The sequence below is a fragment of the Humulus lupulus genome, chromosome 9, assembly GCF_963169125.1.
Source record: "Humulus lupulus chromosome 9, drHumLupu1.1, whole genome shotgun sequence".
NCBI classification, from domain to species: Eukaryota; Viridiplantae; Streptophyta; class Magnoliopsida; order Rosales; family Cannabaceae; genus Humulus; species Humulus lupulus.
In genome coordinates this window covers 3,754,371-3,826,459 of record NC_084801.1, presented here as the reverse complement: position 1 = coordinate 3,826,459, position 72,089 = coordinate 3,754,371, and the positions used below count along the sequence as shown (strand labels likewise).

Sequence of the window (72,089 nt, the reverse complement as noted above, 5' to 3'; positions counted from 1 at the left end):
ACACGAAATTACACATTTTTAGCTAAGTTTGAATGGAGTAAACAGCCTTGACTAAGCCCTTAAATGTATTCAAAGCTGCTGACTGACCTTAGAGCATTCAAACTTTACCCTTATTAAATTTAATCCTCAAAATACTTAATCCTTAATCACCCATTCATAACATGTGCTTAAAATCCTATTGGTCCTTATCTAAACCTTATAGTATAATAAATATTATCCTTAATATCAGTCATATTAATCAAACCTTAGGTTAAAATTAATATTCTTAAACTATAGGTTAAACTTAGAAAATCTACAAGTACTACTATGAGTGTCCAAATAATTCCCGGTCTGAACCAAAAATCCACAGTCATAAAGATAATACTATAAATACTATAATACTACTATCTAACTAGCTAAGTAAAGTTCTTGGACTCTACAACATCCTAGGCGTCGTGACTTCGGGGATTCATCGCAGCAGCAGCATCCACAGCAGATGTATGGTCAATTTGTGAGTTCGTCGCAGCAGCAGAGGTATGGTCAGTTTGAGAGTTTTTTGCATCAGTCTCCCTCGGGGCGACCACATACTCGACAATTCAGATCATCTTCGCAGCAGCACTCTCCACAGGCACCACAGTTTGCTTCACCACCGTTGCCGCGCCCTAATACTAGTGATCAAGATATTGACCTTAATGAATATTTTACACCTAGTTGGCCCGATCAAGACAATAATAATTAGATTACGTTTTTTAATTATATTAAGACAATTGAAATTTTATTATGTTTATTTTATAATTAGTTCATATGTAATTAAAATGAGACAATTGGTATTTTATTATGTTAATTTTATGATTAATTATAATGCTATTTTTGTTTGATGAATATTAATTGTGTTATTAATTATAATTTATGTTAAATATTATTATTTTTAAATAAGTATTATATGTATATTTATTAAGAAATAAAATAAAATTAATTATTATATTTTAATATTATTATTTTATTACCAGCGGATTAATAGAGGCGGAACCCGCTGGTATTAGACGAGTTAAACGAGGTTGACAGCGTTACACATTACCGGCGGAGTCCCGCCTCCATTAATCCGCCAGTATTAATACAATACCGGCAGGTGTGTCAGTCGGTCGGTAATTGTGTTAATACCGACCGATTATTACCGGCGGACACACCATTTATTACCGGCGGAATCCTCCGCTGGTAATACTAATTTTTGTTGTAGTACTCGTAATGATGCTTTGTGGTCATCTAAACTTTGACATGTAAATCATATTGCATAGGTCATTAAAAGAGAACTCAAATTGAGATTGACTTCGTCAATGCCAAGGAAAACAAGAAATAGGGATAAAGAATGGTTTCAAAAATTGTAAAGTTAGATACATGAATTGTAAGTCAAGATAGGGGTATTAGAAGACCTGTAAGTGTACATGATTTGGTTTTGAACAATACAATGATTCTTATTTACCAAAAAACAATTCTCACACAAAAGTAGCAAACATGAAACATATGATCAGTCCTATATATATATATAAAAAAAAAAGGTTTCAATCTTGATCTCCCAATTTGTAATAATAAATTATAATAAGCCCTTAATCCAATAATTTTAGTTACGGTGCATGTGAACATGTAAAATCATTATGAGTATAATATCAATACATGTGCATGGAGTGTTGTAGAGAATAATATTGTATATTGTACAGGTCCATTGACTTTACTCAGATAGGATCTACAACCAAAACGAAGATAATAAGATATCTCTTCTTACACTAGCTATATATAGTTATATATATTTATTATTTTTTTTAAGGAAAAATATGTACATATACGCATGGATTAATATTTAATGTATTTGTTAATATTTAATTAATGTAACAATTAAAATTAGGTAGGGAAGGATCAGACACTTGAATACATAATTAATATCTTGTTTAGAAAAAATAATCATCAACACCTCATCAAATAATGTATTAATTCATAAATGGATATATATATATATCTTGATTTTGAGATGAAACCCCTTGATTCTTGTCATGGTATCATGAGCCATATCCTTAAGGGGCATTTCATCCACACCTATCCAAATAGTTAGCCGAATTAATAAAAAAATGAGATCCGCATAGACACTTGAGATCCAAATAGCATGCTAAGACTCATGATCCGCATAGTGCAAAAAGACACTTGAGATAAAAAAAAAATAATCGAGCTGAGATCCAGTGATTCGAGATTGGTGGGCAAAAAATGGCCACCATCTTGAGGATATTGGAGCATGGTGTCACACATTGAACAAGTATAAGAATATTGAGTCATTAATAAAAACATGAGTACGTAACTACATTAATCACTAATTGAATTTTAGATGGAACCCTATAATTCTTGTTAATCCTCAATAAAATCTAAAAACTTAATGAGAAAAAAATCAAATAAAAAAGTAATGATCAACGATAGAAAGCAGCCGTATATTACATCATATGGATTTTCTTTTCTTTAACAAAAATGGCATCGGATTGAGGATTTGAGTTCCATATTTGCGTTTTCAAAATTTTATAATGTGCATGTTTTGTGTAGAGTAATATTGTATATTGAGTTTTGCATATATACAATATGGGATCAACAACCAAAACAAAGATAATATATAAAATGTCTCTTCTCAGACTAGTTGTATATATATTTATTTATTATTTTATTAAGAAAAATATTTCTAAAAAATCAGGTACATATACGCATGGACTAATATTTAATGTATTTGTTAATATTTAATTAATGTAACAATTAAAATTAGGTAGGGAAGGATCAGACATGAATACATAACTAATATCTTGTTTAGAAAAAATAATTATCAACACCTCATCAAATAATGTATTAATTCATAAATGGATATATATATATATATAAAATATATTAATTCATCATAGATGAAGTGCTATAAATACAATGTTAGTGTGTTAGGAAGAGATACAAGCTTGTGAGATCGAATTATATATATGATGAAAATGGAGAAGAGTACTAAGAATAGTGTGGTGATGATGATGAGCTATATTATAGTTGTTGTTCTTGTGTTTCTTCCATCTACTAGTTTTGCAGGTGGCGGGAGAGCTCTGACTAATATTCAACTTTACTCCTCTGATCATCAAGGAAAGGCGCAGGTCACTCTCACTATCGATCCTTCTCTTTCAGATATATTCATAGAAACGTCACAAGAGAATGCTCAATGCGTTGGTAAATTTTGCGCGCCTTGGTCACCTTGCCAATCTGGATGTGTATGTGTTGGACCGGTGGGTTTCGGAGCTTGTGTTGGTTGACCGAGTGGTTTCTGATTATGAATAATATGTATTGGACCGGCTGGTTTCGGATTATGCAACCTTGCCCATCTGGAAAAATATATGTCTATGTTATAGTACTACTACTATAAATGAATAATTATGTTATACATGCGCATGCATATATACCTACGTACGATGTATATGCATGTTATTAGTGTAACTTTATGTATGTCTTTAATTCCTTAATCAAATGGAATACATGTTTTGTTGTGTTATGTTATATATGTTGTGTACAATTTTCTTATTACGTACTAGAATAAATACAGTTTTTGCCCCCGAACTATATTAATTACTACCTTCAAATCGCGCCTCCCGAACTTTTTCGTCAATTCAAAACTCTTCTTGATACTACAAAAGAAAAAAACATTTACGATAAGTCTCGAAAAGTATTATCAAATGAAATTTATAACACTTTAGCAAGTGTTAAGTCTGCCCATATTATTAAAAGACTTGCCATTTGATTACATTTTTTTTCACGTTATTAAATAGACTATTATAACGTTGTTTTCGTGTTATATATTGTCAATAGTATATTATCTAGATGTTATGATTCTTTATGTTAAGTATATTTTTTTTTCATTTAATTATATTTTTAAGATGTAATCTAATTATCCTTAATTACATTTTGAAGATGTAATCTTATTATCTTTAATTACATTTTCAAGATGTAATCTCATTATTATCTTTAATTACATTTTTAAGATGTAATGTAATTATCTTTAATTACATTTTCAAGATGTAATCTTATTATCTTTAATTACATTTTAAAGATGTAATCTAATTATCTTTGATTACATTTTAAAGATGTAATCTTATTATCTTTAATTACATTTTCAAAATGCAATCAAATTATTTTTAATTACATTAATTTGATAAAGCAATTTATTATTTAATAATGTAATTAGAATTTGATAAAGTCTAATGTATTTTTTTTTATCAATCAAAATACATGTTTCCCAAATGAAAAAATTTCAAGTGCAAAATACCATAATAAAAGTTTATGCTTAGAAATAATATGTCTAATGAGTCTAATAAAAGGAAAATTGTAACAGTTGTCCAATATTATCTCCTTATTAATTGCAAGCATCCAATTCTCGTTTCGCTATCTTCATCACCTAAATAATATAGAGAAAAAAATTCAATAAGAAAACAAAACATATGTTATTATCATAAGCAATACGCATATCAGTTGGTTGTTATTTTTCTAAAAACAAATCGGCAACATAAATAACATAGAGAAAAGAATCGCTATCTTCATCACCTAAATAACATAAGAAAATCGCTATCTTCATCATCTAAATAACATAGAGAGAAAAATGCAATAAGAAAATAAAACTCATGTTATTATCATAAGCAATACGCATATCAGTTGGTTGTTATTTTTCTAAAAACAAATCGGCAGCATAACATTTATTTTTCAATAAATCCTAAATTTTGAAACCTGCAATTAAATATCAAAATTTTCAAATAACAGTTCTAGAAACAATATGATACAACTCATTATTACAGGTAAGATCAATCTTTACCTCATTATAACTTTGTCGGCGAGCCAAGCAGTAACACCTTCGATGCTAGTTATCCCTAAAAAAATGCAATAAGAAAAATGATATTTAGCAACAATTTTGTTATCTCTATTCGATATAGCGAGAATTTACATAGCTTTAGCGACAAAATAATTCCTCTCTGAAACCCTTTTGTGTTATAGTGCCAACACAAAAATGATATTTACAAGTGTATGTTTTTAACAATCTAATTAATGTATTAGTTAATATTTAATAATGTAATATTTAATGTAATATTCACTGTCAATCCTTCTCTTTCAGATATATTCATAGAAAGGCCACAAGATAATGCTCAATGCCTTGGTAAATTTTGTGCGCCTTGGTGACCTTGCCAACCTGGATGTACATGTATTGGAACGTTTGGTACCGGAGTTTGTACTTGACCGGGTGGTTTTTGTGCATGAATAATATGTATTGGACCGGCTGGTTTATACAACCTGTTTATATATATAAATATATATATGTACTTTATATATAGTACTACTGCTACTATATATATATATGAATAATATTAATGTTATACATGCACATGCATATAAACGTACGTACGGTGTATGCATGTTATTAGAGTAACTTTATCTATGTCTTTAATTCCTTAATCAAATGGAATACATGTTCTATTGTGTTGTGTTATATATGTTGTGTACAATTTTCTTATTACTAGAATAAATACATTTTTCTAGTGTTTGAATTAACTGTTATCAATGTTTTATCATTATTGGTCCAAATATAACTTCCTAAAAATTAAATTTAAAATATATTTTGATAAAAACAAATAAAAAATCAAGTAAAAACAATAACACATAATTTTTTTTTATCTTCTCTGTCCCTTTCTCTCCCGATCTTCTCCTACTCTTTCTTTCCCTTCTCTTTGTTTCTATCAAACACTACTACAAAAACGGGATTTCTCGACAGTTTTTAACTGTCGCTATTGAGCAACGACGACAGTCGACTAACTGTCGTATTTGCCTATGCTGGCATAGGGTAGCAACGCCGACAGTTATTAGGTGTCGCAGTTGCTGGCTACGCCGACAGTAATTAGGTGTCGCTGTTGCTGGTTACGCCGACAGTTATTAGATGTCGCCGTTGCTGGCTACGTCGACAGTTATTAGGTACCGCCGTTGCCGGCAATGCTGACAGTTAATATGTGTCGCCGTTGCTGTCAACGCCGACAGTTATTATGTGTCGTGATTGATTGTCTATAGTGACAGTGTTTAACTGTTGCAAAGTTTCCACACCAGAGGACATTGCAAATATGTTGTCAATGCCCCCTGGTTCCAAAATCAACACAACAATTACAGTAAAAGAATACACATAAAAAATTAAATTAAAGAAACATTGGTAATATTAACTTTACATTTGATTATATTCTAACACTTTCTAAATAAAAGAAATACATAGTTCCAAAAAAGCTTGACATAAAACGAATATTTAGCACAGTATGTACCTCAAAAAGCTAAATTAACTACCTATAATTTGTTAGATTGATTCTGTAATTGATTAGTTCTAACAATTTCTAATAAAAGAAATACAAAGTTCAAAAAATGACTAAATCCCCTCACATAGGTACTAAGCATGCATGCCATCATTTTGCGAGTTGCGGTAGAATATATTTTGCCCACTCTTCTTGAACTTCATTAAGTTCAGCGTCAGTATATGGTAAATTTAAATTGAATTGCAAATAATTTAAATTATAAGTTACATGTCAAATATAAATGAAATTAAAATATAACTTTATTAAAGTTAAAAGGTAAACATATTTAATTATTACATTATTCGATAGATATGCTCTGGTTCTTTGTTGTGAAATGAAATCCCTAGCATACTTCTTGCAGTAGATACCGCACTCTGTGGTTTTTAGTTGTTGTCGGCATTGTTAACATAGACAAATGTACCCCCATATACATCCAACGTCTCCCACTGAGAGACGTGCCACGTGTCCCACGTCTCCCAGTGGGAGACGTTGGATGTACCCATGACCACTTCCCCAACCTATTTCCAACGTCTTCCACCATTTTTAATGTCTTCCAATTGTAGCCATTAATATAAACTTTCAATGTCTTACACCATTAGACATTTAAAATCCCTGATAAGTTTTAATGTCTTACACCAATAGTGTAAGATATTGTAGGGAGTCATTGTATATCAAATTTGTTGTAGTGAGTGCGCATCTCTCACGCTAAATCCTCAACATATCTTTTTGATTGCACCCATTCCTCTTAAGAGTCAGATTTTAACTACAAATAGTAAATTATTTTAATTTTTGTTACTTATTACTATGTCTTATCAAAGATATGTAGAATCCAAATATAATATTAATTATTTTATTATTTATATTGCTCTCTACTAATATCAATTACCAAAATTATACATTTATTAGTATGAACTTATATTTCACTTAGTAAGTTATGAATTAATTTTATTAAATTGTAAAATTCTTCCTAATTTTCAACATTAAACAGTAACAAAAAAATTATGTATTGCCATACAGTTTAATATTTAATTTATAAATGAATAATTAAATTAATTATTTTTCTATACTAAGTCACTACACCAAACACTCATTACCATAACACATCATTATAATACTATTTAAAAAGAGTTATGGTATATTATCAAAGTTTCAGGCGGCAAGTAAAATAAAAAGCGTCAATCTTTCCCGTGTACAGTAACTCCCCTTTCCCGTGTACCCATTTCCCCTATAACCATTTCCAATCTCATTTTCTTCAATCTTTCTCCTCCTAGCATACTCTCCCGTGTCTCATTTTTCCTGGTATACCCATTTCCCTTTGACCCATTTCCCGTAGACCTATCTCTCTCGGTCTCTCACTCCCCTTCACGGAAGACAAATCCTGAGAAGGGCTACACCACATTCGAAGGTGATATAGGAGGCACATCTCCTCTCTCTCGGATCTCTTTCTCCCACCAGACCTCTCTCCTTCCCTCTTTCTCTCTCACCTGTCTTTATGGAGCCCGACCTTCCCCTACACGCGCTGGCTAGGGATCTTCATAGGCCGTCAACGGGTGTAATGCCCCGAATTCTCCGTTGTGTTTAACGGCGTGAACAGTAGGCCGGGAGGGCCATACTTGTTTAGTTATGTTATTAATTGATAAAATGCATGTATATGTTGATTATATTATAATATGATGTGAAATGCATGCATGTGAGTTCATATTTCTAATTACAGGGGTGTGATGGTAATTTGGCCCGATGAGGGTAAATTGTTTATTTGTATGCATGTTGGTGATATATTTTGAGACCACATTATGATGTGGGTTTGTTCGAGCCATTTGGCATGAGACGATCATGGTGTGTTAAATATCGGTTTGGTCATAACAGGCTTAAGCTCGGGGCTCGGGGTGAGTCTCGGGGTGTTTTAATGATTAGAGTGTTACCGGGCATTAAAGGGTAACGGGATGTGAATTATTGGTGTTTGAGAATATTGAGATTAGCGGGAATTGGGAAGCGTTAATTACGATTAACGGGATAAGTGGAAAGTACCGATTTTACCCTTGAAATGGTTTTAGAGGCTTTTGATGACTTAAGGGTATTTTGGTCATTTGGGGTTTGGATATATATGGTTTTAGATAGCTGTAGAAACAGAACAAAAACAGGGCATTCTTCTTCCTTCCCGTACGTTCATTTCCTCCACTTTCTTCTTTGGTGTTCTTGTGCTCAAAGTGTGAATTAAGCTAGGAAATCCAAGGGCTGAGTTGGTGGACATAGTTCAATCATTGAAGGAGGTTCAAACTTGGGTTTAAGGTGAGTTTTAGTTAGTACTTTCTGGTTATACCCTGTTTTAGTGTTAGATTTCAGCTTGTGTTTTTATGGAGGTTTGCTGGAATTGATGGAAGTTTTAATTGGGGTTTGTCTTGGGTTTGCTAAGGGTGTGATATAGAACAAGTTTAGGGATTTTATTGGAGGTTTGGGTGGTGTTTAAACTGGGTTTGAAGGGTTGGTTCCAAGAGAAAACGCAAGGGAAGAAAAACAGGGGTTTTGGCTGAACTGGAGGTTGCGCCGCGACATGGTCAGGGGGAGCCGCGGCCCTTGGGGGATGCTGAGTTTGGGCGCCTCTGTTTGAGGGGCGGGCCGCAACATGGCCAAGGAGGCCCGCGGCCCTTAGTGGCTTTTTGGCCAGAAATGGCTTTTTGGCTCGGGGATGCAAGCCTAAGGCCTCGGGGTTGAACCTACTACCCGGTTGAGTAGTGTTTGATGTCTCGAAGGTTAGGTTTTGGTTTGGGAACATTTTATTATTCATTTTATTGATGGAATCCCATAATTGGTTATGACCAGGTAACCACTAAAGGACCAGAAGGTTGATCGTTCTCAGGGTTGTTCTTTTATTCATTCTAGCTTGAACCAGAGGTAAGAAAACTGCACCCCAAGTGTGACATGCATGGATACTCGTGAGGCATGTTGGTTGTGTATATATGGACATGGATTGAATATAGAATGCTTAGCATATGTTGCTCACTTGTGCATGGTACTGACTCATTAGTCAGATTTGGCAAAGGTGCTAGTATCAACTGTGAAGCTGTGACTTATTAGTCAGGTTCGGCAGTGGTACTGGGCACTGGTCACATTGAGCTAACTCATTAGTCAAGACGGCCTTAGCGTGTTAACGCAAGCCAACAAAGATTAGATCTAATCGACTATCAGCATTGAATGACTCAAAGAGCATTAATGCCAGACCGACCCCGAGGGTCGATGAATGAAATAAGCGCTTGGAGGCTAGTGGCTTACCTAGCAGCCACTCTCCCATTTGAAACAGTGACATGCTTGATAGTCACTCAGTATGGTTTACCAGAACTTGTTGAAGGCTAGTGGCTTACCTAGCAGCCACTCCCCCATTTGAATTAGTGACTTGCTTGTCAGTCACTCAGTATGGATTATCAGGATCTCATGTGATGTTCACTCATTTGTTTGAAAGCTTTATGCTCAGTGTGATTATAATGATAATCATTTGATAATGTTCATGTAAAGTGTTATGGTTTCTTGCTGGGCTTTGGCTCATGGGTGCTATGTGGTGCAGGTAAAGGGAAAGAAAAGCTCACCTAGCCTTGAGTGGAGAGCTGATGTGGTGATGTGTACATATGCGGCCGCTTGACCACCACGGCCAAGGAGTTCTCAGAGGAACTAGGGGGTTTACCCTATTTTTGCCGCTTAGGTCGGCGGGATTGTAAATTTGAAACAGTAGTGACCATTTTGTACTGAGAACAACTTGTAAACATTTTGTTTAGCTTTGCAGAGCAGTTCGTAATGAAAATCTCCATTTCCTTTTTATTGGTTTTATACCTTAACCTGTTAATTACACTTAGAGCACGTTTTTGACCAAAGGACTCGGGTAGCGAGTCAAATTTCCGGTGCACCGTTCACCGTAACTGTTCTGGGGTAACCAGGGCGTTACAACGGACCCAAGCCCTCACACGACACCAGAGGTGAACGATGACATCGGAGACCAGCTAGCTCCATCAGACTTCAGTTCGATCATTCTTCGTCGCCCAGGGTTTCTTGACTGCCTTTCTCTTTCTCTCACTCAGGGTTTCTCCAATTTGTGTCCCTCTCTCAATTACAGTAAGCTTTTCTTTTAATATCCATTTTTGTATTTATGGGGTATTTTTATGCTTCGATCACTCTGTTGTGCTCATAATTTATTGTGTTTTTTTTCCGGTCTCACTTCATTACAAATATGGTTGGAAAAAGTTGATTTAGGGCTTGAAAGCTGCGCAGGATGCAATTTCTAAGCAGAAAAAACTGACAAGTGCATTTGATAACGAATGTATGAAGCTGCGGCAAACTAGTGAACCTGAGGCTCCACAGGAGGTTGCAAGAGCTAGTAACATAGATCTACTCCATCCGTAAGTTTTGTTTTGATCTGTTTTTCTCAGATTTCTATTCTTGTTTAGAACAGATTAGTGGGGTAAAGTGTTTTTCTCAATTTGATATAATTTATGTTTCTAATTTTGCAGTTCCACCATGCCAGTGACATCAACTGTTCAAACACCACTGTTGTTTAGAGGCACCCTTGAAGAATATCAGCTGAAAGGTCTTCAGTGGCTGGTCAATTGTTATGAGCAGGTTGATAAATGCAACACATATTTAAATTATACATATAATTTCTCCTTTCTGTTTTTTATTTTTCTTCTTTTTCCGACTGTTTATTTGGGAAGTTTTGTCATTTGTAGGGCTTGAATGGCATTCTTCCTGATGAGATGGGCCTTGGAAAAACCATTCAGGCTATGGCATTTTTGGCTCATCTAGCGGAAGTAATTACTTAGCTTAGTGTCTGGCTTTTCTTTGGTGTAACTTGGGATTCTAACTTTAATTTTTTAAATTTCTATTTTTAATTCAGGATAAAAATATATGGGGACCTTTTCTTGTTGTTGCTCCTGCATCTGTATTGAACAACTGGGCAGATGAAATTACCCGCTTTTGCCCTGACTTGAAAACTCTTCCATATTGGGGTGGGCTTCAGGACCGTACAGTTCTGAGGAAAAAAATCAACCCGAAGACCCTATACCGCAGGTAAGCATCTTTAGTTCTGTTGTATTTTCTAAGATCATTGGTGATTTGGTAAAAGAAGCATTTTGGCTTTCATTTGTCTTCTTGTGTCCTATTTGCATTTTAATTTCTAGTCAAGGGCTGAGATATTTTTCAATGTAATTACTTTTTCCTTCTCTTCCAGGGATGTTGGGTTTCACATTCTTATCACTAGCTATCAACTACTTGTTTCTGATGAGAAGTACTTCCGGCAGGTGAAATGGCAATATATGGTGTTGGATGAAGCCCAAGCAATTAAAAGTTCAAACAGGTTTGATTCAAATCATTCGTGTCAGTGTACTTTGTAGTTTGTGCTAACATTTAATCGTCATAATTGCAGCCAAGCAAGATAGATGCGCAGCCTTTAGAAAAAAAGAAATTTTTTTATTTCAATGGTGTCGATTGTTTTCTCCTTATCTGATAGTCTTAAGCTTGATTTTATTGTAAATTGATGTGCTTAGTTACAGATTAACAATAAACATTTTATTGATTTGGAAGAAGGTTTAATTAAAGAAGTTATTCTTGTGAACTGTACGTTAGTGGTCATGTTGCTGAGGTGCTTGTTTCTTATCTTTATTTGGTTTAAAAGCTATATAGTATATCTATCTTCTTGAATCCCTTTACTTTCTAGATGGTTGTTTTCTATTTTTAATTCTCTGTACTCATACTTTTTTGTTGTCTTTCTTGTGATTGGACAGTATAAGATGGAAGACACTGCTTAGTTTTAATTGCCGAAATAGGCTTCTGCTTACTGGCACTCCAATCCAAAATAATATGGCAGAGTTGTGGGCCTTACTACATTTCATTATGCCAACCTTATTTGATAGTCACGAACAGTTTAATGAGTGGTTTTCTAAAGGGTATGCCTAATTTTTTAAGTTTTCTGACATAACTGACAAATAGTTAATATTCCTATGTGCTATGTATTCTTATTAACTATATTTTATCACGTGCAGAATTGAGAGCCATGCAGAACATGGTGGTACTACGAATGAGCACCAGCTTAACCGATTGGTAAGCATCTTTTATGCAACATTATTTTACCAAATATATGTATGATATATTATTATCATAGAGTGATAAAAAAAATTTCACTTGAAGCCTTAGTCCTGCAAGTCAACACAAATGTACTTGGTCAACTTCGTGGCCACAACCGAGGTGTTTGACGCAAGTTGAAGGACACTATTTCTATTGCCACCAGGGCCTCCTCCCAATCATCGACATCAAGATTTACGTCATCCATAGTCGGCCCTGTAGCTGTAACACTTGAGGCTTTTCAGTCAATGGTTCAACATTTTAATCAAGCCATCATGACAAAGAGGAACAACATCTTCCACATGCAAAATTTATAGCTACTTAGAACCTATAATTTCTCTTGTGCCTCAATTCTCCAATCTCGGGTGAAAATCCACCACAACACCCTAACAATGATAAGGACATTGACTTAGGTTTAGGGGACAATTAGTTAGGTTAGATAGCTAGCTTTTTCTTTTGAACAATATATTATTATATGTTATGTTTTTTACATTTTGGATATTAAGTTAAATAATTATGTGACAAAGTTTATTTTAAATTAATGTAATATGATTTTCTTGATAATTATTTACAATTTGTTAATTTATATCATTATGTTGACCCTCAATTTTTCCAACGACACGGAGTCACAATACGGCAAGAAATGAGATGATAGACAAAAATGTAATCAAATGGTGATGAAATGACACAGATGATTTATAGTGGTTCGTCCCCAACAATGTGGTAACAACCTACGTCCACTTAGTGATATTATTGATGTTGATTCCCAATGCCGTGATCAAAGAACTAGGGTTCTTGAGTTTCACTAGCCTTAGGAGAATTACAACAAGACGATGGATAATCACAATTACACTCTCGCTGTACGTATTTTGGGAAAATATTTTTAAAAAATCCATTCCTTGAGCCCTTTCATGCATATTTATAGGCTTAAGAGGGTTACATGGGCCAATGGGCCTTAATTATCCCTAATCTCAGCGTATAAAGGCAATAAAGAGGAAATAATCAATGTAATTATTACAAGATTGCATATCTTTAAAGGAAAGAAAACGAAGTATGCAACCAGACTGGTCGTATATATCTGCGAGATCTGATGAAGCAATTAGGGAGCTAGTTGATAGGCGAATAACATCTCTTCATTCTGAAGCTGCCACGTCATTAGGAGCCATTTTTTGGTAAACATTTGCCCCCCAATTTTATTTTACTGCGACCAGTATAAAGTAAACTTAGGAAACTGACCATTCGCATACCCCACCAATCTGCCAGAGCCGCCCATGCCTTCTCGAAAAAGGTAACCAATCATGTCCAATCAAGTCTTTTTGGTTTCCCAAAAATTTGTCTTACGGCTATTACACTTCCCCATGCTTTGAAAAAAGTAATTCCATGATTACCTCTTTTACAGTGCCACGATCAATATAAATAATCCCTCAAGATAACTTTTTTACTTTTCACTTATCTTCTCTTCTTCAAGAACTCTTCATTCAGAGCCCAGAAAACTCAAACGGTTCAAGTGTTTCACGAAGTTTCTACCTAACCACTCAACTTATTATTTCAGAGACTCGCTTCATCCTTTACTCAAGTAAGTTTATCAACTTCTTCAGTTGTTTAAGACGCCATGAAAACTGGTTTTTACTTGTTTCGTATTCTGGGTTCTTGATCATTCTCGACTATTCTTGAAAAATAATTGCTTCGGGGTAGACGATTATACTAATCTGTGTTTGAGGGGGCAGTGAAATAATGCTTTGTAGGGGTTAATAATCATTTTGGTAGTTGAGGTTATAGATTTAGGGCGTAAAATCGAAGTAAAAATTCTATTTTTAAGCTAGTTGAAAAACTTGGTTTTTCCCGCCCTTTCAGAGCCGAAAAGTTTTTCCTGAAAAACTTTTCACTTCTGCTTTTTAATCAATTTTCCAAACAGTTCGCTTGAAATGTAGTGTTTTCTGTTAGAATGTTGCTGGTCGTATAAAATCTTAACTTTTATACACGAGCAACGTTATTCCAACTTTCGAACACAAGATTTTAGGTCGTAGAATCTCATCTCCCGTTTTCTGTTTGCAGATTTTCATGCAAGATCTGTGTGGAGGTGAAAGGCCTATCGACGACGACCTGCTGGCCCAATTTCTTGAGGACGAAGAACATCCATCACAACTAGTCTCAGAGATCCCTTTTTCTCGCATCCCCTCAAGCAATCCATCAACTCCACCTTTGAACATGGGACGAGTAAAGTCTACAGCCCAAAAAAAGGAAACCATCCAACCCTCCTTCAAATCAGCCTGCTCCTCGGGGTGAAATCCCTTCGACCAGTGGTCGAGAAGAAAATACCCCCGTCCTAGAAATCCAAACTCAAGCCCAAATTCGAAGCGCCATTCAACCAGATGTTGAATGGTACCTTGCTCCTCATAGCACAATTACTACTAGAATGATAAATAACTTCCTTAGAAAGTATGGACTTTCTGGGGTTACCTTATTCCTCCCCACCAGAGACCAACGGGCAAACCTGCTTGGAGGTGCCTTTAGCGCCTAGTCGAGGTACCATATTGAGGCAGGAGCAATCCTGCCTCTCCATCCTTTCTTCCAAGGAGTGGCCAACTATTTTGGGGTTGCTCCATTCCAAATAACCCCGAATGGGTATAGAATGCTTTCTGCACTCTATATTCTTTACAGCCATAAAAAATGGCATCTCCCTTCACCTCATGATATCAACTACTTGTTCAATCTCAAATCTAACCCCAACTAGGACAGTACGGGGTTCTTTCATTTTTTCCATAAGGAATTGAGCCGCACTTTCCTAAGTGAGACTATCTACAAGTCTAATGTAGGGAAGTACTACCAGGAGTACTTTTTAACCACTGTCCTGGTTTCCAACAACTTAGCCTTCACCCAAGGAGGTAACCCCTTTCTTCTCAGGGTCGTTTTATTTTCCTTTATTTTATCTACATTTTCCTTAGGAATTTAGCTTTCTTCAGGTCCATGGCTGCGACCAGCTCCTACTCCAGAGATGGAGCTTCGAGTAGCCCTACTGGACATCATGTTTGATGTAGAGAAGAGCGTCAAACATCTGGTCTCCGAGGCCAACTTGAGACTGGTCGAGCTTCTGGCCCCTTACCAGGATGTGAGGGAGTCCACGGCGGGGAGTGCCACCGGTGAGGAAATTCCCGAGCAGCACCCAGATGTGTTTTAACCTCCGAGGCCAACTTGAGACTGGTCGGGCTTCTGGCCCCTTACCAGGACGTAAGGGAGTCCACGGCGGGGAGTGCCACCGGTGAGGAAATTCCCGAGCAGCACCCAGATGTGTTGTAACCTCAAAGGGGGAGACCAACTGGAGTGACAATTAGGGAACCCTCCAGCACGCCACGAGTGGCTGCGCCCCCTGCTCCTCACGGAAAGGGGAAAAAGAAAGCCTCTGAACCCCTCGAGCCTATCGACGAGTCTTCGGATGAGAATGGTACTAATCTATCACTTTTAGATAGTTTGCCAATTCCCTGTCACTTATTTGACGGGGATGACAACTTTAAGTATACTCCCAATTTAGATTCAGACTTCTTCATGTCAGAGAGTGAGTGTAACACTAGTAGAGTTTATAGTGTACTGACCAGTAATGATAGCTGGGGTATTTTACTTGAAATTTTCTTTGTTTTCTTCTTTGACATAACACACTCATTTATTTATACTATCTCATTGTTTGTGTACTTGACTTCTTGCAGACATGGCACCCGATGACATGTTTGATATGTACAGTGTGCCTGAAGCCCCTGCTGCTCCTGCGAGCAAGAAAAAAGTGAGCAAGCGGCATCAATGAGAATGCAACAGGGGACCCCCGACAAAAAAGACCCGAACTGTGGACCCTCCAGCAACTGGTCGTTTGACTAACACAACACCACCCCCTTCTCCCCTCGTGTAGTAGACTCCGCCTGCGCCAGTCGACTCGACCCCTTCTTCACCGGCTCCTGCTAACCAGACTCAGACAGCTGCCCCTGCTCCAACAGGGGACGACATATCGAGCCACGCTTTGAGATCGACTAAGGACAAGATGGCCAGGATCCTGAGGCACGAGCGCTGCCGAGCAGCTATGGCTGGGACAGAGTCGATGGGCGTCGACCAGATCCTAACCCGCACACTAAACGAGCTCGCAAGTGTAAGTTGTCTTTTTCTGTTGACACTCAATCCTTGAATATATTACAACAAATTTAACTTTTGTGTTGATCGCAGGCAATACTAACCATTACTGCTGGTCGGCTCTGCTCGGGAGTTATCATCGAGCAGTCCAAGGCGTCCGAGCAACGGCACGTCGAGCAGACTGCCGAAGCAAAACATGCCGAGCAGCTTGAGGTGGCTCAGAAGACAAACGCGACATTGCTGGAGGAGAAAAATAAGTTGGCTAAGGAGTTGAGGGAGAAGCAGATTGCTCTGGACAAAGCCGTCGAGTCAAGGGACTAGTTTAAGGAGTCTAACCGTATCAATTATTGCGAGGCTAAAAAGCTCGAGGAGGAACTGATCGCGAGCAACCAAGAGGCCACAATGCTGGAAGGTCGGATCAAGGAGCTTGAAAAAGCCAACGCCAGTGATCTGGAGAGGTACAAGGGCGCCACGGTTAAGTGTTTCTATGACTTCTGGAAACACAGCCAGGAGGCCAACTTTAGCTATCTTCCCGAGCGCATGAGGAACGCTAAGATAGCCTGATGCGTTGGTCGCTTGGCAGAAGAAGAGAGAGCAAAGATCCCAACCTCACCCGAAATTTCCTTGGCCACTGGCGTTGAAGGAGTGGATAACGAAGCCGCAACTGCAGTCGACCAGGACACTCCTCAAGATCCTCCTACCTCGTAGCGTTTTTTTTTCCTCTTTATATATATATTTATCTTTTAAATACACGACCTATGGGTCAAGATGTAAAGACAATTTCAGATGCGCAGGACATTTTCGCGGTTCTGGAATAGGGTTAGTTCCAATACCGAGAACATGTTCTCGGTATAGGGTTTATAAATATACCCACATCCGCGAACCCCCTTCTCCTTCCTCTATTTCCCTCTGATTTTTCCCTCTGGTTCAGTCCATGCCTATGCCTCTCTCCGCCGAAATCCCCCATTTTCTTCCCAAAAATTTCGGTTTTAAGTCCAAAATTCTCCAAAAGTGAAGGGGTTTCTCTCTATTTGTTAAAGGTAAGGTTTATTTCTTCATTTTATATATATATATATATTTATGAAATGGTAATGTGCTTTTGTAATTTTTGTTTGAAGGTTGGGTGCGGTTTTTGTTGAACTACAGAGAAAGATTGCAAGGAATTGAAAGTGTTGGTAAGTTTTTTTAAATTTTTCTGTATTTTTATTTTTATTTTTTCAATTTTTGAATAATTTATGTTTTTTATATAAATAAAACAATATTAGTTTTAATAAAAATCTGAAATTATTATATTAGGGAGAATGTATTTATTTTTAGGTTTTAAAAATATTTATTAGTAAAAATGAGATTAGGAATTAGAAAATTGTTATATGATTAATTAGTATTTTTTTTTATTAAAATAGATTTTATGTTGTTTTGGTGAAAATTATGTGTATTAAAGATATTAGTAAACATGTTAAATATTTGAGTGTTAATTTGAAAATTTTGGTGCTAATGTTAGTATGTTGTTGTCAATTTTAATATTTTTTTGGTTATGTTAGTAGTAAAAAATCAGATTTTATAAATATTGATGATTTGTTGTTGTTAATTTTTAGTAGAATTTTGATATTTTGCTTAGAAAATTGAATAATTAATAAAATTTAGACTAATAATTATATATTATATAGTCGTTTAAAATGTATTTGTATTACTCTCTGCATGATCTGGGTCTGGATATTTTTTATGTCTTATTTGCAGGATTTTAAATTTTGGGATAGATGAAAATATAATCGTTATGCTGCCGAATTTTTTATAGAATTGTAAAATTTAGAGATATTGTGAATATTAGTAGAAGTACTCAATAAAATTTCTAATTTAATAAATAGTGAATTGATAAGTAAAATAATATCTTTTTTAATTAAGATTAAATAAAATTAACATTAACATTATGCAACTAAATTTTAATAAAAAAAACATTAATTAAATAATTTAAGTAATAATTAAATCCTAAAGTAATTAAATAAATTTTAAACAAATCTTAGAAATTTTGTGTAAATTAATAAAACTATTCAATAAAGCATAAGTAAAATATGTAATTTAATAAATACTGAATTAATATGTAAAAAAATAATATTTGTTAGTTCTGATTAAATAAAATTAACAAATATATTATTAGAAAACTAATTTTAAACATAATCTTAATCATTATTAAAATTAAAATTAATATTTGAAGTTAGAAAAAAATATGTCAAATTTAAATAATTTTAATTATATTTACAGTCAAATATATTATAGTTAGATATCATAAAACAACATAATTAACTTCAAAGAGCATAAGACATTATAAAAATAATATTTAATTTTATTTGTTTTTTCTTTGGTAATAAGAAATTATTACCAAAGATATGATAGTGTGTTATTATCACCTAGTGATAATTTTTTATTTTTTTAGTGTTCATCACAAGAAGCCTTAGACCCATTCAGAGAGGGTGAGTCAATGGAGACTCTTAAATTTGCCTCTCTCTGAATTAGGGCACACACACAAATTGATTGTAAGTTTAATGATTAGTGTTCCGTGCAGTGCTACATTCATACAATGTCGATCGACAAGAGCTGGATTAATTTGACAGATTGATTATCCGATGAGTATGAGGCTGATGTGATGGATTTTCTCCAGAGAGCTCAGCAGTGCGTTGACTCAAGAAGATTGGTGAAATGTCCGTGTAGGAGGTGTGTCAACGTTGAATTTCAGACAATTGATGTATTAGAAAATCATCTCTTTGTAAATGGTTTTCGACGGAAATATACCTATTGGCATTGGCATGGAGAGGATGAAATAATACCAATGAGGAAAGTGATAGATCAAAATGATGAAGATGAAATGATGGATGTTCTCAATGATGTTATGCAAAATGAAAATGACGAATATGAAGAGAATGAGCGCGATCAAGAGATACCTACAACAGACTACAGGGGTGGGCAACATTATAACGATTTGTTTGCTGAGATCGAGGCTCCATTATTCCCCGGGTGTCAAAATTACACATCATTGAATTTCCTAGTGAAGTTAATGCATTTCAAAGTGTTGGGAAAAATTTCCAACAAAATATTTGATGGAATGCTGGAGTTGTTACATGATGCATTTCCAGCCCCAAATAAGCTTCCAAAATCGCATTATGCAGCGAAAAGGTTATTGCGGAAACTTGGATTGGGCTACGAGTCAATCCATGTCTGCAAGCATGATTGCGCACTGTTTTAGAAAGAACATGCTGGAAAAAGCAAATGTCCTGTTAGTGGGGAGGATTGATGGGTGGACAAGAACACCAAGGCCAAGAAAGTGCCTCATAAAGTGATGTGTTATTATCCTTTAACCCCTAGGTTAATGCTAAAATATGCATCGAGGCACATTGCTCAACATATGAGATGGCATCATGAGCAACGTATAAAAGAAGATGGTGTATTGCGTCATCCTGCTGATGGGAAAGCTTGGAAGGACTTTGATCGAAATAATCCAACATTTGCAATGGAACCCAGGAATGTGCGGTTTGGATTGGCTGCAGATGGATTCAATCCCTTTGGTAATATGAGTCTTTCTTATACTATGTGGCTGGTTGTGTTGACGACATATAACTTGCCACCATGGTTGTGCATGAGAGAAACTAATTTCATGTTGAGCTTATTAATTCCGGGACCTCATTCGCCAGGAAAAGATTTTGATGTTTTCTTAAGACCATTGATTGATGAGTTAAAAGAATTATGGGTGACCGGTGTACAGACTCGAGATGCAGTCGATGGTAGTTTCTTCACTCTTCGGGCAGCTTTGATGTGGACTATAAACGATTACCCAGCAAGGAGTAGCCTTTCTGGATGGACTGGCCAAGGTTATCATGCTTGCTCTACTTGCAATGCGGCAACACCATCTATTCGTTTACAAAAGAAGGTTGCTTTTTATGGCCATAGACATTTTTTACCAATCAAACATGCCATTAGAAGGGACAAGAAGACATATGGCGTCGTTGAAAAAAGACTACCACCAAAGCCATTAACCATAAAAGAAATGTTCACACAAATGAGTTTTATACCCGATTCTCTTCCTGGTAAGCATGTCAGTTATGGCGGCCAAAAAAGAAAGCGTACAAAAGAGCAAGTAGGTTGGCGGAAAAAGGTATGTTTTTTGAGCTCCCATATTGGGCCAACATAATGTTGCGACACAATCTAGATGTTATGCATGTTGAGAAAAATGTGTGCGACAGTTTAGTAGGCACAATAGTTGGGCTGGAGAATAAGACCAAAGACACAGTTAGTGCCAGAGTAGACTTAGAGATGATGAAGATGAGACCAGAGTTACAGCTGAGGAAGTTGAATGGTCAGATACAAAAGCATGCGGCCAAATTCACTTTCACTGTTGAAGATCGCCAAAAGTTTTGTCGATTTCTTAAATCAGTGAAGTTTCCAGATGGTTTTGGATCTAACCTAAGGAAAAATGTGATTGATAATGACAATAAGATCACTGGTTTGAAATCGCATGATTGTCACATCATTATGCAAACGCCTTTTGCCAGTTGGTGTGCAAGCATTCCTAGAGAAATCGATGAGTACAACTATTATTGAGTTATGCACTTTCTTCAAGCCCATTTGTGCGAGAATTTTAAAAGTCTCAGATTTAGAAAAAGTCAAAACTTCAATTTTTGAGATTGTTTGCAAGTTAGAAAATATTTTCCCACCTGCCTTTTTCGATATCATGGTCCATCTACTAATACATTTACCGGAAGAAGCAATACTTGGAGGACCGGTTCACATGAGGTGGATGTATCCTTTTGAAAGGTATATGAAAAAATTGAAGAATTATGTCCGTAATAAAGCACGTCCAGAGGGGTCAATAGCAAAAGGATATGTGGTTGATGAGGCATTAACATTTTGCTCCATGTACTTGAAAGGTGTTGAGACAAAGTTCAATCGTCCAGACCGAAATGTAGATGCTGGTCCATCACTTAAAAAGATGTCGGTCTTTCGATCTCAGGGTCGTCCAATTGGTAAGAAATCCTTGACAATTTTGGAAGATGAAGTGAAGAAAACAACGGATTGGTATATTCTAAACAACTGCAATGAGATCTTGCCATATCTTCAGTAAGTAATTAAAGTAGTTCATCATTTCATTGCATGTTTATTATAACACTTATTAGTACCTCTTAAATTGGTTGTTTTTGTTTGTTGCAGAGAGCATAGGGAAATTCTACAGACTAGAGGTGTTGAAAACCTAGACCAATTACATAGAGAGGAATTTCGTAATTGGTTTTATAATAAGATTTATCATCTTCGACAAACAGGTTTCTTGGAAGTACATGAAGAATTAATCTCTTTAGCAAACGGTTCTTCAACTCGCGTTTCATCGTACCCTGGGTGTGTTGTAAATGGAGTAAGATTTTTGTGTTATGCAGGGACAAGAATCGCAAAACTCAAAATAGTGGAGTCTCTGTAGCTAGAGTCGAAAATAATACTTATTACGGCCAGTTGGAAGAAGTTTTAGTGATGTCATATCTTTCTGGTTGTTCTGTTGTATTATTTAAGTGCAAATGGTTTGACACTAATCGGTCTTCAGGATTAAAGTTTGAGCAAAACATAACGAGTATCAAAACCAATTCGGAGGCCTTCAAAGATGATAAATTTATCTTAGCAACTCAGGCTAACCAAGTTTTCTACATTGATGACCTTAAAAATAAATCTCATTGGAAAGTCGTCCAAGAAGTGTATCACAGAAATGTGTGGGACATCCCACTAGTTGAAGAATAAGCGAAGGATGTAGAAGTAGATGTTATGCATGACACTAGTTCCTCTAATTTCCAATTATTCGTTGATCTTGGACCGTTGCCACAAATCATCTTTGAACGTACGGGGGCTCCATTACAATTTGTTGAGATAGATAATGTTGCAATTGAGGAGGAGAGGGAGGAGGAAATGGAAGATGAAGAGGAAGAGGAGGAGGAGGAGGAAGTTGAATATGAAGATGATGAAGAGGAAGATGAACATATAGAAACCGATGATGATAGTGATTATTAAGTGGTAATTTTATAATATGTTGAAGTAATTATTTTTAACAATAATTAATTTTATATAGTTATTTTTAACCGATAAATGTAATTTTAATATCGATTAATTTGACAAATATGGCTGATGTTATTGCTCGATCTCAAAGGGGTGATGGTGGAGGTTGCGATCCTCCACGTGGACCGTCAGATATCCCAGTTGATTGTGAACGAGGTAATACTTTACACATTGATATACTCCTTAAATTTTAACAATTAATCCATTATTTTAACAATTAATCCATTTTAATTTTAAAATATTGAATTTGCATACAATAGCGCCTCCAAACAAACATGGACGCCATAAAGGATTGAACACACGGGAAAAAAGGGAACAGTTGGGGCGTCCTCTCCCTCTCGAGTGGGATGTGCGGGGGAGAACATATAAAGAGATCGGAGATTACAGCTCAAATTTCTCAAGAGAGCTCGGATTACTTGTTCGACAATACACAGATCCGGACTGTCGTCAATGGTCAAAAGTACCAAATGCCTCGAAACAAAGAATACTTGCACATCTGGAGGTAACTAGTTTATGTATTTTTATGTTAATTCTAATTTTATGTTACATATCATATTTACTAATAAATGTTTGTAAATTAGGATGATTTGTTTGATATTGGACGTACTAGATATGGACAAGGGCACATGCTTGGGATCTTGAGAGGCATTGATACATCGTGTGCTAAAAAGTATTATGACTGGAAGTACAATATTAAAGAGCATTGAACGATTAATGGGCCACAAAATCGTTATGGTGGTTGCACAGATATGCAGTGGCAAAAAGCCATGGAATTTTTTCGACGCCCTGAAATTACGGTATTAATTTCTTGCTAAACTTAACTATCTTAATTAAATATATTACTAATGATAACTTTTTGCAGAAACGTTCTGTGGTCAACAAGGAAAATAGGAAGAAACTGAAAGAGCTTAGCTATGGAGGTTCTCAGTCAGTCCCAGCGCTGCGCTATAAAAAAGTTAGTTAATTAATTATTTTTTACTTTGTTTTTCTTATTTACGCTTAATTATTAATTTTATATAAATATATGTACGTGACAGCGTAATTTAGAGACTGGGCAACTTGAGCCCATCCCGGATAGCTGGATGGATACTCACCATAAATCAGGCATAGGGTGGGTGACAAGGACAGCAAAAAAAACTTGGGTACATTAAGTTTTTTTACACATTTTTCGAAATTTTAATTGTTTGTTTACAATACATAATTACATTATACATTGTATCATAGGAGGAATTGCGTGCATATCGCGATACACAACAGACACAGACAACTGATACTGAGAGTTCCACACCAGTTTCGAGTGCGCCTGAAGATGAAGACATATCTTTGGTACAAACTGTCTTCGAAAAGCGACGGGGCCACCATAAATGATATGGACGTATCCTTAACATAAGGGACCGAACTCCATTTACTATTGATCCTCCACAAACTAGAGATGAAGAGATGTCTGAGATGAGAGAGCGTATTCGGCAATTAGATTAGCACATTCAGACTCATTGTATCACCCCGGGATCTCACTGTGCCCCACCACCACCTGATGATCCTGATGTTGGAGCACTGAGTCAGTAGGACTTATGTGTGAATTTTATTACTATGGATTATTACATTTTCATGTTTAGGACAAGTCTTTATTTTGATTCAGTAAATGTACTCTTATGTTTTGATTTATATGTTAAATATAAGTGTTTTAATTTGATTCTATTGTTTTATATTTAATTCAAATTAAATAAATAAATAAAAAAGTAAATAAACATTACAAATATATAAAAAATATATATTGGTTAATTCTATACCAAGGACATTGTCCTCGGTATAGCCCATCAATATGAAAAATTTGGGCTGGGTGTGCCGAGGACATTGGTCACTCTCTGCCGACGACATGTCATCGGTACAACTTATACGGAGAACATATTGTATGTCGTCGATAGAAGTTTACCTCTACCGACGTGGATGTACCGAGGACTTATTGCCGAGAACATGTTCTCAGTAGAAGCTATACCAAGAACATTCAGGCTTATGCTGACGACGTTTGTTCTCGGTATAAGCCTTGTTTTTTGTTGTGCTAGCTAGAACAATCGTGGGCCATTAGTGGAGAAATATCGACGTCGCTGGAAAAATATGAAGATTGAGACTTCAACGCTTTGAGGGCCATCAGTGTAGGTGTGAGATCCAACTATGAAATCCATTCTTTGATGGGTTGCGAAGCTTTGATGGCGGCAATGAGGGGCAATTATGGAGGATCTTTGAGGGTGACATGGAGGGCAGTTTTGGCGAATAAGAATAATAGCTAGATTTCCTGCAATGGGATGACATTCTGGGTATGAAATTTTGGATTCTTTATTTCAATTTTTGAGTTTGTGTATAAATTTTTTACTTTTAGGTTTGATTTTTTGGCAATACGACATGACCCAACCAAAACTGTCAAATCAAATTTTGTTAGTTTTCTTTTGTTGTTATTGTGAATTTGCTGGTATTGTTAGACATTTTGGGTTCGATTTGTAGGTTGTGGTGTGGTTTTGATTTTTAACATTGAGAATACTTTGAGGGCATGATCTTATAGTAATCATAGTTTGGTGGGCGAAAATGCTATTTATTCATTTTTTTTTATTATGTTTTGTTTTATATAATAAAATTTTAAATTATTTTTTTATATTGAAATTAAATTACATATGATATGATGGAAATTTGGACATATTTATAAATTCATTAACCAAATTTGAGTTGAAAGTACCATTTTATTCTGATTATTAAATTATAGGGTACTCAATGAGTATTATTAGATTTAGAGAGTACGAAAGCTAAACTCGGTCAAAACATGAGTACCTATTACACATATTCTTTTATAATATATATATATATAAATATATATATATACTTCAATGTGAAACAACTACCCACGTACGCTTCAATAATTATCACACAAAAAAAAAAAAGCAAATGTGAGACATATGATCAGTCCTATACTAAAAAAAATGGTTTCAATCTCGATCTCCCAATTTGTAATAATAATTTATAATAATATATAATACCTTATGAGTATAATATTAATACATGTGTAAATTATTGTGAGTATAATATGTGCATGGAGTGTGGGCAAATAAACATTGTCCAATATCATTGACTAATCAATTATATTGTACATGTGTTGTGTAGAATAATATTGTATATTGTACAGGCCCATTGATTACTCAGATGGGATCAACAACCAAATCCTAGATAATAAGATGTCTTCTCAACTACTTATTTATTATTTTTTAAAGATAATTATTTAAAAATAAATCAGGTACATATATGGATACATTAATATTTATTAATTAATGTAATATTTAAAATTAGGTACCGAAGGATTAGACTTCAATATTTGATTAATATCCTGTTTAGAGAAAATCATGATGAGCACCTCAAATAATATATTAAATCATAAATGGATATATTAATTCAAGTGCTATATAAATACATTGCTAGTGTGTTAGGCACTGATACAAGTGAGATCGAATCTTATATGATAATAATACAGATAATGATTATATATTATATAAATTATTACATTATTTTTTCTTTCAAACATTAAACAAAGTTAAATTAATTATAAATATCTTGAAACAACAATTAAAAGAAAAATACAATTATAGGTCGGCATCATCTTTTGTAGCTTCATCGTCCTCATATTATTAGCTTTTAGTTGGATAGATCCAGCATCATCAAACTCTAGTGGTCAAACTCTAGTGGTAGTGGCATGTCCATAGTAAATCTTGACACGATAGTGCTCATCTCTCACACCAAACCCTCAATATATATTTTTAATTGCACAGAATCCTCTTAAAAGTCTGATTTTCACTACGAATAGTAAATTATTTTAATTTTTGTTACTTAATACTATGATAGAATCCAAATACAATATTAATTATTTTATTATTTATATTGATCTCTACTAATATCAATTACCAAAATTCTACATTTATTAGTATGAACTTATATTTCACTTAGTTAGTTATGACTTAATTTTATTTAATTGTAAAATTCTTCCTAATTTTCAACATTAATTAGTAAAAAAAATTATGTATTGCCATATAATTTAATACTTAATTTATAAATGAATAATGAAATTAATTATTTTTCTATACTAAGTGATAATATTATTATCATTAATTGTAATTTCTTACTAATTAAACATTACATATGCAACAACCTAAAGGGAGAACCTATAAGGTACAAGGCTAGATTGGTTGCTAAAGGCTTTACACAGAAAGTTACAGAGATTTTTTTCTCCAATGGTAAAATACAAGACTATCAAGATTATTCTATCACTAGCTAATCAGTTTAATATGGAAATAGGTCAGATGGATGTGACCACTGCTTTTCTACATGGGGAATTAGAGGAAGACATCTATATGCAACAACCTAAAGGTTTTGAGGTCAAAAGGAAGGAAGATCATGTTTGCAAACTTATTAAGTCCTTGTATGGACTTAAACAGTCACCTAGGCAATGGAACAAGAAGTTTGATGCATTTATGTTGAAGCTAGGATTCACTAGAAATTACTATGATACTTGCCTATGCTTCAAAGGAGCTAAGGTGAATGATGCTATCTATTTACTACTGTATGTAGATGACATGTTGATTATCAGCAAAGAAATGTCTCCGATAGAGGTGATGAAAGGCCTACTCAAGAAAAAATTCGAGATGAAGGACTTGGGCATAGCTACAAAGATACTAGGGATTACAATAAGAAGGGACAAGAGCAATGGAAGGTTGTGTATGACTCAAGAGGACTACATTAACAAGATAATAGAGAAGTTTTCTATGAAGGGAGCTAAACCTGCTTCACAACCTATCACAAACTAGTATACCTTATCTAAAGAACAATACCCTAAGAATAAAACAAAAGAGTTAGAGATGAGTAAGGTACCCTATTCTAATGTTGTGGGTTCCATAATGTACCTAATAGTTTGTACAAGACCAGACCTTGCCTATGTTATTAGTATTCTTAGTAAGTATATGTCTAATCCTGAGAAAATTCGTGGTTAGCTATGAAGTGGTTAATCAGATTCCTAATTGGATCTACCAAGGTGGGATTAGTCTATAAACAACATCAAGCAAGTACTACAATAGAAGGATACAGTGATGGTGACTATGCAGGGGATAGGGATAGTCGAAAGTCTACATTTGCCTATATGTTCTTAATGGGAGGAAACTGTGTTAGCTCAAAAGTTCAACTACAACCTGTTGTGGCACTATCAACTACAGAATTAGAGTACATAGCAAATATTGAAGCAATAAAGGAAGCTGTTTACTGAGTTTTTCGGAAACTAGAATTATGAAAGATAAGAGAGCTTAAAAAGAAAGGATTTAAAATATGCAAGTGAGGTTTTTACGTGGTTGGGGCATTAATGAGCCTTAGTCCACAAGTTAGTTGTATTAGAGCTTAGAGAGCTTTTGACAATGGAGTTTTCTGCAAGTTTGAGCAGAGTAATTGCTTATAAGAGAAAATCTCAGATCCCTGCTATAGTGCACAACTGGTCCTATTTATAGGTAGTTTAGGTGCGTTGGGCTTGGGCCAGACTAATTCAGGCCCAATAGGGATGCAACCATGGTTTGTTCGCTAATGGAGGCTTAATACAAAGGATATTGCTAAATAATACATATTAATCAGGGTCCAATGGGCCGGCTTGGGCATGGCCAAGTCATACAGCTGTCAATAGTACATAACCTTAGACTGGTTCGCATAGGCTTCTAAGGGGATCCTGGCGACATGATCTGTCAGAGTAATGATAGTACTGCTTCCTAGTAGCAGCGCACATTCTGTATGTAACCTCTTCTACAGGTTAGTTGAGGAGACCAGCTTCCGTATTTCTTGGGAATGTGTCAGTGTCGAGGAAGATCAATCCTGCCCAATTCGGACGTTTGTCCGGGTTCCTTTACTAATATCTCAGTTCATTTATTGGGGTCCTGGTTCGTTCACCAGGGCTCGGGTTCATTCTTGACAAGGTTGTATTCCCAGACTCATGAACCTGCCATACCTATTGATATCCCGGAGGGTATCGATAGGTTGGGAACGGGAAGGTGAGTTGGGCCTGCATCTTGGTCCCAGCTCCCTTGTCATGGTCGCACCCATCAAACACTATTGGGATTACCAACAACTGAGCCACTAAGGCTTTTATCTTCCCAGTTCATTGGGCTTAGGATGGGCCTTCGATCTCTTTGGGAGAGCTCACGAACCCATTATGTTATGCCACGTGTCCAGGGGGAAATAGGGATAACATTTACCCCGTAAGTCTTCATCTGTGTTTACAAGGTGGAGACTTTCCTCATTCTCCCGGACCAAATCCAAATATCCTTGTTTGTTTCCTAGAAGACGGGTTCATTTACTTGGGGGCCACTTGGGCGATCTTGCACGTTAGAGATTTGTCTCATTCTCCTGGATCAAATCAAATATCCCGGTTTGTTTCCTAGGAGACGGGTCATTTACTTGGGGGTCGCTTGGGTAATCCTCGTCCTTTTGAATTCCCCACGTTTTATACACGTGTCTTCCAATAATTGGGGCGTTTGTACCATTCGCGCCTGTCAGATCCGAAAAGGATCTTTTAATTGTCACAGTGACCGATGGGTGTCAGCGTGATTTCCGAGGCATCCCGTCTACACGAGAGAGGTTGATAGGGTACTTGAGTGGGCTGTTTAATGCCTGTGCACCATCTGGGACCGTTGGATGGGGATATACTTGAAAATCTTTTAATGCGGACCGTTGGATCAGATAGGCGTGGATCGTGGATTGGTGAATCCACAATCTGGTGCTTCATTGGGATTAAGACCTCTGCGTCATCCGGGACCGTTGGATCAAACAGTGGGTTTTTGCCCTATAAATACCCCCACAATTTCATCTCCAACTTTACACATTCTAAACAATCAGAGCCAAAACGAGAGGGACACTCCCCTAGTGAAAGTTTTCCAGCGACACATATATCAAATAATAAAAAACTATTTCAAACGTTTTTGTTTTAAAATCAAAATATATAAAATTAAAATCTACCAAAATCTAAAATTAAATAAAAAATTCATTATCACGCCAAAAAAAAATACATTAATTAATTTATTTAACAAATTTGTGAACAAAACAATATATATATATATATAAAACTCTAAAATTACAAACTGAGAAATAAAAAAAATACAGGACAAAGTTCAAAGCTCATTATATATGCAAAATTAAAAACTCTTATTTGATCCAAAGTTTCTTTGCATAGCATCCTCTTGTCTTATTTTTTTTCTCTTCAATATATTTTTGCAAAACCAAAAATATTAAGTGTACTATAATAACTTTAAAATGATACATAAATTGATTTATATCTTAAAATAAGAAAAGTGATGAGTTACATTTGCTTAGGTTTCAACACATTATCAATTTTGGGGGAACTGGTCCAAAAAGATTATTATTTGACCCCAAGGCCCTGCAAAGTATGGATAAAACGCTTATAAATTTGTTAAAGTAATCATTTTTATGGGAATCGTCTATTAGTACTTTTAGCAATATAATTGTCAACAATTCATTATTAACAAAAATAAAATTAATATGCCAACCACTATCCACTAATTTAATAAAAATTGCACTAACTCAAATTACCAAACATATCGCAAGTGTACGGCTAAAATACCTAATGTTTTCAAAATGTTACACTTAGATACCCAATTTTTTTTTGCGGTAAATATACTCAATATCTTCAAAATGTTACACTTGTATGCCCGAACTTTTTTTTGTGTGGTAAATATACCCAATGTTTTTAAAATGTTGCACTTTAATACCTATTTTTTAATTAATTTAAGAAATAATAAGAAAGTGAAAGAAAAATATAGGATTTAATTATTTTTAAAATTTTAAATTATTTTCTCTTTCTTATTCTTCCTCAAAATAAGTATTTTAAATTTAACATTAATAAATATTTTATTAAAATTAATAAAAAAATGTTTTAAAATAATTAAAAATGTATATATTTTCATCAATTTAAAATGTAAATTTGTTTTTAAAAAAAAGTATAGGAAAAATATAATTTTTAATTATTTTGATTAATTTTAAGAATCTTAATTTTTTTTTATTACTTTGAAAATGAAAATAATTTAAAATTTTAAAAAGAACTAAAATCTTATATTTTTCATCCACTTTCTTATTATTTATGAAAATAATTAAAAAATAGGAATAAAAATACAACATTTTAAAAATATTTGGCATAGTTTGGGAATAAAAGTGCAACATTGACATTGAGTATATTTACCCAAAAAAAAAGAAAGTATATAAGTGCAGTATTTTAAAAATATTTTATATTTTAGCCGTCATTTACTCTTAAATTATATATAGAACTATTTCTGTGTGAAAACTATGTGTCAAGGAGGTAGTGGTCATATAATTGAAAGTAGTACAATTAATATATATATATATATATTAAGCACTAATCAGATAAGACCACTACTATAGTACTCTTTATTGTCTTCTTATCATTATTTGCATTTATTACACTTAATCAATATAGTTTGCAATTATTGATATATCTGTGAAAGATTATTATATTTAATTATATACATCGGTAGTTGACATGCATGTTTCACTTTTTACAGATATTGCACGAAACCTTCTCTGAAAAATATACTGAAGGGTCTTATCAAATGATGCATGTGTGTATTTAATCTTTCTCATAAATATCCAAAATTAAGTATCAATTAGTCCCTAAATTCAACAAAATAAAGTAAATGCAACTTAATAATCACTTTACTTTTAGTTCTATGATCTAGTTGCGATTAAGATATATGGAAATACTACAAATTAAAGTTGATGTATATAATAATAATAATAATAATAAATGGAGTAATAACAAAAAAAACAATAATAATTATATTAGTAATGCAAAAATACTAAAAAAATGAAATTAAAAAAAAACCATAATTAATGGAAATCGGATTTCTGAGTTTTCATATTTATTAAATTATTAATCGCAAATCCAAACATTTAAATTAAAAAAATTATATCCAAACATTTAAATTACATAAAATCAAATCCGTAATTGATGATAAATTATAGAATCAGTTGTCCATTACATCATTTGATTTTTTTTCTTTCTAAAAATGGCCCTGAATTGTTCAACGCCATTGAATTCGGCAACCATGGTATATATGAAGGTACTTCTCTATTACTAGTTTATTTCTTTTTTTACACAACATCAAGTCAAAAAATAAAAATAAAAACTTGCAGAGGATAATGTATAAAATTAAACTTAGATGAAAGTACGAAGCAAGAAAATAGAAAAGGGGAGGGCATAATAGTTTGGAGAGAAAAGTATGGTTGGGAAGAAAAGATGGACAAGAAAAATAGATAGCAAAATAATAAGTGAGTTCCACCAAAAGATTTTTCTCTCGAATTGGAGAGAAGAGTAAAGGAAAATTACTTATTGACACCGACCTTGCTAAGTCAAAATAATTCATATAAAATAATTAAATCGTAATTTGGTTTTCATGTTGTTTTTTCTTTCATTTCTTCATATACAAAACAAGATAAGATAAATACACTTTTCTATCTTTTCATTTTTCTTTCCTCTATATCAACATAGATTTTGACGTCAATATATAGGTTGCTGACACAACTAAGCCGAAAGATGTCCATCAATTTCTTACTTGTAACCTTTACTTTTTGTTAGGGTTTTGTACCATTTACTTGTAGCCAAGGGCACGGAGAAAGTCTATTGTATTTGAATTCCACTGCAATGGCTACCAACATGACTTGTCCTAAAGACACCACAAGGAAATGGGGCTATTATTTCGGTTTCTAAGGTGGAAAGACTTTGTTTATCGCATAAAATCACAACCAAAATCGCTCGAGGTGAAGTAAGAAGTGGTGAAAATATAAACCGAAGTAGAAAGTCTTGAATGGAAGTGTTGGTAAGAATTGTGATCCTTTCTACTTCGGTTTTATGTATAAACCGAAGTTGAAACCCTATTTTCTATTTCTGTTTATACATAAAAATCAAAATAGAAGCTTTTTTTTTATTTGTTTATTTTTAATCAAATTTAATAAAATTAGAAATTAATTTTGATATTTTAAGATTAGCAACAACACAACCTAGCGGGGTTAAAATATTGAAATAGGAAGTTCACCTTCTCACAAATTTTAAAATTCACTAATTTATATATGATTGATATATATATATATATATAAATAGCAAAATAAATAAATAGAAAATTACACAAAATATTACAAAAAATAAATATGAATTCGAAATGATATATATATAATACATACAAAGTTTTTTGGAGTCAAACATTCCTTAATGCTCAAAATCAACTCTAAACCTATATACAAACAACACATTCAACACATTATTTATAAAAATAAAAAATCTGAAAAAAAATATAGAAAATTAAAAACAGAATCATACAACCAAAGATTGAACGATCCATACCTATTTTGAAGCTCAAGAACGTATTTAAACCCTAAAAATCTAATCAAAATCATGTAGGAAACCCCATTTTTGAACTCCAAATATACCCATTGTCAAAGGTTTTTTTTTTTATCCTAAAAATGAAAATAGATTAATTTTTAGCCTCTACTTAACTTTTTGAGCAAGGAAGTTGGTTAGAAAAGGTGGAAAAAATGGTTAGAAAACCAAACCCTTGTTAATTGTACGACCATAAATCACTACAAGAAAAAGAGGCTTTTACTTCAGTTTTTAAGGTAGATTAACTTCTGTTTTCACATAAATTCGGAACGTACCACAGTAGTTCGGGGTGACATAAAAGGTAGATATATAAAAACCGAAATAGAAAATAGATCTTTTACTTCGGTTTTTATATAAAAACTGAAGCAGAAAGTGAGATTTCTACTTCGATTTTTACAGAAAAGTGAAGTAGAAAGGTTTGAACAATTGGCCGCATGTGCCTATCTAAACCTTTCTACTTCAGATTTTATATAAAAACCGAAGTAAATAAATAAAATCTTGTAAATACCTTAAAATAAACAAATGTGTGAAAAACTGGATTTTAAATAATCCAATTTCTCTTCTCAAGAAAAAATTAAAAATCAAAACTCCCGAGTCTAGTTTATACAACATTTTACAAAATATTTTCTTGAATCCAATATATTTAATTCAAAACAACCAATGAATAAAATTAAAAAAGAAGCTCCCATTGAAAAGCTCCTCAATCTACACATGTCAGCAATCATAATCAGTTTCAACAGATTTATAACCTCACAGTAGAAAGGCCAAAATTAATATTTTATATTCATATATATGTATATTTAAATTTAATGAAATCATCTTTCAATACTCAAAACTTAAACTTGTGCTTTAGGTTTACTAATAAACAAGGAAAATGGTACAAATCTAAGTATAAATTGTTGATATTATGATTTATCATTTAAAACTTATTAGGATAACAAAGTCCAACAATCCACTTATTAACAATGAAATATTAACCATTCCAAACTTTACCACCTTAGCGCATTTAGAATTTTTTTTATATTAAAAAAAATCTAAAGTCACGAATACTGATTTATTTATTTATTGCTAGAGTCAATAATTTCTATTTCCCTACAAATCACTATATAGCCAAAACCAATATTAATACATGATTTATCTTATCTAGATTAACCATGACAAAGTTATGCAAGCTTGCAAAGAAGTCTTGATAATCCTCGTGATTTCAAGTGCTATAAATACAATTAATGTGTCAGGAATTGATATTCAAAAATATTATCATTACTGAAAATGGAGAGCAATAAGAAGTCAGCAGTTGTTGTGATGTTGAGCCTAGTTGTTGTTGTTCTTGTGTTTTTTCCATCAACTACTTTTGCACTGAATAAACTTGATCAGCTTTATTCAGATGGTGCTGAACCAGCTGCTGATGCCGATGGAGAGGTCAATGCCGATGGTGCTGAACAATATCTTTCAGAGATATTGTTGGCACAAATATCTTCAGCAATTCTTGGATGCAATGAAGGATGCCGGACTTCGTTTGATTGCCGGGGTGTGTGTCGACGTTGTCGTCTTCGTGGTGGTCGCAGAATTTGCGTTGTGGCATAGATTGTTCTAAATATAGTTTTATATCGATTGACACCTGCCCTAGAGTATATATATATATACTCTATATATATACATATATGAAATAATGTCAATCGTACGTAGTAGTGTAAAGAAAAATAATGTTTTACATATCCATGCAATAGCATGTTTGTGTGGACGTCTTATGCTTTGCTTGTAGTATGTACGCACTTGAATACAAGTGGTCCCACAAATATAATAAGCATATTATTTTCTGCTACTCACTAGTACGTGTAACTTTATAATTAAAATTAGGGAAATTTGATTTTTTATGCTTAATGAGGTGGCCTAAATAAAAAAAAATACTAAGGCCTCTAATCATTACAAAAAAATGTCAAATCTTTTGACATCCACTTTCTCAAAAAAATTTCATCCACTTTTTCTTCTCTCTTCCCTCTCTCTCCCTCAACCCATTCCTTGCAACTCTCTCTCTAGAAAAAAATTCAAGAGTAAGGTAAAATATAAGAAAACTCATTGTCATAGAAAGTATTTTTTACTTAGGACACTAAAATACTGCATTTCGAACAGATCTGTAAATGATTTTTGAGTTTTTTTTGTGATTTTTTTCAGAACTGAAATTTTGAAATCTGCAGAAAATCGACGTGGTTCGATGGTGCTCGATGTCAGCTCGATCGGGCCTTCAAAATAAAGATTTTCAAGAAAACATCGATGTTGCTCGATGATGGTTCGATGGTGTTCAATGCGATTCTTGCAAGATACGTAATTTTTCACTCGGGTGTCCGTTTGGGGTGATTTTTTTAATTTTGGGTATTTTTCAAGATCTACACGTTTGAGATGTGTATATACACATTTGGGAAATATAAATCTTGAAAATAAATGACAAATGCAAAACATACCTCATGTTCAAGATATGTTTTGGTATTTTTTCAAGTTATAAACTTTGAAAATGTGTATGTCATCTAAAACGTGTAGATCTCAGAAAAATACTCAAAATAAAAAAAAAATCATCCCAAACGGACACCCGAGTGAAAAATTATGTCTCTTACTAGAATTGTATCGAACCACCACCGAGAAACCATCGAACCACCATCAAGCAACCATCGAACACCATCGAGCGATGTCGATTTTTTCATGAAAATATTGATTTTGAAGGCCCTATCGAGGTAGCATCGAACACCATCGAGTTGGGCATGATTTTTGAGTTATTTTTCATATATGAAACTCTGAAATATGTAGAAAATTGACTTTGCTCGATTGTTGCTCGATGGTGCTCGATACCAGCTTGATGGGGCCTTCAAAATCAATATTTTCATGAAAAAGTTGACGTTGCTCGATGGTGGTTCGATGCAATTCTTGTGAGAGACATAATTTTTCACTCGGGTGTTCGTTTGTGATGATTTATTTATTTATTTTGGGTATGCTTTTGAGATCTACACGTTTTAGATGTTCACATACACATTTGCAAAGTTTAGAACTTGAAAACATACCAAAATATATCTTGAACATGAGGTATGATTTACATTTGTCGTTTTTTTTTTCAAGATTTACATTTTCCAAATGTGTATATACACATCTCAAACGTGTAGATCTTGAAAAAATACCCAAAATAAAAAAAACACCCAAAACGGATACCCGAGTGAAAAATTATGTATCTTGCAAGAATCGCATCGAACACCATCGAGCAAAATCGATTTTTTCATGAAAATCTTGATTTTGAAGGCCCCATCGAGCTGGCATCGAGCACCATCAAACCATCATCGAGCCAAGTCGATTTTCTGCAGATTTCAAAGTTTTAGATCTGAAAAAATTAAGGGTAAAGTTTTATGGTATTCACTAGTACGTGTAACTTTATAATTAAAATTAAGGGTAAATACCTATTAAATAATTAGGATTTTTTTTCCCAGCCTATTACCACTTACAATTCATACCCTCTAAAATTTTTACGTTGTTAAAAATTTCCACTGAACTATGCATCGTTACCGAATTACGGGACTTCTGTTAGTTTCTGGATGACGTGATTAAAAGAAGACTGATTTGACAGTTTGATTGATTATGGTTCAATATTTTTTTTCTCAGAGATGGTGAATTTTTTGTACATGCAAATAAAACTGAAGCAAAATAATTCAAATAAAATACCATTAAAGTTACTATATTGTATATGATTTTTTTTATTTTTTTAATATTTAAATAAAAAAAAAGGAAATAGAAGTATGCTTGAATTCATAAAACATATATTTTTTTTAATTCATGCTTCAATTTAAATTTCTTCAGTTTTTTTCTTCAAAGATGGTGAAATTTATTTAAATTTCTTCTTTCTTTGAGGAATATCACTTTTCTTCTAGCCATTTCATCATTTTCTACTCCAATTCATAAAACATAATTTTTTTTTTAAATATCATTTTTCCTCCCCCCGCATGCTTGGCTGACTCTATGAAAGCAACACGGAGCTCCTCCTGTGCTACCCTAAGGTCCCCCATGACCTTGCAAACAGTCTCCTCATCGGCTTGTGTGAAGCCCATGGCATCTTCCAATAACTTCAAGGAAGTATCCTCTAGAGTTTGCAGCCTTGATTGCTCCGTGGCCAAGCGGATCTCCAAGGCGAAGGAATGAGCCTTCTTGTCCTCCATTGCCTTCTGAAGCATCAAATGCTCCTCCAGCGAGATGAAGACCTCCCTTAGTTCATTAAGCTCAATAGACCTCATCGTGACAACGTCCTTGACCCGCCGACAGAGAACCACAGCCTACACAACAAAACAAAGTTATCTTCAAGATAACATTTAGCTATAAAAAGAAAAAGTTTGAAGAAAAATTCAGAATTGTACTTACCCGCAGTGTGGTGTAGCGGCAGGCTGCGAGGATGGATATCTCATAATTGATTATTTTATGTTTAATATGATATTATTCTAATAAGTGAGTTTGATTTTAATTAAATTTTATTTAAGTTATAAAACATATGATTTTATTATTTTTAAATAATTATCATTGTAAAATATCTGAAAAATATCATATTTTAATTTATTTAATTATTTATTATTTTTAAATAATTATCATTGTAAAATATCTTAAAAATATCCTATTTTATTTTATTTAAGTTTAAGTATTTAGAAATTACCGTTAAATATATAAGAATATTCTGTTAAATATAAGAATATTTCGTTAAAGTTAACATTATAAAAATAAAAAAACCGTTAAAACAAAAAATTTATGTTATCTATACGTTTATTATATAGAAGAAATACATTTATATTTATTATTTTTTAAGAAAAAGTATTTTTTAAAAATTAGGTACATATATGCATGGATTAATACTTAATGTATTAGTTAATATTTAATTAATGTAATAATTAAAAGTAGGTAGCGAAGGATCAGACTTGAATATATAATTAATATCTTGTTTAGAACAAATCATCATGAGCACCTCAAATAATATATTAATCCATATATGGATATATATATATTTTTTTTTTGATGAATCAGCAAGTATATCATTACTCCAAAAACAAATGTTACAACCTATTAGCATCCTCCAAAACAAGAAGATCTGATTAACTATACAGGAAAAATTCTTTACAATGTATTAAACCAATCTATTTCTCTTTTAGTTACATTTCTATGCCACATACACATGATTCTATATTTAACTGCATCCTTAGTTTTGAGCACAACTGCATCAGTACTTTCCAAAGTTGACAGCCACAATTTACAATTTCTGGTGCGCCAAATCTAGTATACAAGAGCTGCAGTGACTGCCGAATACAAGCTCTTCTTAAACTTGCTAAGTTTGGCCTTTCCAATCCACCTAATTATTCTTGGTAATGATGTTGTACTCATACCCCAATTCAGCCAATCTTTAACTTTTTCCAAACAGTCAATTGAGTATGGACACTCAAAAAATAAATGGTCTACTGATTCTATGCTTCTGCTACAGAGGAAACATTCATCATTATCTAATACCTGAAATCTTAGCAATCTATCCTTATTCTTAAGTCTTTTTAGCACAGCTAACCACATCATAAAACTATGTTTGGGAGTGTTAAGTCTGCTCCAAACCACTTTGCTCCAAAAAAACTCTTTCAGTTATAGGACACAACAACCGATATCCCTGTGAAATCGTGAACCTATCAAGAGTAAACAGAGATATATCAACTAAATTCTTCACCTTGTCCTTAATTGCCACAAGTTTCCTCCAATACCAGCTCCCTTGTACCGTAGCCTTGTAATTCCACCAATCTTCCTCTTTTACATACACATGGTGTACCCATTTAACCCACAAGTTATCCTCCTTATTAGCAATAGCCCAAACATACTTACACATAGCTGCAATATTCCAATCAGAGATACTTTTAAAACCAATTCCGCCTAAAGTTTTAGATTGACACAAGGCTGTCCAAGCAACTGCAGCAGCCCCATTCAGACAGTGATGACCTTTCCATAAGAAACCTCGAGAAATTGATTCTATTTCTCTAACAATTTTCTTGGACAGCACCATCACTTGACACCAATAGGAGTGAATGGACATCAGCACAGAATTAATTAGAACTACTCTACCTGCAAAAGATAAGTTTCTTGTACTCCATGTCTTGACTCGAGCAATCATTTTCTCCACTAGTACATTACATTCCTTTGCTGAAATGCGTTTAGCACATATAGGGATACCCAAGTACTTGAAAGGAACCTCATTCTTCTTGAAACCCGATGCATCTAAGACTCTCTGAACTTCACTGTCCTGCATATTACTGCAGTAGAATGAAGATTTTGAGGAGTTAGGCAGCAAACCCGAAGTGATAGAAAACAGTTGGAGGCCCTGCAACATATAATAGATGCTCTTGAAGTCTCCATGACAAAATAGAAGGACATCATCCGCAAAGCTAAGATGATTTAGCTTCAATTCGCCACACCTTTCATGGAATTTAAATCCCTGTTTCTGCCCAACTTTTTGCATAATCCTGGAAAGATATTCCATGCCTAAAACAAAGAGGAGAGGGGACATTGGATCACCTTGCCTCATCCCACTCTTTGCCTCAAAGAAACCATGCAAAGAACCATTTAGCATTAGTGAAAATCTCGGAGTTCGGACACACTTCATGATCAACTTTATAAAATTTTCTGAGAACTTAAATGCAGTAAGCATTTCTTCAATGAAGTCCCACTCAATAGTGTCATATGCTTTTTGTAGATCAAGCTTGATCATACAATTAGCCTTGGCAGATTTCCTCCCATAATGCCGAATGAGGTCTTGACATATCATGATGTTATGTCCAATAAATCTCCCTTTTACAAATCCCCCTTGGTTCTGTGCCACCAAACTAGGAAGAATAATTTTGAGTCTCGAACATATTAATTTGGTAGCAGCCTTATAAATGACATTGCAACAAGCAATGGGACGGTAATCGCTAACTGAATTTGGGCACTTATTTTTAGGAATAAGTGTCAAAACAGTTGAATTGATTTCTTTTAGAAGTTGCCCTGTATGAAGGAAAGAAGTAATAGCTTCATATACATCATTTCCTACAAGATTCCAATTTTCTTGGAAAAAGTAGCTGCCATAGCCATCCGGACCAGGAGCTTTGAGGCCAGGAATGTCAAAAATTGCTTTCTTAATTTCTTCCATAGAATAATCAGCCTGCAACAAATGAGCTTGATGATTTGAAACCACAGGCCCATCATGCATAACTGAGGTCAAAACAGCCTTCCTTCTTGCTAACTTGTTACCCAGTAGGCTCTTGTAATACTCCAAAAAAGCTTCAATAATCTGATGTGGTTCCTCTACTCGAACTCCTCTATCATTCGTTATAGCAAGCACTCGATTTTTTGACCTTCTATCCCGAATACTTCTGTGAAAAAAGGCTGTATTGTCATCACCTTCTTTAACCCAATTCAACTTAGCCTTTTGCTGTAAAAAAGATTGATATGCAGTATGAACTTTGACATAGTCTTTTCGTGCTTCTAGCTCCTGGTGCTGCGTTTCCTGACTCATAGGATCACCTCTAACTGTATCTTGACAAGCATCCAGATGTGTTCTAGCTTTAAGAACGGCAGAGTACAGATCAGAAAAACCCAATTGATTAATTGCTTTGAAGATCGGTTTGAGTCTCTTTAGCTTTGTCACTAACTGATACATGCTAGTACCTTGTACCTGTTGCTGCCATGACTTGAAAATCATATCTGAACTATTAGGATGAGAAGACCACATCCTAAAATATCTGAAAGGCTTCTTCCCACTCAAAACCACCTCATAAACAGTAAGGATGGCAGGCGTGTGATCGAACAACCCCTCATTTTGAAAAAAGACTTCAGCATTAGGATAAGAGTCCAACCATTTCTGGTTAGCTAAAACTCGATCTATCTTTGAAAAAATCCTCTCCTCTCCTTGTTGCTTATTACTCCAAGTAAAGTAGTTACCACTGTAATTAATATCTTCTAATTGACAAGCTTCAACACAGTTACGAAAATCCACAGAATTCTTGAATCTTACCTGTTTACCAACTCTCTCTTCTTTACTGAGAATATCATTGAAATCACCCAGACCAATCCAAGATTCCAAAACAGAGAGCTCCTGAAGATCTCTCCAAAGTCCTCTCCTCCCATCTTCATCATTGAAACCATAGATAAATGTAACATAGAAACCGACCTGTTTACTCACTGGTTCAACAAACAGATGAATGAATTGACTTGAGCATCTCAAGATATTCACAGTAAGACTAAGAGGGTTCCAGCTTACTATTATTCTACCCCCATCATGCCATGCACTATTGGATGTGAAACACCATCCCGAAGACATTCTAACATATAAAGCCCCAAGGTTCCGGGCCTTAACTCTCATCTCAAGAAGACCAACTAGCCCTATTTTTTGATTAACAATCAATTGCTTGACTGAGTGTTGCTTTTGTTGGCTATTGATCCATCGGACGTTCCAACTCATTATTTTATCCATATGAAAGAGGAGGTCCTCCCCCTCCTCCTGTTTCTTCCCCATCTGAAATCTATTTTTGGCATTTCTCAAGCTGATCTCCCTTTCCAGTAGCTGAGTTTAAAGGTTCTGTTAATGTTTCTGCTAAAGCCTGAAAAGGATTGTCCATTGCAGTCATTGCTGGAACCTGATCTTTTGGTTTCCAACCTACTGGTTGAAAGCCATCATCATCAAGCTTAGTGGCTTTGCTAGATTCAGCTGCATCCTTCTTTTTCCCATTATCTTTGATTACCCATTCTTGTTTCCTTCCTCCTTTTTTCCTGCATTCAGCCGTGGAGTGGCCCAATCCAAAGCAATGATTACACACAATTGGCTTCCATTCGTATGTAACCGAAACTGAGGTGTTAAAGCCATTCTCATCTTCAAAGTATATTATGTCCGAAAAATCTTGTTTCAGTGAAACTTCAATTAAAACTCTAGGGAAACTGAGTTTATCCCAGAATTTAGTCACTTCATCAACCATTATGGGAGTCCCTACCTGTCCTATGATCTTGAACAAAGATTTCTCCCCCCAGTATTTCAAATCAAGATCATCTAAATGAACCCAAATCGGCACCAGCCTAATATCCTCCTTTTTGAAATTAATCGCAGGATCCCAAGCCTTCATAACTACCGGCCTTTTGTTAAAAAAGACATAACCACCTTTGAGTACCTCATCCCGATCTACAATGGATATGAACCGAATTAAGAAAACACCATAAGACAGCATTCCTACCTTGTCAATCTTGTCATTCCACATTCTACGAGCAAATCCTTCCAGTATTGATAGTGGTGGATTTTCCCCCAAAGCGTAGCACACAATAGATGATTTCTAGAAATCAACTTCTTCTTGTATATCATCCATAGTGATCTTGACCTTATTCATCGAACCAATGCTCAAACTAGAATTTCCAATGCATCGCTCTTCATTTCCAGTTTGTAAAACAGGAGGATTAGCGGATTTACCTTGGGAAATATTGTCGGAGCATCGATTAGTAGCCTCCAAGAAGTGAGCAAAATCCTGCCGAATGTGCTCCTGCTGTTCAATCGATCGAAGAGACGATCTGGGTGAGAGAGTCTCAGGGAACAGCTCACACAATGCAGGTGACTGTTTCACCAGATCAGAGTCATCGATGTGTTCTTCCTCAGCATCTGAAAATGAAATTGGATCCACCCCCAGTACAGCATCCATGGATTTCGTCCTTTGAATATCTGAGATTGAATTAGGGCCTTTCTTCTTCTTCTTCTTCTTGTTCGAATTCAAATTCCCCTGCACTCTAGATCTTGTTTTCGCCATGGCTCTAGCTCAAGAGTTGCAAGAAATTCGCGTGGGAATATTATATATATATATATTTATTATACAATTCATCGTCAAGTGCTATAAATACAGTGTTAGTGTGTTATAGGAAGTGATAGAAGCTAGTAATAAGATCGAATCCTATATTACATATAATATATTACAAAAATTTAAAGAAATGACAATAACAATGTGCAAAAAAATAAAATAAAAATATAATTTGTTTTTAAAAAAATGAAATTAAAGCCACCATAATCAATCAAACTTGATTTTCAAGTTTTTATATACATATATAATTATTGATTTTCAACCAAAAGAACATGTAATGAGTGTAACCCTACTAATTACTAATTGAGTTTTAGATAGAATCCCATAATTCTTGTCATAGTATCATGAGTCATATTCTTAGCGAGCATTCGATCCACATATATCTAAATAGCTAAATTAAAAAAAAATACATGAGATCCACATATTGCTACAAGCCACTTGAGATCCAAATAGTTTGTTAAGATGCACGAGATCTAAACATCATTTGGATTTTCTTTATTTCTTTTATTTTTATTTAACACAAATGGCATCGGATTGAAGATTTGAGTTCCATGTTTGCAAGTTCAGAATTTTATATTGTGCATGTGTTGTGTATAATAATATTGTATATTGTACAAAGGCACTCTAACTATTTGTGTTTTCTCTGTCCAGTGAGTTTACTTAGATGGGATCAACAACCAAAACCAATAATATACATGAATTGTAAGTTAGATAGGGTAGAACACTACAAGAAAAAATGCTTTTAATAACACAAAAAATGTGTTATCAAAACCTACGATAACACTTTCTGAAGTGTTAAGACAGACTATGTTATCGTAGATCAGGGTACTTTACATAACACTTTATCAGTGTTATACAGATGTGTTATAGTACTGCAACGATAACACAATTTTTGTGTTATTTTAATATATAGATAAGTGTCGAATTATGTTATTTATAGTCGATACTATAACACTTTTTTTGTGTTATACTACACTTTAGTATAACGCTTTTTTTGTGTTATACTACACTTTACTATAACATTTTTTTTGTGTTATACTATACTTTACTATAACACATTTTTTGTGTTATACTACACTTTAGTATAACACATTATTTGTGTTATATAATGAAGTTTCCATAACATAATTCTTTGCATAAAAAGTGTTATTGTAATATATATTATAACTCAATTTTCGTATTATTGTTATATTTAGATATATTTAAATTCTCATTATATATTTTATTTATATTACACTAATTTATTCTATTATATTTTAATTTTTTTATATAATTAAAATTAGCTTTTTAATATATACTAGCATCATCAAATGAACTTGATTTCCAAATAACAAAAAGTAAGAACATTCTACATTGAATTAACAATCCACAATTTAGTTTAAACACATGCAACACTGTCATCAACAACAAAATATTCTTTAAGTATTCAAGGAGTCTAAAATTTACTACTTTCAACACAGAAATAACGCTTCGCTAGATTTTTCCTCTACTTCTGCATCATCCATTGACAGGTTCTTAGAATTGTAGCGGTTTGATGGTTCTTCAATAACCTCTTTTTCAAATCCATTTTCCTTACCATTCTCGAGCTTAACTGAAGGACGCGTTCTCTTCAAAGGTGACAACAATCTAGTAACAGCGGCTTCAACATTGGCTCCACATATTGGCTCTTTTAAATAAGTAACAAAAGGGGTACCGATAAGCTTTCCCTGACAACCCTTAACACTGTCTGACGGGCACCTGAAAAATCCAACTATCTAAGTTAGGAAATCCAGCAGAAGTCTAACAAGCAGTCTGCGTAGATGATCCAAGACATAAAATGACTAGGATACAAAAAATTAAAACACATATTTCTCAAAAGCAGGTAATATAGCCAGTATTATCCAGTCAACACTTGACTTGGAGCGCTTGAACTTTATTCATACGGACTTCAGCTTCTTAATGAACAAGTAGCCAATAATTATTTTAATTGATACTATAATCCCCTTCAGAAATTACTTAGTTAAAGCTATTTTTCAATAGATGGATTGGCAACACCAGTTTGTACATCACATGTTTACCATTGCTATTTACCAATTACATAAGGATAGGGATGCAAGCTTACTTTTCATGTGGTCGATGAATTATTTCAACTCTGGATCTTCCCACGACGTTTTTAGAAAGTCTATAAGTGATCATCCTCCTTAATCGGAGCCAATAGCTCTGAGGGGTTTTCCAAATATCGAAAAAGCTTATGTTCATAAACCTGGCAATCGAAATTACAGTTACTCAACCACTAGAACTAAAATTAAGGGAATAAATAAAATAAATTGTAGCAGATATCAATGGAAACCAAATTTACCTCTGCAAGCAGAAGAATCTCATCAGCATTCAAGCAACAAGCAACAAGCATTACTTAGTTGTTCACTAAGATCTTTACAGCAACCTTGCTTTAGCAAACTAACAGTGTATAGCATAGGAGGACCACTTCCATCGCCGTAAAACAAAGTCACGGTTATTTGCCGAGTTGCAGTTGAAGGTAGCGGCAACGACAAATACATGAAAGGATCAAAAGTGATTGAAATCTTTCCACATGCTGGGCAAACCAGTGTCGACTTATATTGACCCTGACCATTAACATATAAACATTGTAAGAGAAGAAAATACTTTTGTACCAGTACAGGAAAAATTATAGAGGTATGTTGACTTACAAGACCCAGTCTTGGACACTTGCCTAAAATATGCCAAAAGGTACCTAACATAGTGACATGGTGTGCTCAAAATATAATGATATATTATTATGGCCAATTTACCGTTAAAGAGGGTGACACAATTCAATATAAGCAATCACTTGTCACGGTTGTTTCAGACATTGTGAAAGGTAAAATCAGACTTGATGGCTATGAAGGAATGGAAATAATGGCCAAAAAAATTTCCAATAATGTAAACCAAAAAATAAGATGTAATACTCTGTTTTGTCTTTAGAAAACATAGCCCCCCAAAAAAACTCAGCAATGAAGGCTGGAAATAGACAAATTTCAGCAACAAAGACTTTGAAGAAACTAACCTAGATTAGAGCCAAGCTCTGACACATGACTCATTCAGATCTCTCTAAGTGTCTCTGTCTAATTGTAAATACATGATATGTGTGCATGCTATGCAGAAATGTAGATCATGTTAGGCTAATTCTAGTTAAAACCTGGTTCATGTCAACAACAGCTGCATATCTTCCAACTAACAGTGAAAATATACTAATCAATTTAATTGATGAAGAACAGAGAAATAACAGTCTTTACAGCACAAAAACTACAAAAAATCATAATTAAAATGCAATGCAATAAATCCAATATGTTAATAATACTCTGGAACTTTGACTCTTTTATCTATGAAAGAGAGCTAAGTAAAACATCCAATTATAGCACCTAGAATCTTAATCAACAAGAATGTGCAGATTTTTTTATAAAATAAACAGGGCTTATAATCAATAACCAAAACAGAGTGTTAGTGGCACCACACATATGAGAACATAATTTATAAGCAAGAAAGTTTCATGCACCTTTAAACAAAAATACAAATTTCAAGCCATGCTAAGTCAAGGTAATTTCAGCAGCAAAAAAAATTGTCAAGCTTGAGAATAAATTGAATCAATACCATAACATATCTATATGACTGTTCTGCAGATGTTGTAATCTTCAATAGGAACATAACATAGTAAACACATCACCATCTTTGTCCATCAATATATAATTTTATAAAACCATGAGCAAATACATGAATGTACAAGGAAATTGGAAACCAAAAAAAGAAAAAGAGGAAAAAGATTAGCATCACTGTCCATGACATGTCTATGAGATAATTTACCTATATGTGTTAATTTTGAATTAAGATTGAATATTAGAAGATACATAAAAAAAACTCCATACAAAAACAAACCATATAAAATGAAGTGGAAAAGGTACTGGGAAACTAAATCTTCAACATAGCATACCAAATTTATGTTGTTAGCATAGTGTGAAAGCTTTCCATCACGAGCTGAATAAATTAGCTTCAAACTTCCTTGTCCAACTTCTATAGTGTTTTCTATACTTTCTTCTGACCTGTACATAGAAGAAATGGCTACACTAGAGCCTATAAAGTAGATCAATAATTAGATTATCAGGTCTAACTTGGAGAGCTCTTATATGTAACACCTTAAACATTACAATATGGCCAACCTGTTTGTTTAGTGGTAGAAATTATGTAAGTGCTGAAACCAATTGGCGGTACTGACACTGTAAATGCAAGCCAATATTTAATTGTTTCTCTCGGAGATTCACCCAAATATGCTCTCACATAATAATTTCTAACACTAAAAGTGGCATTCAATATAGGAAGAAGCTGGACTTCAACTTTCTTCCCACTAGAATCCTGAACACTAATTCTGTCAGTGGAAACCTACATAAAATTTCAGTTGCAAAGCCATTAGTAAACATGAATAAGTTAATATATACAACCTTAAATTTTTTGCAGTTTTCTCCAAGTCAATGATGGTTACTTCTTAAATTAAGAAAGTGTTTGACACAGATAGACATAGCGTTCTGTCCTCAAGTGTTCAATATTGGAACTCTTTTTAGTTGAAAGTGTGTAATAGAAATCATCAGTTCAAGTAGACCTTTTTAAATTTATGTTGATCAGCATATGAAGTACAGTTTAGCTACTTACAGGAATTCGTATTACTTCTTCTCTCTTCCACCCCAGGGAATTGTAGATGACAACGACCTAGCAAGAAAATACATGATGATAAGATGACATAAAAAAGGGAATTCTCTGATATTCAATTGAGTTGGATATTACAACTTACAAGTAAAAATGTACTTACCAAACTTTTCCCATCAGACAGGACAGCTTCTGATGGAGGACAATAACTAATGTTAAGAAGAGGACACTGCCAAGAAAAGCCAAAACATAAAACTGAATTGATGTACACTTTGTTACTGAGAAAAGTGTAATAATAATGGTGCTGAAGATTGAAGTTAGAGGTGCTTAAATAAATGCATCAACATTATAAAAGCCTAAACCAATCCCTTTTGAAATAAAAGCTAATAAAGAAAAGTTCAATTTACTCCCTTTCATGCCTCAATGGCATGTAGGTTCCCAAATTTCAATTGACTAAGATGCCTCATGCAACATGGGAAATGAAATAAAACCATTTATGCCCTATTTGTATATGACCAAAAAACGGGTTCTAGTAGCAGGGTAAAAGAAAGAGTACATAAGGTCAAAACTCACAAGTGAGAAGGAAAATATTGTAAACCTAATGACAACTTGCCTGTTGAAAGTTTTCAACTCCAGAGCTTGAATCTGGTTGTGTCAAGTATGCTAAAGAAGAAGCATAACACTAAGGAATGCAACAGCTACATTACAGGGCTATTTTCTATTCTTATAAGAAAGGAGAGGACCAAAATACTAGTTACAAATACCCGTTACCAATTAGAAATAATATGAGCATCCTATGCAAAAATTAGTAGTTTCCTTATTTAGATGATTTGTAGCTGTCTTTGTGATTTGTTGTTTATTCTGTAATTAAGAAGATTAAGTGTGTAAACTGTATAAATATGCTTGTGTTTACCAATTGAAATATATAGAAAAGGAAAATACAATTTCTCTTACAATTTCTATTCTCACTTATAGGAAAAACACACATCAATGTGCAATTAAATACATATAAACTTTTATATTATAAAATCAACTTTTGGTTTATTGTACAAACAAAATTGGGGCATCATATACTTCTAAAATTAACTGTCAAAAGTGTTGAGATTATTCATGATTTGACTACAACAATGCATCATTAGAAAGAAGAAAATGCACCTTTGAAATAAGAACTCCAAGACTCCGATGAATTCCAGAACATTGCATGCATATAAATATTCCAAGGTTCACACTAGCCCATCGTGGTGCCCTGAAGAAGTATACAACAACAATGTTTAGATTTGTAGGTTATAAAGTTTACATAAAGTTAAGAATAGAACAAGGGAAACTCTGCAACACTTTCCAATATAGAAGTATTTTTCCAAAATTTGGAATGTTACGGTCAAGGTTTTAAAAAAGGGTATGATAGTAAGTATTTCTTTTTGTGTCAAGCTTACAAAATATTCCACTCATGTAATCAACTATAGTGATTGTTTACAAGAGGCATTCTTTGATAATTTCTTTAGCAAATTCCAACATAAATGCATCCATACTGATATCTGAGGAGCTGTTCTATTGGAATTTTCTTCAGTATTTCATTCTCTAAATGGGGAAGTTTGGCAATGAACCAACAAGAAAATTGAAAATTTTCCAATGGATCTCTAGTAACTCTAGAGCAAAATATTGTCTAATATAGCAAAACCTTCAAATGAAGAACCTAAATCACTAAATATGCAAAAGTATAAATTATTATGAGACGATGACTAAACTGTGCAATAAAACACTATTGGAAGATGAAAAGGTGAAGAACGTGCAACACAAGAGTTGGGTTATGAATGTACTTGTTTCGACAGTCAGCGCATTCTCGGTTTTCTGGCAACTTCAGAAGACCTTCAAGAATCTGCATACAGAAGAAGAAGAAGAAAAACAGAAAATGAAGCATTGAAATCCATTAAAGAAGATTGGATGATTGGTTAATAAGGAAAGAATGAGACCTTGGTGTGCTTGGCATTGAGTTCCTTTGTCCATTAAATCAAGTTTTGTTAGCACCCGAAATGTTCTTTCACCTGAAATATCAAATTACAATGAAGAAAAATTATTTCTTAGCCTCTACAAGAAAAACTGATGAATGTAAAAGAAGAGAGAGAGAGAGTTATAAGATTACCTGAAGGATCAACTTCTCTTGCAAGTTTGATTGCATCTGATGTGGCAATATCTTGATTTGCAGGAGATATAGCCAATATGATAGAGTTAGGCTACAAAATAGAGAAATGTATCACTAAGCATGAGGAAGAACAAAAGACTAATCTTGAAATTATGATTATGAAAACAACTTTTTCAATTCTTCTATAAATATGAACAACAAATTGTAATTTTGTTTTCTTCAGATAATAGATATACATATTTATACATTGTTAATGCATATCCTTCTATATAATGTAACACCAAAAACATGACACAGATCACTGATTTGGGAAAAGAACATATCAGTATAGTTTTATTTGTTTGGCCCAAAGAGAGAATCAATCCCTTATTACCTGCTCTTTACGCAGACCAATAAGCACAAGAGATATTATGTCTTCCATTATACAGTTTCAAATATTTTAAAAAGTACAATCCCAACGTCCTACACAAACTATTATAAACACTAAAGAGAAAAAGCAGTTAGATTCTTCTGTTAATAGCTTGGTAAGGCATATTTAGTTAGAACTTAGAAATACAGTTGTATAAGGTAAATGATATCCTTCCCCTTGAGGTAGAAATTGCAACTGACATAGGGGTAGAACTCCACAATTTTTACAATCTAAGAAATTGATAGGAACAACTGCATTGCATTTTTTTAAGACACAAACGCATATTGGTGAATATAAAAATACTAGATAAAACTGACTGTTGGCCCTTCTTTATGAAAGCTTTTCAACCACTGGAGCAATGGCATGTAAGAAAGTAGCAATTTAATCCAAAGCCCAGATAGATGATTGCCCTATTCCCAAAATTGAGTTCTAGAAGAAAGAACATGAATATTTTCATCCTAAAACGTGAAATTCCATTGCTTCATTTAATAAATTGGTTTCTTAGATGATGAAATTAATAATAATAATAATAATTGCACTGGCCCAAACAGTTTGCAACTTAAGAGGGGAGGAATAAAAATAATAATAATATTAATTAGTTTCCCAGAAAAAAGAAGAAAAAAAATGAATCTTTTTGCATCAATATATAATTAATTTGGAGCTCATGACTTGGTAGATACTCTTGCAGTATCTAATATTTTGATGGTGGTGATACTGGATTTGGCAGATGTTTTTAGAGATGATGGGTAAAAAAATACCAACAATTTCTTGAGAAGCCACATGAAATACATTTTCACGGCTCACACCTCCATCTCTTAAAAACAAGAACACTTTTTTTTTCCTTTTATAAGAATCTACAATAGGCAATGAACATCTATTTACTTTTCTAGATTTACAGTATCACCATTTATTTCTGTGTTTGGTTTATCAAGTGACTACATGAGCTAGGAAAACTGCCACCATTTATTTCGAATTCAAAAATAAAAATATAAAAAAAGAACAGAGAGAAATAAAAAAGAAATGTTTCATGTACTCACCTTCTCAACATAAGAGCGGACCATATTTTCAATATCTTCAACAATGGTTTCCGGTTGTCCCTCTGCAACAGCCAAAATTTGTTACTTGATATTATATATTCAGTATATTTACCAAATAAAGAAAGGAAGTGCCATTTTCTTTGACTGAATTATATAGATTAGAGAAAATTATTACCTACAGCAACCTTTGTCAACCCAGGAAGATCTATGACTGTCAAGTTTACAACTGCCAGAGGAAACGTGATTTTAGTCATTATAGATTATACAATTAAAACCAACGTAGAATAGAAGTGTTTCATCAACAAGGCAATGTAATATGAATAATCATCCATAGAATCCAGGAAAACAAATAAAGCTCAAGATGAACACTTGTATGAAAAGCTAACAGTGATCTCCAATTTCATTTGCACAAATAAAGCATGCTTGTAAAAATTTACGAGAAGAGTTTAAGTGTATATAACAGACAACAGAGTATGCTTTCCATAAGAATTTACAGTTTGCTAGTGGATTGGATTACCGTTCATTGTAGATGGACTAAAGAAATTATAAATTTCACAGCAGATCCATCAAGGAGTCGCCAGCAAAACAAGGTTACCATCGCAAAATAAAAACTTTAAGTATGACAAGTATAACAGAATTTTCAATGACATGGTAGAGAAGCTGAAAGTGGGTTGCCCCATAGTTGTTTGGTGTAATAGATTTTAAGGATGTATTACTTTTCTGATCTTCTAAGATATTGGAGCTTTCTGTTGCAATTTTACAGTATGGATAACTTATCTATGCTTAACTTGTACTATTTTCTTCATAATTAATACATGTTTTTTTCCTGTCCAAAAATTATAAAAAGAAAAGTTCAATAGTTCTTCAGACAAAGAGATTCATCAGCACACATCTTGGTTAATAGACAATTAAGGGGTATAAAGGACAATCACCACCAAGAAGTTGCAATATAAAGGAAAGATTAAAAATTAAGAAAGGATATGAAATTTGAGAAATTACTGATGATATATTTTTTTTATTTCCACATATTGATTACACAAATTTATAAAACGATTAATATTTCTATATTATTAGCTCACTTAAAGCACTTCCATATGAAATGAAAGTACAAACCATTTGGAGAATATATGCTCAGATGAATTGGAATGTTAGATATTTGCTTAGATTTCCCAGTAATACGATCTATCTCATCTTGGATCTCCTTACGCATAGCAGCTGCAGAAAAGAAAAAAATACAATAGAAAGATTATCTTTAAACAAATAGAATAAAAACCCTCAATAAATGATAAATGTCTTAATCGAGAAGAAATTCCCAGATAAGAAAATTAACTCACCAAAATCAGTATACTTCTTTCTAGGAGCATGAAGAAACTCCGCATACTCAGTCTGACCATCTTCTGTCTTATGAAGTTGCAACACCAGTGGTCTCCTCATAACAATACCTAGAAATCAGGGACCTTTAGTTAGACAAACTAAAGAACTGTTTGAGATATTGGATACAAAATTCTAAATGATTTTAACTCTTATGAGTGACTACACATCTTCTGATTATGAGATCAGATACACAATTCATGACACCAATCAGGCTGAATATAACAGTTAAAATACTCTGCTTGGCTGCTCGGAAAGATTGGGAAAACTTGAAAGAAATTCCCACAATTTGTGTCAGTTGGGATGCTTAAAATAGCAAAGCTTTTTTCAAATGAGTTCCATACAAGTGTATGCTCAATTAGATAAGCTCCCAATATTTTGCCAGCCAAAATAAACTAACAAAAAACCCTCCACACATTTTACAATTCCTTCACTTTCTAAGTAACCAAACACAAATCTTTATTGACAAATCATCCAAAAAAACGAAACCCAGAAAGAAGTACCAGATCCACGAGGCAAGAAATCTCTGCCCACCACGCTTTCCAACACCGAAGATTTACCAGAACTCTATTTACCAATTTTAAAAACAAAACGAAAAAGATTTAAAATCCCAGAACCTGAACAGAAAATAAAATGAAAACCATTATAAAAAAATTAAGAGGAAAAGAAGAAAAACCTGGCCTTTGAAGGTCTCGGGTCTCAGAACATTCATTCATTTCTTTCTTCCCCGTCGACCACGAAAAATACAAACTCGGAAAGGAGAAGGGCCGGTGGTAGACATTTGGGAAAGTCAGGCCGATCGGGTGTCTTCATTCAAGCGACGATACAAAAGAAGAACGAAACGAAGTGAGAGGCCGGGGGGCAGGGAAAAGAGTCGAGTCGATCAGGCTCGACGACCGGGAGAAACAAAACGAAATTAGGATTTGGCCGAAGGGTCTCTCGGGTCTCACAAATTTTCTGCTCTCAGGAATAAAAAAAATGCTAAGGGCGGGTCTCACAAATTTTCAATTCTCAGTACTGAAAAAAAAAAAAAAGACTAAGGGGCGGGATGGTGTATATTACCGCCCTTTTTTTCATGCACAGTATAATACCCTAGCATAACTCTTTTTTGTTAGTATTATATTAATGTGTTATGGAAATGGGTATTTGGTGTAGTGGAAGGAAATCTATAAGTGTACATGATTTGAATTTGAGCAATATAATGATTCTTAATCACCAAAAAAAAAAAACTATTTGTGTTTTCTCTGTCCATTGAGTTTACTCAGATGGGATCAACAACCAAAACCAATAATATATATAATAATAATAATTTGTAATAATATATAATACCTTATAATTACGAAGCCCTTAATCCAATATCCACTTCATATTCACTAGCAAAAATAAATCATATCTAAATCAAATAAGCATAACAAATATATATATATATATAAATATATATATAGAGAATTGTTGAGAAATATCATTGATGTACAACACCATAAGATAGTGTCATAAGAAAGTGCCATACTGTTATTAATATTAATACATGTGAACATGTAAAATCATTATGAGTATAATATTAATACATGTGCATGGAGTGTTGTGTATAATAATATTGTATATTGTGCAGGTCCATTGAGTTTACTCAGATGGAATCAACTAGCTAGTTATATATATATATAGATTTATTATTTTTTTAATGTATACATATACGCATTGATTAATATTTAATGTATTAGTTAATATTTAATTAATGTAATAATTAAAATTAGGTAGCGAAGGATAAGACTTGAATATATAATTAATATCTTGTTTAGAAAAAATCATAATGAGCACCACAAATAATATATTAATACAATGTTATATAATTCATCATCAAGTGCTATAAATACAATGTTAGAGTGGTATAGGAAGTGACATTATTTATTAGTAACAACTTGTGTCTAATTAATTTTTTGTTGTAATTAATAGTGACATTTAATAAAAAAATAAAATAAAACAGTCTATCTGTTGTCACTAGAAAATTGTCAAACATATGTATCTATTTTTTTCTTCATATTGATGTTGGAAACTATTTTGTTTTGTGATAAAGAAAGGTAAAGTAGTACTATTAAGTGTGTGTACATAGGTTTGACTAATAAATAATAATTATTTAAAAATAATAAATAATTAAACAAATTAAAATATGATATTTTTAAGATATTTTACAATAATAATTATTTAAAAATAATAAAACTATAGATTTTATAACTTAAATAAAATTTAATTAAACTTAAACTCAAATAATATCATATTAAAAATAATTAATAAGTTTTATAAATAAAACTAAATAAACGTGCATATTGTACATTATTTGTATCTAGTATATATATAGATATAGATGGTCAAAAATAATTTATAAAAGCAAAATTGAAGATAAAATTTAAATTAAAAAAAAAAATAGGGCCACTGCCCCCTCTTCCGAGAGCCTTTGTTCATACGATAGCACAAAACATAAAACATAGGAGTGAACAAATCAATCACAATTCTAACGTATAATAATAGAAAGTTAGAGACTATTGTATCAAAGAATCTTGTAATGTGTCGGTGTGTCTGTTGTCAAACACTCCTAGTGTGCATTATTATTATTATTATTATTTAATACTACAAATACAAATTTAATTATGAGGAATGGACCCCTCGTAATAAAGAGGATAGGTATAGGCAAAAATCATGACCAGTGACCATGGATATATTATTTCAAGTGCTATAAATACAGTGTTAGGGTGTTAGGAACTGATACAACAAGTGAGATCGAATCCTATACATATTATATGATGAAAATGGAGAAGAGTACTAAGAATACTAGTGTGGTGATGATGGTGAGCTATGTTATAGTTATAGCTCTTATGTTTCTTCCATCTATTAAAAATAAAACATCTATTTTTAAAACAGAAAAAAATAACAGTAATTTAGTGAAAAATCTAACTAAAAATCATAAAAATTTCATTTTTAATCAAAATGAATTTTTTATAATTTTAATTAGAATTTTCATTAAATTAATATTTTTTTAGTGTTAAAAATATTTGTGTTAATTTGTTGGAATTTAAAATATTTTATTTTTTTCTAAATTTTTAATCATTTTTAATATATTTAAAAATCAAAATTTTAGGAATTAATTTTTTTTTCTGAATTTTTTAATACTTTTAATTATTTTCAAAATATTTTGGACTAATTGGAGGCTACCAGGTGTTCCATAAAGTTAGTTTTAATAGTTGACTTAACAGTAGCGAGTTAACTGCAAGAAATTCCACTATTTAAGTAGTTTTGACGTCAAAATTTTTACATCGGTATTTACCTGTACGAATTGTAACTACTTGAGTAGTTTTACCGTTTTTACTTAGGTATTTAACTGCAAGATTTTGTATCTACTTGAGTAGTTTTGCCGCCATGATCTCATATTTATACATGTATTTAAATATAAATTACATTTTCTTTGGAAGAAATAATAAAAAAATTACATTAAATTAGATGCATCAAAATTACATTTATGGGCTTGTTTGTCAAACAAGATAATTGTCATTTATATTAATTGGTACATATCATTATTATGCTAAAGTGACAGGGAAGGAGACATCAATTTATTGGGATAGAAAATTTGGCACGACACTAATATTCTATTTATATTAAGGCTTTATCTTAATGAATAAAATGAGGTTGATATTGAAGGGTTCAACACATTTGATTTGAGACACACCTAAAAGATTTTTTCTTTTTTAAAAAAAAAAGAAGGAAGAAACCGTTCACCACACATATAATTATATATAATTGATGATATATATTTTTCTAGACGATAAGATAATTGATGGGCAAAAAATGGCCACCATTTTGAGGAGGATATTGGAGTATGGTGTCACACATTGAACAAGTGTAAGAATATTGAATCATTAATAAAAACATGAGTACGTAACTCCATTAATCACTAATTGAATTTTAGATGGAACCCTATAATTTTTGTCAATCCTCAATAAAATCTAATAACTTAAATGAGAAAAAAATCAAATAAAAAAGTAATGATCAACGATAGAAAGCAGCTGTATATTACATCATTTGGATTTTCTTTTCTTTAACAAAAATGGCATCGGATTGAGGATTTGAGTTCCAAAAAAATATTTGCGTTTTCAAAATTTTATAATGTGCATGTGTTTTGTGTAGAGTAATATTGTATATTGAGTTTTGCATATACACAATATGGGATCAACAACCAAAACAAAGATAATATATAAAATGTCTCTTCTCGTACTATAGTTATATATATATATAGATATATTTATTTATTATTTTATTAAGAAAAATATTTCTATAAAATTAGGTACATATGCACATGGATTAATATTTAATTAATGTAACAATTAAAATTAGGTAGGGAAGGATCAGACATGAATACATAATTAATATCTTGTTTAGAAAAAATAATCATCAACACCTCATCAAATAATGTATTAATTCATAAATGGATATATATATATAAAATATATTAATTCATCATAGATGAAGTGCTATAAATACAATGTTAGTGTGTTAGGAAGAGATACAAGCTTGTGAGATATAATTATATATATGATGAAAATGGAGAAGAGTACTAAGAATAGTGTGGTGATGATGATGAGCTATATTATAGTTGTTGTTCTTGTGTTTCTTCCATCTACTAGTTTTGCAGGTGGCGGGAGAGCTCTGAATAATCTTCAACTTTACTCCTCTGATCATCATGGAAAGGCACAGGTCACTCTCACTGTCGATCCTTCTCTTTCAGATATATTCATAGAAAGGCCACAAGAGAATCAATGCATTGGTAAATTTTGCGCGCCTTGGTCACCTTGCCAAGCTGGATGTATATGTGTTGGACCGACTGGTTTCGGAGCTTGTGTTGGTTTGTCTTCTCATGAATAATATGTATTGGACCGGCTGGTTTCGGATTATGCAACCTTGCCCATCTGGAAAAATATATATGTCTATGTTATAGTACTACTACTATAAATGAATAATTATGTTATACGTGCACATGCATATATACGTACGTACGATGTATATGCATGTTATTAGTGTAACTTTATGTATGTCTTTAATTCCTTAATCAAATGGAATACATGTTCTGTTGTGTTATGTTATATATGTTGTGTACAATTTTCTTATTACGTACTAGAATAAATACAGTTTTTGCCCCCGAACTATATTAATTACTACATTCAAATCGCGCCTCCTGAACTTTTTCATCAATTAAAAACTCCTCTTGAATTATGCACCTTATAGAAATATATATGTTATTATTATTATTATTGAACTAAATAAGATTTTTCTCCAAAACTTTTAACAATTTCATATCGTGTTTCTCGAATTTTTCTATCGGTTGAAAATCCAAGCTATGGAACAACAGAAGTTAAATGCTACCCTTTAACTTCAGTTATTACATAGTAACCGAAGTTAAAGGTATCTTTTTCCTAAAAAATAATTTTATTATTATTATTATAGTTTTTATAAAATATTTTCATAATTATTTTTTTAATTCTAATTTGTAATTATTTTAATATTAATAAATATATTTGAACATTCCAATAAACTCAAAATAAAATAAATTCACAAACTATATACTTAATGTACATATTTATACGCATTCATACCGAAATAAAAGTTAAGTACCACATAAACATCTAAAGTGTTCATACAACTAAACATGTGAAGTTCACCTAAGTAACTATTTGAAATATTGAAATTTCTTATGTATTAAATATTTTTAAAAAGAATTAGCAGAATTTTCCCTATAAATAGGACTACCCAAACCTGTAGTTCAAAGTAACTTTATCTAATCAAGAAGCATGATAATGTTACTTCAAACTAGGGACTTATTGTTATCAACGCAACACACAAATCCTTGATATCCTATTCAAAACCTACTGCCAAACCTAAAAAGTTTAAATTACAACTCTATGAATAAATATTACATATTTAAAAACATGTTCGATTAATAAATCCTAAAAACTTGGGCAGAGTTTCCTCAATCAACATGCATTATTCCATCCCTATACCACTACAACACATGAATTTTCCAGAACATACTTCACTAGTTTTCAAACTTAATTTCTAGTAAATTCTATATTAATTAACTATAATTCTATAAATATGTGCAATAGTAATAAATAAAACTAAAATACTTACTCACCTTCAATTTAATCTTCAAGTTAGTAACCGCCAATTCAAAACAAAAATACCGCAAAAATAATAACCGTCCTAAAACGTTTAAACAAAAATAAAGTATTAAATTATTGCGTTTATATATAACTAGTACCAAACATATTTAATATTTAATACAAACTAAACATTAAAACATATTTATACAAATGACTCTTTGAACAAAATATTAACTTGATTTTTTTTTTTATAACAACAACATATTAATTTGTTTTTTTTTTCAACAAAAAAATATTAAATTGATTAATACACTAAATAATTATTATAAATAATAATCTTTTATAAAATAACAAAATATTATCAATTTATTAATATAATAGTATTAAATTCGGATTAATAAAGAAAATTATCATAATCACATAGTTGGAATATTCATACATTTTCTAATAGTCAAATGCAACTCCAAATCAAGATTATCAACCTTAAAAACCTATACATTATCAAAAATATAATAAATTTTGAATAATAAGCAAAAAATATATATAAAAAATCATACGAACAAATATTTAACGATCCATACATATTTCAAAGCTCAAAAACGTGTTTGGATGTTGGACTCGCTCCCTTCCAACTCCAGACTAATTCCTATAGGGTTCTATCTTCCCTTAGGTCGCTCTACCACGAGCTGAAGTGGAAAGGGCCTTCGCCAAAAGAGATTTTATATCTCTTTTGTCTCAAGAGCAACTCTTCTCGAGCTCGGGGAGGGGATTACTTTTATTACTAGTCGAGCTATCCAAAGGAGAAGAAGCTTTTTGAGGACATGCCAAATCATCCTCTAAACTTTAAGCTCTCCTTCTTCTGGATGGATGGCCTCGGTCCTTCAAGATTTTACTCCTTCCAGCACATCCGTAAGTGCCTCCGCACTTATCTAATTTTTCCTTTCACTAAATAACAAAGCTCGGAATACTGATATGTAGTTGTTTCCACAACCAATTACCACTGTCCCACCCCCTCTGAATCGATGATGGAGCATAAGGCAGCTTGCTCCAACTGCCTTATGGTCGGTGATCTCTATCTTATTTTCTCCACAGAGATCAGCTTCGAGCCTTCGGCTTCCTGGAGGAAGGCCAATCGACGGACGACTCGGCCTATCGCAAATATTATAAGTGGGAACACGCGCACTTCCCACTGACAGTCTTCCCCCAAGGAGGAGGTCTTCGAGCTCGTGGGCCCATCCCTCTATAGCTCGCCGACACGACCTTGGGGCGGAGACAATACATAACTCGATTTAGAGCTATGTTTATTAACTTTAATCATTATGAATACAGTTTTTTTTCGCTCGAATGTTTTTTTATGCATTCGATTTTATTCTAAGCTTTTTACCTTAATATTATGCTTTACATTTCTAGGTCGATATATTTCGAGCATATTATATTAAAGGCTTTCTTTTATATTTGTTTATTTGTACAAATACATCTGTTGGATTTAAGCTCAAATTTCAATGCACTCATGCACAGTTTATCGATATATCCGTGTTCGACCTCGTTATTCTCAAGGTCGAACCTTACTTTTACCATGCACTTGAAAGTACTTAATAGGCATGTAATTTTAATAGTTTGGTTATATCTTGCTTTTTTAGTCCCTTTTTCTCACCCTTGAGTATATCCTCTAGGTTACGAAGTCGAGACATATTTGGCAAAACTTTCCAACCTTGGGATCGACTTTAATTCACAGTTGGTTTAAATTCCAACTTTTTTTATTGTCGCTTAGGTTGGTTTGTTCCAAACTAATTCAGCTCATGTTTGGTTAGTGATCCATACACTTAAAAATTTCATTTCGGGTTAATGATCCAGACACTTAAAAATTTTATCGTCGGGTTATGTCCAGAAAGTTTTAGCTCGTGTGTGGTTAATAATCCATACACTTATAAAATTTCATGCCGGGTTGGTGATCCAACACTTAAAAAATTTATCATCTGGTTAAGTCCAGACAGTTTTAGCTCGCGTGTGGTTAACAATCCATACACTTATATAATTTCATGTCGGGTTGGTGATCCAGACACTTAAAACTTTTATCGTCAGGTTAAGTCTAGACAGTATCAGCTCGTGTGTGGTTAATATACCACTTATGCCCCCTTAATATCCTATGAGTGTGATAATAGGTTATTAAATTAAGAGGGTTTGCAAAAAATATAACATTAAAAGAGAATACAGCTTTTTGAAAAAAACTGAGAATTTTATTACAGAAAAAATAAACATGCTTGGCTACAATGAAAACATCCTTCCTACATTATTGATAATAAGCTCATAGATGTTCGCCATTCCAAGCTCGTGGAATCAACTCTCCGTTCAACCTCGACAGTTTATACACCCAGGTCGAATGATAGACTCGATCTGGTAAGGTTCTTCCCAGTTAGGTCCGAGTACCCCGGCAGACGGGTCTTGTGTAGCTAAAAATACATGCCTTAGCACTAGGTCTCCCAATCCAAATTTTCTATCTCGAACCCTCTTATTGAAGTATCTAGTAGCTCGTTGCTGGTGTGCAGTATTTTTCAATTGGGCTTCATCTCGTCTTTCTCCAATGTGGTCTAGACTTTCTTTGAGCAGAGATTGTTTGAGGCCTGATTGTATGCATGGCTCCGTATTGTAGGGACTTAGACCTCAATACACTACAACAAAATAGACATTTAATGGCTATATGGGGGAGACATTGTAGACATTTAATGTCTCCCCCTAGGGGAGACGTTGTTGCAGGAGCCATCTAAAGTGGCCCTATGATGTCTCCCATGGGAATACTAGTGTAGTGATGATGATGAGCTATGCTATAGTTATAGCTCTTGTGTTTCTTCCATCCACTAGTTTTGCAGGTGGCGGGAGAGCTCTGAATAATCTTCAACTTTACTCCTCAGATCATCCTGGACAGGCACAGGTCACTCTCACTGTCGAACCTTCTCTTTCAGATATATTATTGATAGAAAGTTCAGGAAAGAATGCTCAATGCTTTGGTAAATTTTGCGCGCCTTGGTCACCTTGCCAATCTGGGTGTGTGTGTGTTGGAGTCGTTGGTACTGGAGCTTGTGCTGGACTCTAATATGTATTCTATGTAATGTCGATTGACGCCTACATATATATAAAATAATGTCAATCATATATATATAATGCTATTAGTAATGAATAATGATGTTACACATGATATGACATGAGCAGGCATATTTACGTACGGTGTAAATATGCATGCATGTTATTAGTGTAACTTAATTTATGTATGCCTTTAATTCCTTGATAAAATGGAATACTATTATTAATTAGTCTTGTGTTGTGTTTTGTACGATTTACTTATTATCCGAACTATTATCACTTTCAAATTTGTTTGTTTGTTTTTAGTCTTGTTCACTTGTGTAAATTTGTTAAGATTGAGTGAGTCTTAGTTTAAGGTGTTAGTCTAACGTGAATCTATTGTAAATTATCACTACAAGAAAATTAGGCTCTAGCGACGACTTTACAATTTTCGTCACCAGAGGTACTTTCAGAGACAGGTGTGCATATCTCTCCTATTTCGCGCGAAACCAAATAAAAAACCCCAAAAACTTAATTTTCCCTCAGTAATTAATCTTTCCTCTTAGACCCCATACCCCAAACAACCCCAAACTCCAAACCTCTCTGACCCCAAACCCCACTCTCTCCTCTCAGACCCCAAACCTCAAACCCCAAACCCCAAACCTCTGTAAGTCTCTCTCTCTCCCCAAACCCCAAATGACTGAACCCCAAACTCGACTTTCATAGGCAGCGAAGGCATCCTCCAATCATCCTCTCGGGCAGCTCCATCGTAGGCGGCGTCCCTAAGCTCTCTGATCATCCTCTCGACATTCACAAGTATATATATATATATTTATCTATATGTTTTGTTTGTTTTATTGTTAATATTGTTAACTTAATTTATATATATATATTCTTTTGTGAGCCAATGTAGTCTCGGCTAAATGCAGTCTATAAGAAGACTATCATTATGTAGTCTCAGCTATATGTTCAAATTGACAGGTATGTTGTTTGTTTATTTTGAGTCATGTTTTGTGCCTATTTTTATGGTTTAGTCTATGTTTTGTGTTTTGTGTTTTGTGTCCTGTTTTGGGGCTATAATATATTTTCCTATTTCCTTTTTCTTTGGTGGGATTTGGGCTATGATGTTGGCTTGTTTTTGAATAATATGGTTAAAAATGAATAGCAGAATTTTTGATGAAAAGTCTTGCCATTGTGATATCATTTGGGAGAGGGTTAAGTTTTGGGTTGCTACTTGGGTGTATCGCACAAAGGATTTGAGGGGTTATCCTTCCTGGATCTCTCTAGAGAGTGAAGAAGTTTTTTGTTTGTGTAGTTGGAGTTGTTTTGTTTATGTTTTTTTGTTTTGTACCACATGTAAGCCTCCAATTTGTCCATTTTTTTTAATTTTTTAATTAATTAAAAATTTAGGAAAAAAAATTCATTCCTAAAAAAAAAAATAACATGATTTAAATTCATTAAAAATAAAACATGTATTTTTAAAACAGAAAAAAATAACAGTAATTTAGTGAAAAATCTAACTAAAAATCATAAAAATTTCATTTTTAATCAACACTAAATAAGATTGTATTTAGATCTTTAATAAAAATCAAAATGAATTTTTTATAATTTTAATTAGAAGTTTCATTAAATTAATATTTTTTTAGTGTTAAAAATATTTGTGTTAATTTGTTGGAATTTAAAATATCTTATTTTTTTCTAAATTTTTAATCATTTTTAATATATTTAAAAATCAAAATTTTAGGAATTAATTTTTTTTTCTGAATTTTTTAATACTTTTAATTATTTTCAAAATATTTTGGACTAATTGGAGGCTATCACGTGTTCCATAAAGTTAGTTTTAATAGTTGACTTAACAATAGCGAGTTAACTGCAAGAAATCCCACTATTTAAGTAGTTTTGACGTCAAAATTTTTACATCGGTATTTACCTGCACGAATTGTAACTACTTGAGTAGTTTTGCTGTTTTTACTTAGGTATTTAGCTGCAAGATTTTGTATCTACTTGAGTAGTTTTGCCGCCATGATCTCATATTTATACATGTATTTAAATATAAATTACATTTTCTTTGGAAGAAATAATAAAAAAATTAAATTAAATTAGATGCATCAAAATTACATTTATGGGCTTGTTTGTCAAACAAGATAATTGTCATTTATATTAATTGGTACATATCATTATTATGCTAAAGTGACAGGGAAGGAGACATCAATTTATTGGGATAGAAAATTTGGCACGACACTAATATTCTATTTATATTAAGGCTTTATCTTAATGAATAAAATGAGGTTGATATTGAAGGGTTCAACACATTTGATTTGAGACACACCTAAAAGATTTTTTCTTTTTTAAAAAGAAAGAAGGAAGAAACCGTTCACCACACATATACTTATATATAATTGATGATATATATTTTTCTAGACGATAAGATAATTGATTATTGAAATTCTTTGATCTCCTTCTCTCATGTCAATAATTATTACAAAGGGATCCGCCTTATCTTGTTCATGCACAAACACATTAAACACATTCTAGTTGTGTAAATCTATTATTTAATGCAAAACATAGAAGTGAAAAGAATGTAAATTAATATGTTCAATTAAGAATTATAATGTTATATTTGGAAGCTTTTTATATTTAAGAGAAAAGAGTGTTGTTAATCACCTTAAATACTCAACACACTATGAAGTTTGTATTTAATATAATATTTGAGACCGATATTAAATTATACCTATTATTGTATGCCATATATATATATTATGTGGTGTTGGACATTGTAATCATATATATATTTAGTTTTGCATATATACAATATGGGATCAACAACCAAAACAAAGATAATATATAAAATGTCTCTTCTCGTACTAGTTAGATATATATATATATATAGATATATTTATTTATTATTTTATTAAGAAAAATATTTCTATAAAATTATGTACATATACGCGCGCATGGATTAATATTTAATGTATTTGTTCATATTTAATTAATGTAACAATTAAAATTAGGTAGGGAAGGATCAGACATGAATAAAAAATTAATATCTTGTTTAGAAAAAATAATCATCTACACCTCATCAAATAATGTATTAATTCATAAATGGATATATATATATGTGTGTGTGTGTTGGTCACCTTGCCAAGCTGGATGTATATGTGTTGGACCGACTGGTTTCGGAGCTTGTGTTTGATGACCGAGTGATTATTGGACCGGCTGGTTTCGGATTATGCAACCTTGCCCATCTGGGAAAATATATATGTCTATGTTATAGTACTACTACTATAAATGAATAATTATGTTATACGTGCGCATGCATATATACGTACGTACGATGTATATGCATGTTATTAGTGTAACTTTATGTATGTCTTTAATTCCTGAATCAAATGGAATACATGTTCTGTTATGTTATATATGTTGTGTACAATTTTCTTATTACGTATTAGAATAAATACAATTTTTGCCTCCGAACTATATTAATTACTACCTTCAAATCGCGCCTCCTGGACATTGTCCTCGGTATAGCCCATCAATATGAAAAATTTGGGCTAGGTGTGCCGAGGACATTGGTCACTCTCTGCCGACGACATGTCCTCGATACAACTTATACCGAGAACATATTGTATGTCGTCGGTAGAAGTTTACCTCTATCGACGCGGATGTACCGAGGACTTATTGCCAAGAACATGTTCTCGGTAGAAGCTATACCAAGAACATTCAGGCTTATGCCGACGACGTTTGTTCTCGGTATAAGCCTTATTTTTTGTAGTGCTAGCTAGAACAATCGTGGGCCATCACTACAAAAAATCTTAGTTTTAGTCACAATAAAATTTGTGACTACAAGTAAAAATTTTGTGACTAAAGAAAATCCATCTTACTTATGTCATCACTAAAAAGTCCATGGCTAAAAGTATTAGTCACAAAAATCACAATTTGTTGTCACTAAATGTATTTTTAGTCACAACAAAGTTTATCACTAAAAATAATAGGTTGTGACAAAAACTACATTAGTGACAACTTGTAATTAAGTATGACTTTTTAGTCATAAATAATTTTTTGTTGTGACTAAAAGTGACATTTAGTTACACAAAACATATGTTGTGACTAAAAGGTTGTCACTAAAAGATATATTTATTTGTAGTGCATTAGTGGAGAAATATCGACGTCGCTGGAAAAATATGAAGATTGAGACTTCAACGCTTTGAGGGCCATCAGTGTAGGTGTGAGATCCAACTATGAAATCCATTCTGGGTTGCGAAGCTTTGATGGCGGCAACGAGGGGAAATTATGGAGGATCTTTGAGGGTGACATGGAGGGTAGTTTTGGCGAATAAGAATAATAGCCAGATTTTCTGCAATGGGATGACATTCTGGGTATGAAATTTTGGATTCTTTATTTCAATTTTTGAGTTTGTGTATAAATTTTTTACTTTTAGGTTTGATTTTTTGGCAATACGACATGACCCAACCAAAACTGTCAAATCAAATTTTGTTTGTTTTCTTTTGTTGTTATTGTGAATTTGCTGGTATTGTTAGACATTCTGGGTTCGATTTGCAGGTTGTGGTGTGGGTTTGATTTTTAACATTGAGAATACTTTAGGGGCACGATCATATAATAATCATAGTTTGGTTGGTGAAAATGCTATTTATTCATTTTTTTTATTATGTTTTGTTTTATATAATAAAATTTTAAATTATTTTTTTATATTGAAATTAAATTACATATGATATGATGGAAATTTGGTCATATTTATAAATTTATTAACCAAATTTAAGTACCATTTTATTCTGATTATTAAATAATAGGGTACTCAATGAGTATTATTAGATTTAGAGAGTACGAAAGCTAAACTCGGTCAAAACATGGGTACCCATTACACATATTCTTTTATAATATATATAAATATATATATTTATACTTCAATGTGAAACAACTACCCACGTACGCTTCAATGATTATCACACAAAAAAAAGCAAATGTGAGACATATGATCAGTCCTATACTAAAAAAAATGGTTTCAATCTCGATCTCCCAATGTGTAATAATAATTTATAATAATATATAATACCTTATGAGTATAATATTAATACATGTGTAAATTATTGTGAGTATAATATGTGCATGGAGTGTGGGCAAATAAACATTGTCCAATATCATTGACTAATCAATTATATTGTACATTTGTTGTGTAGAATAATATTGTATATTGTACAGGTCCATTGATTACTCAGATGAGATCAACAACCAAATCCTAGATAATAAGATGTCTTCTCAACTACTTATTTATTATTTTTTAAAGATAATTATTTAAAAATAAATCAGGTACATATATGGATACATTAATATTTATTAATTAATGTAATATTTAAAATTAGGTACCGAAGGATTAGACTTCAATATTTGATTAATATCCTGTTTAGAGAAAATCATGATGAGCACCTCAAATAATATATTAAATCATAAATGGATATATTAATTCAAGTGCTATATAAATACATTGCTAGTGTGTTAGGCACTGATACAAGTGAGATCGAATCTTATATGATAATAATACAGATAATGATTATACATTATATAAATTATTACATTATTTTTTCTTTCAAACATTAAACAAAGTTAAATTAATTATAAATATCTTGAAACAACAATTAAAAAAAAATACAATTATAGATCGGCATCATCTTTTGTAGCTTCATCGTCCTCATATTATTAGCTTTTAGTTGGATAGATCCAGCATCATCAAACTCTAGTGGTAGTGGCATGTCCATAGTAAATCTTGACACGATAGTCACTACAAGAAATAAGTTCTTTGCCGGCGCAATTCGGAATTGCGCCGGCAAAAATTACTTTCACCGGCGCAATTCGTGAATTGCGCCAGCAAAAATAAACCCCTTTACCGGCGCAATTTTACGCCGGTAAAGGTGACTTTTGCCGGCGCAATTCGGGGTTGCGCCGGCAAATGTATCGTGTTAAAAAAATGTCATAACTTTTGCCGGCGCAACCCCGAATTGCGCCGGCAAAAGTACCACCAGATTTTTAAAATAAACATACAAACTTTTGCCGGCGCATTTCACCTAACGCGCCGGCAAAAGTCCAACGTGTTTTTTTAATTTTCACACGTTTCAAAGAAGGTAGGTGGGTATACTTTTGCCGGCGCGTTTAGTTGTGCCGACAAAAGTGAAAAAATCCGCCGGCAAAAGTCGAAATAATTAAAACGACGTCGTTTAAGTGTAGGGTTTAGTAAATACATTTGCCGGCGCAACGAAACGCGCCGGCAAAAGTTATAACGATATACCCAGTCGCCCGAGCCTCCTTCTTCCCCATTTCAGTTCTCTCTCTCAAACACAAAGCTTCTCTCTCTCTCTCCTCTGTGATATACTCTCCGACCACCGTGAGCCATAATCCCACCGTGGCTTCTCTCTCAAGGTTAGTGAAGCTTCTCTCTCAAGTTAGTATTCGGAATTTTTTAACATTTTTGGATTTTTTTTCTCTATATTTTGTTTTGTAATTGTATTTTTTTTGTTATTCTCTCCCTATATAAACAGGTGTGTAGCTACTCTCGGTAAAACAAGTCTAACAAGGTTAGTTTTTATATATATATATATTTATATATGTTTATATATATATTTCGGTTTATATATATATTTATTTCGTTTTATATATATATATTTATATATATATCTGATTATATATATATTAATTTATATTTATCAGTTTATATATATGTATATATTTATATATCCGAGTATATGTATATATTTATATATCTGAATATATATATATGCATTTCAATATATGTATGGATATATGTTTATGTATATGTGTAAATGTGTGTGTATATATGTTTATTTAATGTTAAATTTTTTTAGAAAATTGATTAATATAAATGTATTTGTGTGATATTTGGTATTATAGTTATATTTTTTTGTTAAAAAAATAAATAAATATGTGTAGTTTTATAAAAATGAGATTAATAATGAAAATGAAAATATGATTTTAGTATTTATTAAAAAAAAATTGATTTGAGTATGTATATTTTTTAATTTTAATGCTTAATATGTATATTAAAAAATAGATTAGATTATGTATATTAAAAAAATATATATTATATTTTTTATATTAAATATTACTTGTTTATAAATATTTATTAAATAAATTGTTTTGATGTTACTGATATAAAATGATATAAAAAGATTTGATATATGTTATTAATCTTGGTTTATGTTGTGCATGTTATGAGAATGTTCTGTATATTGCTCTGGGAATATTCTGGTTATATATGTGTTTAATTTGTAGGTTTTTCAATTTTTGGGATAGTTTGAAATATAGTTGTTATGCTGCCCAAATTTTGTTGGAGTTAGTAAAATTAATAAAAGTTTAATAATTAATTAAATAAAAATTTAAGTATAATTAAAAATTCATCAAAAAAATAATTTTTAACTATAATTTAAATAAAATAAAATTACCAATCATAATATGTTATACCCAGATTTCGAGCCATAGCAAATATGACCTCGAAAGCTGAGTTCGCATTAAATGGTCTCGTGAGGGTTAGGGTATGCTCTACGATTGTAAATTGGAGCCTGCAAAGAATTTACTGACCTCGAAATGAACTCGATCTCGAAAGATAGCTCTGAGAGCCCCTCATCTTCAGGAACAACTTCGGAGCAGGGGTCTCGAGCTAGATATGCTATCTCGAAAGCGATGTTAGCTCGGGAAATGTCAGTGGCTCGCACAATGACATGAAACCTTAAATGCTGAAGCCTTGGAGATACGCTATGATCATTTTGAATATCTACAAGTATTGTAGATATAGGATGTAATCCTCATTTATTGATGTAAATCCCCAAGAATCGTGGGATATTGTTTAGTCAGTTGTGCGTTTCCTGATCTTTGGGAAACGTTTCCTTGTATATCTGATTATTGGCATTTAAGGCCATTTATTTTTATTCACGAAAGAGTAACTACCCAAAATATGTGGGATAGTATTCTGCATCCTTCTCTATAAATAGAGAAGTCATGCACCATTGTAAGGGACCGAATTTCTGATCCTTGAGAGAAAACTCTGGAGAATTCATGTTAAAGAATTGTTCAGAGATAATCTTGAGATTAATAACAGAGACTCGTGGACTAGGCAGATTTAACTGCTGAACCACGTAAAAACCGTGTGTCTGATTCGTTTGTTTGTTTTAGCCATTGCCTTTAATTGTTTGCGTGCTCTCTTCTTTTATCTGTTGACGAAAAACGGCGTCAACAGTTTGGTGCTTTCATTGAGAGCCCCAAGCATCCATCCCAGAAAGATTCATGGCTACAAACAATCAGAACACTCCTGAAGAAAATTACCCAAGGCGTCCTGGAAAACAACCGATGGAGAACCCGGACGCTGAAGAAAGGAGTGGATCCTCCGATTCCTGGGGACCACCTCCACAACCAAGGGATGAGGACATGTATTATAACCCTGAGCGTTATGTCCCTATTGTAGAATTGGAGAATCGGCAGCTGAAACAACTGCTGGCAGATGCCAACAAACGTAACGAGGAGTTGACTAGGATAGCCGCGGAGGCACAGGTGGCTCAGCCCCCACCTCCGCGCGAAGACCAAGTCCCTCCTCCAAGGGACGTGCACGTTCCTCCCCGGAGGCCCCGTGGGCGTCCACGAAAAAATGCTAACACAAGGAGGCCAGCGCAACCTCCAGCACCAACAGAGCCATCTGCTCCTTCTAGGCCTCAGAGGAGTACCCGAGCTCGGGTCCCGCCTAATCCACCTGTGGAAGTGCCTGCAGGAACTGAGAACAATCGAGCTCCTGTCGAAGCTCGGACTCAGGTTCCTGGTAGCGCACCAAACGCAACCGGCCCATCTCGGGCAAATTCTGGACCTTCCAGGCCGAGGCAAGGACGACAACCACCATCACCTATACTGTTTCCTCCGTCTCCCATAAGATATCCTTCACCTCCCCGCATGAACGCTCAACCTGGTCGAGATCAGGATAAAGGGCGTACAGGGGAGAGACAAGGAGACAGGGAGACATTCCAGGGGCGGAAAGGCGCGCCATCCGAGAGAAGTCAGACGTCCCGATCTCGCACTGCAGAGACAAGGCGACGTAGAAAGGATCCACCATGAAATGACCGATCGATGAGTTTCCCTAGCGATGAGTCCGGAGAAACAAGGTCTGTCAGTAAACACGACCGGGGTCGTAAAAATACTGGGAATCACAAGAGCCATCCCGACCTGCGCAATCACCTGAATCAGAGCAGGGGAAAGGGAGATCAGACAAACCCGGTTCTTAGGAATCATCTGAATGGGCGTAGAGATCCCTCACAAAGACGCGAGCCTGGGATCGCGATTAATGACTATCAATTCCAAACACCGCCTAAGGACCCAGTACAAGAAAGGATCGATCAGCTCAAAAAAGCCTTTAGGCTTTTGAAGAATGAGCGAGGAAACGGTCGATATGAGGACTCTGATGAGGAGCTCGAGCCGTTTGCTCCCAATATTTCTAACACTCAGTTCCCCCAAGGGTTCCGGATTCCTCACGTCCCAGCGTTTGAAGGAAAAACCGACCCATGCAGCCATCTGAGTACATTCAACACTATCATGAGAGCTAGTAACGTGGGTTACGAGCTCAGATGTATGTTGTTTCCGACATCATTGGCCGGGCCTGCCAAGAGTTGGTTCGAGAAGTACAAGAGACATTCTATAACTTCGTGGGATCAATTGTCTAGAGACTTCAAGAAGCAGTTCCGGGCTATGGTGGGAGTCAGACCCGAAGCATCCACTTTGACTAACGTCCGACAACAACCAGGCGAAACACTAAAGAGCTACCTGACAAGATTTAATCTAGAGGTCGCCCGAGCTCGTGACGTGGATGACAGCGGGCACTTGATGGCCATCCGAGCTGGTGTTTTACCCGGGAGTGCCCTTTGGGATGACATACAAGGGAAACCGGTGAGGTCGATAACCGAGTTTAACAGACGGGCGCAGAAATTTGTCAATGTAGAGGAAGCGAGGTCAACACTCAAAGCGACCTCGCAGACTGAAACTACAACGACAAACATTAACTCCGCTTCAACCTCGGTTGACCCTCTAGTTACACAGCCTGCCTCGGAGAATCCTTCCAAGAGAAAAAAAAGCGAGGGAAATAATACCAAGGATGATGGAGGAAAGAAGAAAAAAGGAGAAAGGTATTTCTCCGTATATAAAGTGCATACCGAGCTCAACGAGTCTCGAGAAAACATATACCTGGCTAATGAAAACCAGGTCCCCTTCAGGCGTCCGGATCCT

General features: G+C 33.5%; 5 protein-coding genes across 6 annotated transcripts; 1 reads left to right on the top strand and 4 right to left on the bottom strand.

Annotated features, from left to right (window-relative positions):
* Nucleotides 1–10,663: 10,663 nt before the first annotated feature.
* LOC133801725 (chromatin-remodeling ATPase INO80-like) lies at nt 10,664–11,513 on the top strand. 2 transcript variants are annotated; one of them, XR_009876924.1, is made up of 3 exons: nt 10,664–10,735; nt 10,847–11,143; nt 11,230–11,513. XR_009876924.1 is itself a non-coding variant. In XM_062239986.1 (2 exons), the coding sequence occupies exons 1-2, from the start codon at nt 11,090–11,092 to the stop codon at nt 11,404–11,406; spliced, it is 231 nt and encodes a 76-aa protein (XP_062095970.1). In that variant the 5' UTR covers nt 10,706–11,089; the 3' UTR covers nt 11,407–11,498. The 2 variants fall into 2 exon arrangements, 1 of the variants encoding a protein (XP_062095970.1); XM_062239986.1 differs by having other exon boundaries at nt 10,706–11,143; nt 11,230–11,498.
* A 30,150-nt stretch (nt 11,514–41,663) lies between these two features.
* LOC133802074 (uncharacterized) lies at nt 41,664–42,389 on the bottom strand. The gene has a single exon (XM_062240310.1). It carries the CDS (start codon nt 42,387–42,389, stop codon nt 41,664–41,666), a length of 726 nt encoding a protein of 241 aa, XP_062096294.1.
* A 1,971-nt stretch (nt 42,390–44,360) lies between these two features.
* Nucleotides 44,361–45,586, bottom strand: LOC133801052 (ubiquitin carboxyl-terminal hydrolase 9-like). The gene is made up of 3 exons (XM_062239178.1): nt 45,313–45,586; nt 45,076–45,216; nt 44,361–44,711 (listed from the first exon to the last, which is right to left on the bottom strand). The coding sequence occupies exons 1-3, from the start codon at nt 45,339–45,341 to the stop codon at nt 44,426–44,428; spliced, it is 456 nt and encodes a 151-aa protein (XP_062095162.1). The 5' UTR covers nt 45,342–45,586; the 3' UTR covers nt 44,361–44,425.
* A 1,025-nt stretch (nt 45,587–46,611) lies between these two features.
* LOC133802073 (alpha-mannosidase At3g26720-like) lies at nt 46,612–49,172 on the bottom strand. The gene is made up of 8 exons (XM_062240309.1): nt 49,120–49,172; nt 48,801–48,891; nt 48,259–48,327; nt 47,809–47,874; nt 47,652–47,708; nt 47,165–47,384; nt 46,812–47,078; nt 46,612–46,640 (listed from the first exon to the last, which is right to left on the bottom strand). Exons 1-8 carry the CDS (start codon nt 49,170–49,172, stop codon nt 46,612–46,614), a joined length of 852 nt encoding a protein of 283 aa, XP_062096293.1.
* LOC133800861 (phragmoplastin DRP1C-like) lies at nt 48,804–52,456 on the bottom strand. The gene is made up of 6 exons (XM_062238946.1): nt 52,345–52,456; nt 51,407–51,457; nt 51,232–51,293; nt 49,786–49,876; nt 49,463–49,687; nt 48,804–48,891 (listed from the first exon to the last, which is right to left on the bottom strand). The coding sequence occupies exons 1-5, from the start codon at nt 52,439–52,441 to the stop codon at nt 49,503–49,505; spliced, it is 486 nt and encodes a 161-aa protein (XP_062094930.1). The 5' UTR covers nt 52,442–52,456; the 3' UTR covers nt 48,804–48,891; nt 49,463–49,502.
* Between the last annotated feature and the right edge of the window lie 19,633 nt (nt 52,457–72,089).

Bases quoted from the DNA above. Each gene is read 5' to 3' on its own strand.
- LOC133801725 (XM_062239986.1), top strand. From the start codon at position 11,090: ATGGGCCTTGGAAAAACCATTCAGGCTATGGCATTTTTGGCTCATCTA. The intron at 11,144-11,229 runs GTAATTACTTAG...TTTTTAATTCAG, and splicing joins TTTTGGCTCATCTAGCGGAA to GATAAAAATATATGGGGACC.
- LOC133800861 (XM_062238946.1), bottom strand. From the start codon at position 52,441: ATGCGTAAGGAGATCCAAGATGAGATAGATCGTATTACTGGGAAATCT. The intron at 49,877-51,231 runs GTGAGTACATGA...TCTATTTTGTAG, and splicing joins TCCGCTCTTATGTTGAGAAG to CCTAACTCTATCATATTGGC. The intron at 49,688-49,785 runs GTAATCTTATAA...TTGATATTTCAG, and splicing joins AAGAGAAGTTGATCCTTCAG to GTGAAAGAACATTTCGGGTG.
- LOC133802074 (XM_062240310.1), bottom strand. From the start codon at position 42,389: ATGTGGAATGACAAGATTGACAAGGTAGGAATGCTGTCTTATGGTGTT.
- LOC133802073 (XM_062240309.1), bottom strand. From the start codon at position 49,172: ATGGATGCATTTATGTTGGAATTTGCTAAAGAAATTATCAAAGAATGC. The intron at 48,892-49,119 runs GTAAACAATCAC...ATACTTCTTCAG, and splicing joins ATTATCAAAGAATGCCTCTT to GGCACCACGATGGGCTAGTG. The intron at 47,709-47,808 runs GTAAGTACATTT...TTTTCTTGCTAG, and splicing joins TGTCTGATGGGAAAAGTTTG to GTCGTTGTCATCTACAATTC.
- LOC133801052 (XM_062239178.1), bottom strand. From the start codon at position 45,341: ATGCTGATGAGATTCTTCTGCTTGCAGAG. The intron at 45,217-45,312 runs GTAAATTTGGTT...TTCGATTGCCAG, and splicing joins AGATTCTTCTGCTTGCAGAG to GTTTATGAACATAAGCTTTT. The intron at 44,712-45,075 runs GTAAGCTTGCAT...TGGATTTTTCAG, and splicing joins ATTCATCGACCACATGAAAA to GTGCCCGTCAGACAGTGTTA.